The 71,546-nt window shown below is 42.1% G+C and overlaps 2 protein-coding genes across 6 annotated transcripts; one reads left to right on the plus strand and one right to left on the minus strand.

Annotated features, from left to right (window-relative positions):
* Positions 1–22,990: 22,990 nt before the first annotated feature.
* CAPSL (calcyphosine like) lies at positions 22,991–36,825 on the plus strand. 4 transcript variants are annotated; one of them, XM_027709152.1, is made up of 6 exons: positions 22,991–23,033; positions 26,818–26,954; positions 27,771–27,948; positions 28,598–28,807; positions 31,427–31,567; positions 36,774–36,825. In XM_027709152.1, the coding sequence occupies exons 2-5, from the start codon at positions 26,818–26,820 to the stop codon at positions 31,526–31,528; spliced, it is 627 nt and encodes a 208-aa protein (XP_027564953.1). In that variant the 5' UTR covers positions 22,991–23,033; the 3' UTR covers positions 31,529–31,567; positions 36,774–36,825. The 4 variants fall into 4 exon arrangements, with proteins under 4 accessions (XP_027564953.1, XP_027564951.1, XP_027564950.1 ...); XM_027709149.1 differs by lacking the exon at positions 22,991–23,033 and adding an exon at positions 26,230–26,267; XM_027709153.1 differs by lacking the exon at positions 22,991–23,033 and adding an exon at positions 26,701–26,725.
* IL7R (interleukin 7 receptor) lies at positions 32,456–58,833 on the minus strand. 2 transcript variants are annotated; one of them, XR_003538480.1, is made up of 10 exons: positions 58,690–58,833; positions 53,672–53,810; positions 52,181–52,335; positions 51,004–51,158; positions 48,934–49,111; positions 47,987–48,077; positions 46,045–46,120; positions 43,570–44,809; positions 36,340–36,430; positions 32,456–32,742 (listed from the first exon to the last, which is right to left on the minus strand). XR_003538480.1 is itself a non-coding variant. In XM_027709148.1 (8 exons), exons 1-8 carry the CDS (start codon positions 58,778–58,780, stop codon positions 44,303–44,305), a joined length of 1,392 nt encoding a protein of 463 aa, XP_027564949.1. In that variant the 5' UTR covers positions 58,781–58,833; the 3' UTR covers positions 42,582–44,302. The 2 variants fall into 2 exon arrangements, 1 of the variants encoding a protein (XP_027564949.1); XM_027709148.1 differs by lacking the exons at positions 32,456–32,742; positions 36,340–36,430 and having other exon boundaries at positions 42,582–44,809.
* Positions 58,834–71,546: the final 12,713 nt, after the last annotated feature.

Below are 71,546 nucleotides of genomic sequence, written 5' to 3' on the forward strand. Positions count from 1 at the left end.
GACCAGGTCCTTCTGGATGGCATCCACACCCTCCAGGGTGTCGACTGCACCACACAGCCTGGTGTCGACAGATAATCCTTGAGGTCCCTTCCAGCCTGGTATTCTATGATTCTATGAAATTTGGTGGCATAAATTTTGGAGCAATGTGTGTTGGTGAAGAAAGGCTGTATTTTTTCTTTTCCAACGTTATACGCAGATAAATGATTTTAGCATGTGTAAATAGTTGAAATTGAATATGGACCAGAGTTTCACTGTCTTAAGAGCATGTGTGCAATAGCAAGAATACATTATCAAAGATACAATGTCTGCTTAAGATCTTTACAGTTGTAATCGTTCAAAATTTTGGCACACTAGTGTTTTTGTAACTGTTAAAGAAATATACTATGAAAATTGAGTTAAATACTGAAACATGATAATTTGCACGCACCTCAGGCACGGCTTCAAACTGTAGAGTATTTCTTTAAAAGAAGGGAAATACATAGCATGACTAGATAATGGCAAACACTTTTAATATCCTGAATACCCTGGTTGCATTATGGATCAGTTTTTCAGGTGCCTGTATTTTGCATTAAGTTGTTGCAAAAGGACTAATACTTATTCATTTGTATGCCATTCAAAAATGCCAATTATTGACAGTGTAGAAGAGCTTCACATTAATTTTATTGGTGTTGATATATTTTTAAACCGTAGTTACTTGAATGAAGTTTCAAATGTAATCATAAGGTAAAAGATGTGGTCAAATTCATGATAACTTTGGTAATTTGAATAACTTAAAATATTGCTTTTTTGCAGTTTGTCTGAAGTCTTTACCACTTGGGAGTTTTCTTATGTGCTTATTGCAGAGTTATGTTGAAAACTGAAAGAGAATATATTTCTATCATATATTCTGTATCATGGTTCAAAAAAAGACATCTCTTAAAGCAGCTATGAATGAGTTGTTCAGAAAAGTAAGTTTTCATGAATGACGTATTCTACTAATTTTTAAAAGTAGTTTGTGTTTTCTGAAGTTTATTGTTAATGGGGATCTAACTCTACCTCCTGTGATTTAGTACGTGTTCTAACAGTAGTGGTATTTGTAATATATTGATCTGCCTGTTTTAAAACACTGAATTGTTACTATGAAGAAGAAGAAAATCTCTATTTGTATAGAAATAACTATATTAATAAATTGGCAGACATACAATAATTGTCAGTTTTGTTCTTAGGTGAATACACTGAATGTCAGCCAAGCCTACATGTATTCAAGCTCATGCAATTTCCAGATTGCCTATATGAGGGCACTTTTTTAGTTTGGGTATTTTGTGTTTGTAAAAGCTTGTTCCAAATCTTATGGCTGTATCAGGGACTGCAAGTTGAGAAAATGAGTCTTTATTCAGAGTTTTTTCTTTAGCATCTCTATGTTAGCACCTATTTAATTTATTTTAGTTCTACTTAAAAGTGCTATCCTGAATTCAGCCTTATGTGAAAGGCTTTGTATATGTTTTTGGACATCCATCCACATGAATGCTCTTAGACTTGATATTTCTATTTTAAAAATTTATATCTCTTTTAATTGCCCAAAAGTTTATTTATAAAAATCTTTGAATGAAATAAGATTCAAGCTCTTTGCTTAACCCTTGAAATGTCACTGCAAAAGGGATCTAATTCAGTGCTAATGGCAAAACTATAGAAGGAATGTTTGTTTTCTTCATGTCTGTGAAGCATCCTTACCTAGTCCTTCGTGACTTCAGAGACTTGGATCAAGCCTTCTTGGGGCCTGGTTTTTCCCCTCTCAGTGAAATGGCTGCAAACAATTTTCAGGGGAAACATGGTCAGGATTTTATATATAAAAGATAACTAGTCCCTGGTGTAAGCCCTCTGTGCAGTTTCACTGGAATACAATAATGTGAGGAGTTGACTGTATAAATTAATGGCAGTGGGATTTCAGATTCTAACATGGACATTCTAAGCTCATTGGGGTGGGAATCTGCTGACGTTTTTGATGTTGCAGTGGAGAAAGGGAGTAACCAGTGAGTGCTTTTTGAGCTCTGAAGATCTCCAAAGAGTTTCCTGGATGCTATTTAAGTAAGGAGTTGATAAGTGAAGTCGTGTTTCATCTGTAGTGTGCATTGCTGACCAGCAAGTTACTCTTGCTCTGATTATGTGCAATTTGTCGGCCAATTAATCTAAAGTGTGTTGTGAAAACTAATTATGGGTTCATATCACTAAATCTGGAAGACTTCAAAAAAAGAAATAGAGAGTACAACTGTAAAAGAACATTGTAGAAATAAGGGGTGTTCCTGCACAGCATTTGCTCTCTGCTTGAGCTAGTTTTAAACTCGTTTGCTTACTGTTCATACCAACAATACAGAACTGGCCTGGGGACTCTGTGCCTAAGGATTTACGCCTCTCTTGAGAGGTGATGGATGACCCATCCCTGAAAACATTCAGGGCCAGGCTGGACAGGGCTCTGAGCACTCAGATCTAGTTGAAGATGTCCCGGCTGATTGCAGTGGGGGGTTGGACTAGATGGCCTTTACAGGTCCCTTCTAACCCAAACCATTCTGTGACTCTGTAGTGCTTCCCAGCCAGACTGTGGCAACTCTTGATGGGTTATATGCTGCTGTAGCTTGAGTCCCAGCAGTGCTGCAGCTGAACCAAGTTAAAACTCGCTTTGATATGTGGAGCAGTGACTATACTATAGGCTAATGGTGTTCCTGCATCCCATTTGATGTTCCAGATTAGGTGATTTTTAATACAACTCCCTTGCAAACTGTGCTTTTGGGAACTGAGTGTTAATGTATTTTTCTATCAGTAAATATAGTCATATTTTTTTGCAGCTAAAGAATGTCAGTTATGTATTTATTTCACCTCTGAATTACCGAGCAGCGTGTGTGTACATTTCACCATCATTTCTGCAGTTTTCTCTTTGTCTGTAAACACCAAAAAAACCCCCCAAACACCAAAAATCCTACCCAAGTTAAGTACAAATGTTTGAATGTCTTCATGTCAAAGATTTAAATGAGTGAAAAGAATGCATGCAAGTCACAATGAGCTTCAAAAAGCTGGAGTGAAAACTGTAGCTACTTTAGTACTCTCTCAGTGTTGGAGTTCCTAAAAAGTACAGATAGCAAAAAACTCTTGTCAAACTTAATACTCCTACATTGGATTTATGGTTCTCTTTTTTCATGTGTTTAAAAATATACGTATTTTTATATGTATATTGGGAAATAAGTCCTCTGCTGAAGAGAGGTGCATCTCAGCAGTGAAGTGAGGGAGTCTTTTTGTGAGGGAAGGTAAAGGATATGTAACTTCTAATCTGTGCTAATAGTGACACTTTGGGCAAACGACAGTGTAGCTTATTATTTAGGTAAAGTAACCTGTAACAGTAAGAAAAACTTTATACTACTGTAACTTAGCACTGCTGGAAAAACTATGGTATATAATCTGCCTTTATTTTGCAATCAAGCACTTGTAAAATAGCCATTAGCAGAATTAATAGGAATGGTGGAAAGCTGCTGTCTTTTCAATGTTTATGCTTGCGGTTTTAAAATATAACATGACAACGATTTTTACATATGAAGTATTAAAGAAGTGATTATTATGATTTTCTGTGATTATGATAATTTGTATTTTATTAAATTTATCTTGGAATACTGTAAATGTTGTGTGAAAAATACTACATATTGTTTCAGTTTTCATTATTGCTGTAATTACTTGAAATATGGGAGCATTCACAATACCAAATAGAGATCACCTTATGAAGGAGAACTTTTTATGAGGCTTCTTAAAGAAATCTGACTTGTTCATTACAGAAAAATATGTGCATCTTAATTATTAACAAGAACACTACTAAGGGGATATGTTGTGTCCTAGCTTTTATTTTTTCTTTGAAATTTGGAAAATTGTTACTTTTTTCAGAGCAGCTTACTTTGTGAATCTTGTAAACTTTTTGAAACTTTTACATTCCTTTTCCCTAATGGGCTCTGCAGGAATATGTACTGCTTCATGGCAGTTATCTAATACTAGCTGTGCCTCTAAGTAGTCTAGTCTGAAGCTGAGACACTCCTACACCATTTGATTATGTTAACAGAAACTCGGCATTCCTAGCAAAAAAAAGCACGTTGAACTAGATCCCTTTTTAATACCTTAATCGCTGTTGTTGATTTTATTGCATTATTTATGGTAAACCCGGTTTGGTTTATTCTTTGTTTCTCTTAGAATGCATTGGAATGTGTTCCTCAGCATGCTTTTGTGTGCACGCGTGTGTTTTAGTTGTAATTGACAGGCAATAATAATATGCAGCTTCAGTTATTTCATCAGGATAATGTTGCTATATCTGACATATTCCTGTGAACTATAATAGTTTTATAGTGGTAGCTTAGCTGTCACTGTAGAAATTAATTATTTTCTATAGAAATACATTGTGTTTCTGTAGAGGTATCTGGAAGAGAAGGGAATTAATTTGTAAGCCTAGGTTTAGTAATAGATCTTCATTCTCCAGTGTGTATCAAGATAGGCTGTAGGAGTGCTGCTTATGGATAGACTATCTTCTTTTGCCTTATGATACAAGTATGTATGCATAAATACCTTGTTTTGAAATTCAGAGTTACAAATTTTTCTTTGTAGTGTTCTAAATTATTGTTGTACTGGATATATTTTTGAAATGTGTGTTATAATATATAGTCAAAGAGTTAAGTTGGCATGAAATAAATAATTTCTGCAATACATTTTCCCTGGTGTATTTTAGATATTCATACTTCTCCACAATGTTTTTGAAAGTGATCTTTTAGAGAAATTAGACCTATTTCTTTTTTTCCAGGTGGAAATCGTGCTTACTTTACAAAACAATCCAGCCTTGTTTCGGTCATCTTTTTGCATTTTCTTTTAAGCAGATTAAAAAGGGAAACTGAGAAGATTCTTTTGTAGCTGGGCATGTTGTCAGAGTCTGAGGAGGAGACTGTCCCTTTACTGACACTCCCCCCAGCTGCAGAAGGCCAAGCAGCGTCTGGGAGTGCCAGGAGACAGAGGTGCAGCCAGGCTGGCAGAGGGTGTGAGTGCCCTGCAGCACCTGGGGGAAGCCTGTGAGGGCCCTGGTGTGCTCCTGGGACTGACTGGGCAGTGGGTATTGCTCTGGGGTGAAAGGCGGGGCCCCTGCACCTCACCCTCTCCTCTGTAAGCACTCAAACTAGGACATAATTCTGTCTAATTGACCCTGGCCTCACCCAGCACAGGAAGGACATGGACCTGTTGGAACGAGTCCAGAGGAGGCCATGAAGATGATCAGAGGGCTGGAGCACCTCTGCTACGCAGACAGGCTGATAGTGTTGAGGTTGTTCAGCCTGAAGAAGAGAAGGCTCCAGATAGACCTCACTGCAGCCTTTCAATACTTAAAGGGAGTTGATTAAAAAAATGGGGACCTACAGGCCTTAGGGCCTGTAGCATTAGGACAAAAGGCAGCGGTTTTAAACGGAAAGAGGATGGATTGAGAATTGATATAAGGAAGTTTTTTGCAATGAGAGTAGTGAGACACTGGCACAGGTTGCCTAGAGAGGTGGTGGGCACCCTATCCCCGTAACATTCAAGATCAGACTGGAGGGGGCTCTGAGCACCATGATCTGGCTGAAAATGTCCCTATTTATTGCAGGGAGATTGGGACTAGGTGATTTTTACCATTCTCTTCCAACTCAAACCATTCTGTGATTCTTGAGTGATCTTCTGTGTATGGGTTTTTTTTTTTCCCCAGAGGTGGTTTGAATAGTGAAGTGAGTTATTCTCCGCATAGTTAACCAACCACACTCTTCCTCCAGGCTTAGTGTGATAAGTAACTACTCTAAATCTACCAGTATATGGTTTAGATGATGGGAATTGTCCTTATGAAACACTTACTTCCTATTATTCGTTGTCAGATGTTTATTTGCTTGGAGAGCAATATAAATCCTGGTGTTCAGTTGTTAGCAGTTGCTAATGAAACTACTTGAGTGCTCAGTGAATTTTACATCTTCTGAAATAGCATTTGACTGAATTGCCAGGCTTGTGAATTAACTCTACCCTTCCCTCTGCAGCTGTGTCTGCACAGTGCCACGGTGCACCTGCCACAGCATGTTGCTTGCTCAGCCTAGTCTCTGCTCTGTGGGCTATGATAAAGATCTTAATCCTTTCTCTTCATAAACGTCCTGTCTTTTGCACCTTATCAAGCGTCGGTTCATTACACACCATTGCCTTGAGGATTTTTTGAGAGCTTTATCAAAAAGCCAAAGTTTCTCAGAGCCCAGCTTGGGACAGAAGACACATTTTTTCCTCCCTTCTTGGAGAACATGACCTGAGCTGCAAAGAGAGATTCAGCTCATGAACAGGGGTCAGTTATCAGAGAGGTTTATGAATGTGGGTTATGCACAAACACAAGAAAAGCTCTCGGGTTCCTTCCACAGAAACAGTTTATCTGGTTAAAAGTGTGTGTTTTAAATCGCTCAGTCAACATCAAAGCAAGAGAACAACTGAGGCAGTGACTAGACATGCTCTGTGGAAACGCACTAAGCCGTTGAAATCCAAGTGAACACTTGGAGTTAAACAATTCACTGTCAAACAAGATAATTTCCAAAGCTTAGGAAAAGTCATCTTTTCTAAGTAAACTTCACAAAGACCAGATGCTGGTGGGAATTTTTCTTGTGTGTTCCCTATTCTTTTTTTCCCCCGGAGTCTGGCTCCTTACTTGTACTTCTGTAAAAACATCATGCTTTTTATTTTGGAAGATTTTGCTGGTTTTAAATCTAAGGGAATCGTGAAGAAAATGCAAAAGTGATGTACTACTCTGATATATTTCAGGTTGCAAGCAACAGCCTTCAAGCTCAGGTTTCACAAATAACTAACTACGAAGTCTATTGGAAGAGGCCAACACCCATGGCAGCCAGTGTGACACAGCACCACCCCTTGTGTGTGTCACAGTGTGTGGAAAGGAATGAGGCAAAGTCAACCCAGCTGAGAGAGAGATAGGACCAAGGAAGAGGCAAAGCAGAGCGTGGGAGAGTATTGGAGCAGGGTGGCAAGGGAGATATGAGCTCTGCTGGCTCCTGGGGTAAGTTTACACCTTTGGCTGCTCCCAGCCTCACCTCCAATTTTCTGTAGGAAATCTGATAGCAACATGCTGACAGCTTGGCCCTCGAGGTCTAAAAATATGTAGCTTTGACTATAGAGGAGCAATAAAAAGCTGTGTTGGGCTCCATACTGTGCAAACTCCCTGTGGCTTTTGCCTCTCATTTCTGGAATCAAACCTCTTCATAGTTCATGGCTTGAAGAGTATCCTGACAGAAGGAAAAGGAGGAAGTGAGCTGGGAGGGAGTGTGAGCAATTGTGCAATTCAGAGCACAAAAATAAAATACTAATTTTTTTTTGCCTCTCAGACTGTTCAGTGGCAGGTTGCAAAGACACAGACAGTTGGAATCAGGGTTTCTGGACTAACGCTTAAAAGGGCTTCACAAATCCCCAGAAACTTGTTATCTCAGAGCAATAAACAGAGACTGTGGCTGCAGGCTTGAATGCTGATGTGCTGTAAAGTGATAGCCAAGCCAGTGTAGAACAAGGGGACTGGGGATCTTCAGGCTCAGGGATTGAGTGGGTAGGCAGGGTCTGTCCCAGGTACCCACAGAGGTGAGAGCCCTCTGCTAAAGGGGGCAACAGCATGAACTTTGGTGAGTGGAGGGAATTTACAGCTAGAAATAAATTAAAACCCTAAAAACACTTCCAGAAAATAGGATGGACTTGCTTCCTCTTTAAGCAGACATCTGTTGAAATGCTGCAGCAATATAATCAAATATTCAGTCACCATTTACTGGGAACAATTAGTACTAATGAACCTTAGGAATTACTAGAAACAATAATTACTTACAAGCATTAGGAACTAACAAGCTTGATTCTACTCTCATTGAAATGAAGACCTTTGTCAGTAGCAGTAGCAGACCATGTCCTAGGTGGTTATTTCTCTGGGAACTGTTATAGAGCTTGACTAAGTTCACTAGTGTATTTGAATAAAGAACAAATATGAGATCAGTCATTTGATTAGCTACAGATTCTATCAATTGGAGCTCATAGTTAGTCAATCCTTTGGAGGAATCTCAGCTGTAATGTTCACAGTGTGGCAATTTGGCAATTTTATTTACCACAGGTCAAGATGATGCTTCCCCATACTTTGGGGTAGATAGACTGGACCAAACCGGTATTCCTCCAGAAGAGTATGTTCAGCAACAAGGCTGAGAATAGCTGGCCCAATGTCAGAATGAAGAAATTTGAGCTCTTGATTTTTGGTCTGAAAACTTTTGGCACTTGCAGAGAACAATAAAACATGACAGTCTGTAAAATTATTCTCTGGTTCCAACAGTACAGCGTTGGATTGAATAGTAGTTTCCTTGGATGCTTACACTTTTAGGATATTTTTCATTTCTCTATTGCTTTAAAATCAAGAACTCCAATAGTCTCTGCTATCTGCCACCTTGGCTTCTGCCACAAAATCAGGAAAAGCAGGCTAGCAACTGTTAACCTATGTAGATCAAGAGAACTGTTAATGTCTTAAAAATAAAAAAAAATTTAAAAAAATCTACATAAACAGTCAAACTTGTATTGGATTTGATTGTTCCTTCTTTTGCAACATTTTCAAATTTGCTCTGTTCCCAACTTTCTGCTGTTAGTGATCATAGAAAGAGGCACAAAACTGTTCTTCACATGGCACCAGAGGTCCACAGCTAAGTAGAGATGAAATACAGAGACACAATACATAGGAGTGTCCATCCCAGTGGGCACTCTGCTACATCACACGCCTTAATTTTCTGCAGCAGAGCAGGAAGGATTAAAAACATCAACCATGTTATACCAAACTTCTCCTTCGAGGAATTGAGATCTTTGAGCATAATATTGGTATGCCAGTTGATTCATAAAACTCAGCTAAGTGCTGAACTTATATTTGTAATGGAAGAAAAGAAAGACTCTAACTGGGTGCTATTGTTTTTGAGCATTGTAATTGCTACTTCCTTATCAAATCTGTAAATTGTGAATTCTTTAAATTTTAATGGTTTAGAAGCTAATGAAGTTGGTTAACTCTTCAGCTGATCCTGTTGAAAAGAATAATAAAGTATGTATAAAAAACATCCTTGATGCTTGTTACGACTGCAATGGTAAGCTTAAATTTCTTTCAGAACTTGTATTTGCAAGATTAAATTTCTTTCACAGCATGTCTGCTTAAACAGGAGCACGTCCCTTGTTTCAGCAGCCTTGCCAGCTACATGTGTGACTGTCCCACTCAAACACTGCCACTTCCCATCCCACACCATCGCACACTCCTCTGGACTGCTTGCTCCTTTCCTTGTGACAGGAAATCATGGGTTGCTTTCCAACAAACCTGAGTTAAGTATCATTGTGCTTGAAATAGCCCCAGTTTTCAAGTGAGACAAAGTCCTGCCTCCCAGAAAATCATGAACAGTCTTGCAAAACTCTAGACAAGAGGTTGTGCTAGTGGGCAAAATCTATTTAAGTATCTGTCTGTGTGTGCAACTCGCTAGCTGTCCACATCAGCCACTCAATGAGAAACTTGTTGAATGTTCTTCATGATGGCTTCAAACTCATTAAATCCCTGAGCTCAGTGTAGCGATACTTTCATCTTCCTCATCAGTTGAAGAACCCGTTCCCAGAGTTGTCTCCAAGGTTTTACACTGACTATGGAACAAGATTTGGGCAAGACCAGAGCAGAATTTTTCAAGAGGAGCCCCATGCTCTCTCCTGCAACAATGAAGGACTAGGCTGAGCTCTTAGCATGGGCAGAAGGAATCAGTGTTTGTGCTGGTTTAGATCTGAGTTATGACATTTCAGAACAACCATGTGTCAGGAACCCCTAATTCAACACATTGTTCCTTTCCAGGAAACTTCTCTAGGAGAGTCCCTGGGCTAGAGAATCGATGAATTAAGTGTTTTGTAAACTTTGCAAAACAAGCCTTGTACCACCCAAGGGTTACTACAGTATGCTCCCTGACTTCTGAGTTAGACATCAAGGCGCAGGATTGATGCCTTACCCATTCCACACACAGAAGATTTCTCGCACGGATGACCAGGGATGTCCCAGTGAAAAATCCAACAACTTGAGAGAAAACATCACTTCACCCAAGTAAGAGATGTGTTGGTTTTGTGCTTCCTTTTCTTTCCACATGCCTCAGTTTAGTTTAGTTTAGAAATGCTTAGTGTTTTATTCAAAGCACAGGGTCCACCAGGACTTGAAACTGTAGGATTTAATTCCTTGAATGTGTATACCTAAAGTCTGTTTTATCTTGCAGCATTAGCTTTGACTAGGAATAACATGGTAAGGAACTGTATGTGCATGAGCAAGGGAGAGAGAACTTCCACTGAATGACTTTTGCAGCCTTACTTCATTATTTGAAGCATATTATCTAAAAAGCCACTCTCTGGGACTGTGAGGAATGGTGATGGGCTTTGCAGGTAACACAAGCTGCCTAAGGAACTGTATACAGAAAAGACCAAGACTGTGCACCTGCCCTCCACCAACCTGTCAGAGTTGCTGTCAAACCCTTTCTTATATTCAGCAGTGCAGCCCTGGCCACCTTGGCCAGGTACTTTGTACCTTGGCAGAGATTGGACTATTCCCATTTTAACTCACATGATGATTCCAGTATTTTAAAATGGAAGACATTTTTAACATATAGCCATTAACTCAGCCTTCATTTCTTTTTCCTCTGGATTCTTCAGAGGCTAAAATGAATCTTTTCTTCAAAAACGAGGAATAATTAATACTTGCATTTTCACAGCTTTGGGGTAAAAGGAGGCAAAGAGTTCACAGTTAGTTCTGATCTGAATCACACTTGTGACAATGTCAGTCAGAGAACAGCTGGATGTCAGGCACTAAACCTCTCAGAAAGACCCACTGGCTGGGGGTAAGTCTCTCTGCTCTTGTCCTCCCAATTTACCCACTTTGTCCCTAACTAAGAGACAAACACTATTTTGTGATATGTAATGACAAATCCTCCAAGATAAGCTTGAAGCTCCAAATTTCCCAAGGGTCCAGGGCCCCCTGTTTTTCTTTAAAAGCTGAAGCAGTCTCAGGACTTCTCCCACCTTCTTTCTTGATCCTACATGACATGTCAGTGATGGCAGGAGAAGGCTGTGCCAGGTCAGGCAGCGCAATATCAGAGGAAAAGCTGGACTTGCACACTGGAGTTGCCACTTGGGGGAGCCTGTTACAGTCCAGGAAGCGTCATGTCATGGACTGCAGCGCAGCACTGCAGCCTCTGTCCTTGGCAAAGGCAGCTGGTGATGGAATAAACATGACATTCCTAGAGCTTACATAATACTTACAGTAGTAGTATAATTAGAATTAACATTTGTCTTGTAATATACTATTCTAAGAAATGTTTCGTTATTCTTTTTGTGAACCAGTTTTTTGGTTTTGGGTGAGTGTTTTGTGGGGTTTTTTTTCCTTGGCATCATCAAAATAGCCATCTTTGGTGACATCCGGGTCGTATGACTGTTTGTACAGAAACTTGTGAGGTTTCATCCATCAGAAGATAGTGACTTCCCCCTGTAGATAACAAACATGACAGATTATGCAATATCTGGGTAGATGATGTTAGCAAATTCCTGTTAGCATTATCTGGCCTCAAACACAGGAATGGTGTATCAGAAACATGGCAGTAATTGTAGTCTGGTTTCTTGTTCATATGGTAGAACTACGTTTTCCACTAGCATAAATCCATTTGAGACCATATGACTAATTCGTTTTTAAAAAGGATAAGTCTTCAGACAGAAATAGTAGTTTACAAATACTTCAGTGCTGACTCGTGCCAGTATTCCAGACTTGATTCTGTGTAAATGACTGCATCTTGGTAGGTGCTAGTGGTTTGTACTGTGGCAGGTTCCCCATCAGCATCGGTGTCTGCAATAGGGATGTACTACAAGACAGAGTGAGAATATTAACTAGTGTAAGGGGCTGTGGTTTGGGTGACTCACTTCAAGGAGTAGTATAGACACTGGCACTTCATCTCTATTGCATCAGGCCTAACCACACACCTTAGATGCCACACTTCTGAAATCAGAAGGAGCTTTGCCAAGGAGTAAAGTTAAGACTTGACTAGTGGAAAAGGTCTTTGAACACAGCAGGGGCTGTAACATGTAACTTGGCATGTGGAGTTAGAAAAGTGTGGGGAATCCTGCTACCATTTCTGCAGCATGGGGTGTGCCTACTTGCCTGCATTTCCCTGTCTGTTGCCCGCTACAACATGTGCCTGCAGATCTGTGCCACTGTCCAGTGCTCCTTGGTCCCTTCCCACTCTACGCACTCTATGAGGTGGGGTCATGAATGATGGACTGGGATCAGTGGTCTCCCAATCCTGCTGGCACTCCCACCTACTCTGCAGATAGACAAGAGCATCTGGGTTATGGAAGAAAACCTTGTGTGCACTTGGAGGAGTTAACATAGATTTTTTTTGTTCCCAGCAGTTGTTCCCAGGTCAGACAGGAGAACAAAAGTGTGCAGGAAAGAACATGGCACAGCAAGGGCACATTTCCTACAGGCTGGACAGAAGGATCTATGCTGGATGATCCGAATAACTGATGTCAAATCTGCTGGGCATAACCAAGACATGCTATCACCTCTATTTAAAATCATTCTTGATTATCTGCTTGGTCACTTGATCACAGGGTCAAGTGAGGGGCCTACACAAAGACATCACTACCATGCAGCCCATATAGAGAAAGACATCACCTGCCTAACTTCCCAGCTCATAAAGAAAGCATCATCCCATTTCAAGGGAAATGGCAATGGGGAGAGGCAAGGCAATCTCGCTGCTGAGACAGACCTCAGCTCTGTGGGTGTGAAAATATCACACAACGTAACAGTCAAACTTCCCATTAATGCTGTTCACAGCTGGCAACATGAGTCACGTACCTCAGAAAGAGCAGGAGTGATGTTAGAGTGCCTGTGGTCCCCCTGCTAGGAGATGAGTTTGAAAGGGCCTTCATGCTCATCTCCGTTCTGCTGTGCTTGAGGTCTTGTTTCTAGTCGAAAAGAAAGAACAGCTCACATATAAGTAACGCCAAGAATTTACTGTTAATTAAAATCTAAAGAGTATATTCTTGCTAATCCAAATTTAATTGATATGGAAAAAGAAAGAATAATACTGCAGTTATAACTTCAATGTGGGAAAAGTGCCAATAATAATATTAATAATACAATTGCAACATAAAATAATACAAATACAGTACACCTATTTTTTTATCCATTTTCTTGGATTGTACCTCACCCTTCCATTGTTCCTCTAGGTCTTAGAGTCAGCGTCTTCAGACTGCAGAATGACTTAAAACTGTAAATCTTCAGCTTCTGATTTCTTTTGTGGGAATATTATCACACTGATGCTCTAGGATCTACTTGAGGTCTTTTGTCTGTGACTCCTAAAATGCATTTACACCTTTCTCTTTTTTTTCACTGGTCTTCAGCTACATATTACAGCTGAATTTACTGTAAATGGTGTATTCCACATATGCTAAAGACTCTTAATTTTTGTTCTTTTTACTACCCCTAAACCCAGTTTTGCCCAGGCCTATATTTCTCTGATCATTGATGCAGAGTTGTGGGATCTCCAGTGCCAAGCCTGTGTCCCACATTTTATCAATTCTTGCCTGTAATGCTCTATGCTCCATGCATTGTCTCCAGCTTGGTATTTCTTGATCCTGTATTGTGTTAGAAGTAAACATCTGCATTATACATAGAACTACTAATAGTTACTGCTATCTATATAGAACTGTACCATATAAAGATAAACAAAATTAAAATTAATTACTGTAGGCAACTGGTCATCCAGAGAAATTGCTGTCACAAAAGTAAAGCTATAGGCAGATAAAGCAAGGTTGGCAGGCCCTCATCCTGAAGCTCTGCCAAAGCTGATTGCCTGTCGCTAGCAATGGCAATGCCAGGTTATAGGGCTACCTTGCTGCTTTTCTGAGCATTTCTTTCTTGCCTCTCAGGGAATTAGGCATGTTATGGTGTAGTACATCCAACGCAAGTCCGTATGCCTCTAGTTGAATGTTTACAGATGAAAGAGATTATCCAGATTTTGGAAGTTTTAGAAATCAATAGCTATGAGTGGAGCAGCAAAACAAGGAACAGCTTTTTTTGCCTTTTTTTTTTTTTTTTTTTTTTTTTTTAAATCTCCCATACCATCCTGCACCAAATTAAGCTTTGGTGCACAAACATGTATTTCAGGACCTTTCCTACCACTAGTACTATGTTGCCTAACTGGAATTAAAGGTTTGAATTCTCATGTCAAAGGCATGAGAAAAATCTTCTTGGTCAGAGAATTCCCTCAGCATTGTGATTTTTTCACTTGTTTGTAGTTCATAGGGGACAGTAAGCAGATGGAACCAGTTTACACGTACCCATTTATGTGAATTCTTTTTCAGAAAAGGACGTTGTTGCCTTAAGAGACTGTAGAAAAACAGGACTCCAAGCCAACTTAGTGTATAAGATAAGATAAAGAGGGTAGATCCTTTAATTTCAGGCCTGAGGCCTACAGGAATACACATGATGTGCCCCCTTTATCCAAGGGGTTCCACAATTTAAGGTGTTAACCCAGATAAATCCCAGATTTATCCACCCCTCAGCACCTCCCCCTGGCACACCCCTCTGGAAATTGAGGCAGGGGGCTCTGGGACCACCTCTTCCTCAACCTCCTCTTCATCGCAGCACGTAGAGTCCTTGGAGCTTCTCCAAAGTTCCGGGCTTGAAGGTCGCTGTGCCTGCGTGGTATCTTGTTGTCCAGGCCAGAGTGCAGTTGTTCTTAAACAGGATGAAGGCCTACCTTGAAGGAAGTCTAAACAAGCTAATGGAATTCTGAGGCAGTGATATGGGACGGGGTTTGGTATGTGCAACCATTAAGCTGCTGCTGTTACTTTTACTGGAAAATACTGGTAAGGGATATAATACAGCTACTTCTAAAATCTACAAAAAGCTAAAAATCAAAAAATCCATAGGCATCAATCCCCCCTTTTAGAGGTTTGACAAGAACTTAATCTTGTCTAGCCTCTGTCATTTATACTTAACATCGTACTAATAAGATGACTAATACTTACAACACTAAGCATACAACAAGCTATTATGCACATCTAACACTATATACAATTAACATGAATAGCTGTTTTATCTAGGTTCAGATTTGGTAACCATGAAGTAAATTTATAGAAGATATTTCTGTAAACCTAATGTGACATCCTCAGGAATTGCCCAATGTAGGATTTAAATTTGCTGCCAAATTTAATCCGAATTTATAGTGCAAATCCAGCACTCACTTTCATGCAGAATATTGGGTGCATTTTACTAAAGCCAAATGTAAGTTTTGTTCTAAACCCAAATCCTAGTTACTGGTGGTATTAGACAATACACACAGGAAAAAGTTTAAACATCATTTTAACAATTTGCAATAGTTTCTGTTGTTCCACTTGTCTCAGGAACAGAGGCTTTTTCCTTCTGGGTAGCGAATCCAGGGTTCTTTGCCAACAGCTCTGGCCACAATGAAGATGGTCTGCTATAAATCAAAAAATCCATAGGCATCATGTTTTATACTAAGATCTGTTTGGCTGGAGCCTTTAATGTCATTGTAACAGAAAGAGACAGAACATTATAGAAAGACATCTCTAATTGGATTTCCAAAACTGATGTGTGGGGGGTTGGCAGTTTCTCCCAGTCAAAGCCACGGAAGTTCACAGGTTCTAGCTGGAGTCTCCTGTCTCAGTGGTCTGTTCTTCTATGAAGAGCATGCCCAGACTGGATGCTGGAGGATGAAACTAGAAAAAAACAATTCAAAAGTCAACCTATAGGGAGCCAGCAGATAGTGGAGAAGGGGCCTGTCTTCATCTTAATCCCATATACGTGCCCTGTGGGAGCTGTGGGCTCAGGTCAGAACTCTGTGCTGTGATGACAGGTTCCCCCACCTCTGTTGAACACTGTGAATGTCTGTGAGAGACTCACTCTCTTGGAAGCTTTGAGGGAGACTGACCCCACACTCCCTTGTGCTTGCCTAAGTATGCTAGAAACACGTACACATGTCCACTGTTAAGACAGGGAATGTATGCACTTGTTTTAAGATAGGGACTGCATGCACTTATTTTAAGAGGGACACTTTCCCAGAGATCTAAAATTTAGTGACTTATGGAAGTGCACAAGGTGCTAAGCAATTTTAATTCCAGGAAGGCTGAAAAGTAACATCCTCAGAAAGGCTGATGTCTGATGACCTAGCCTGGAATTACAAACCTTTAAGTTTGACTTTTACACCAGGCAAACAGGAAGAAAGGAATTTTGGAGTTGCTGGCAGATAGCCAGCTGAAAATGAGCCAGCAGTGTGCCCAGGTGTCCAAGAAGGCCAATGGCATCTTGGCCTGTATCAGGAATTGTGTGGCCAACAGGACCAAGGCAGTCATTGTCCCTCTGTGTTCAGCACTGGTGAGGCTGCACCTCGAGTCCTGTGTCCAGTTCTGGGCCCCTTACTTCAAAAAGGACATTGAGGTGCTGGAGATAGTCCAGGGAAGGGCAACAGAGCTGGTGAAGGGTCTAGAAAACACATCCTGTGAGGAGCAGCTGAGGGAACTGGGGCTGTTTAGCCTAGAGAAGAGGAGGCTCAGGGGAGACCTTATCACTCTCTACAACTACCTGAAAGGAGTCTGTAGCCAGATGAGGGTCAGTCTCTTCTGCTATGTCTAAAGCCAAAGGATGAGAGGAAGTGGCCTTAAGTTATGCCAGGGAAGGTTCAGATTAGATATTAGGAAAACAAATTTCACCAAAAGGTTGCTCAGGCATTGGAATAAGTTGCCCAGTGAGGTGGTGGAGTCACCATCTCTGGAAGTGTTCAAGGCATGTCTGGATGTGCACTTGGAGATATGTTAAGGGTTCATTATGGTGGTGCTGGGTTGACAATTGCACTCAATGACCTTGAGGGTCTCTTCCAACCTTGATGATTCTGTGATTCTGTCATTCTGAGGACCATGCTTAGACTTTTATCTCCTTCTGTTTTACTTGAGCATCTGTGCGATGCAGCCAGCTGGTTGCCAGCAGTGCTGTTTTCAGCTAGAAAGCGTTAGGGCCACCCTACGCCTCTCCTTCTCCTCAGGCATTGGTCACTGAGTCCCAGCAAATCTGCATTATAGCCCTTGTCACAAGGTTGGCAAGCTTATTGGCAGAGACACTCTTGCTGGACTCTTCCAACCACATCACCTCTTGCCTTCCAGCCCTCATTTATCAGGTGAGGATACCCCAAAATCTCGACAGCTGCTTGCAATACCAGATGTGACCTGCAGGCTATGACAATTGAGCACTTGTGGTATGTGTTACTGTGAGAACTTCACAAGGAGCAAATGTGTTAGTGGGTTCAGAAACTAGGGGCTCAAGAAACTCATGGAGAACAGCTCCATAGGTGCAACAGCTCAGGAAGCTGGGAAATGTCTGGTTGCTGTAAGACAGATGCAGCAGAACTCCTGAGGGATGAGGCATACCCAGTGCTTATAACACGATGGGTGCTGTAAGGATTAAGAGATTGGGCCAAATAGACTTTTAAAGGAGTTTAATGTTCAGGTTCTTGTGGTCACAAGCCACAAGGTTTTGGGCACTGCAGTATTAGGAGAGGGTAAATGCCAGTACTGGGCATTTATCTATTTTGAGATCTGACCCTGGGTCTTTAGTCTACTGACACATCCCTGTATGAATCTGTTCTTCACACACAGAGAATGGAGACCTTCACTGAGGCAACAGCTGCTCCTATGCCAAGGTGGCACCATCTCAGGACTCCTGTGCAGAGGAGCCTGGCAGTAGCTTATCTTATGGGTGACAAAAGTCACTTCTAAAATGCGCAGGCCATTGAGAGAAGGGACTCTGGGACATCACAAAGCTCTCTAGAGCAGTGGGTGTCCCCAGCCATGTTGATGAGTATCACCAGCACGTTGAGTGCTGAATTGTGCTGCCCTGTCAAGCATGCCCTGGTCGATAAAAGCATCTAACTCACATGTCACCAGCAAGTTTCTGGAGTCAGGAACCAAAACAGTCCCTGGTAATTTGGAGAGGAATCTCCAGAGAATAAGAAGAAATAGCTACATCCTACTTGTGGTTGTTTCAGAAATGGTACCACACAAGCTGAAGTCTCAGCTGCAGTCAGTTTGGCTCCACGGGCTGGCAAGGGAAGCATTCCCCTCCCTGCCAGTACTACAGCTCCTCCCTCCACCAGATACTCCTCCAGATACTCCTGCAGCAGTGCCTTGCCTGGCGCTGCTCTCTCCTGTACAACTACTGACATTGCTACCTACCACCTTTTACTCTCCTGCCTAATGGTGCCTGCATGATTCCATTTACCTGTAAAAACCCACATTTCAGAGGACTGGGAGGAACACAAAAAAGTTATCAAGACTTCCCCTCCTGACATATTCCTGTGCCAATTGCAGAGACTTCACAACCATTCTTCCTTCCCCAGGCCATTCCAGCACTTTGTGATTGTCTTTAGGGAGGCCTTTCTGAGGAGCAGCTGGCTGAAACCTTCTGTCTGGTTTTGGCTCCCTCCTCTTTGCCCCCTTCACTAAGGACAGATTGTTCTGGTTTTTGTTGCAGAAAGCTGCAGAGTGTTCTTGTTCTATTCTTCCTTACTTGCCCCAATTTGCAGTTATTAAGGACAGCTTTTCAGCATCAAAAGGTATTTGATCTCACTAAATGCTGGGCCCGTTTAACTGTTTTTTTCTGTGGACAAAATAAAGAGAGGGTTGAGTACAGAAGTTTCTCATGCATGTTAGACTTCCATTGCATTGTTTCTCTGTGGTTGACAGAAACTTGCCAATATTTTTGAGAAATGTAATAGAATAAAAAAAACCCCTAACTCCTGCAACATTGTTTTTTCCACTTGGCCTGAAATATTTAAAACCTTCAAGTTTCATTATTTCAAGGCACGGGATAAAAATAAGCAATTTTTAGTAAACATTAATTGCTGAACTTCTTAGAAAGCTGAAGTATCTAGTGTTTTAATTTTCCGTTCTCCAACTGAGAGCAGATTTGTGGGAGATTTTCAAGAAAAATAAAAACTCTAAACAACTACCTCCATTTCTGGAATGCTCCTGGTCTCAAATCACCTTCAAAAACTTGTCGAATGACACATACCTTTAGCAGGTTAAAAAAATAAGATCTGTTTGTGCTGCACCAGAGTGAAGTGAGAAGGCAAGTAAAGGTAAAGGTTAGGAATGCTGCACATGTGTAGCCAAGCAGATCAATCCATTGTGCAGGTGCTGCTGGCAATGTGCACTCCTCGGCCTGGAAAGGCTCCTCAGCCCAGAGGGATGAACTGAGGGTCAGTGCTGTGGGGTCAGACCCATGTGGAGGGACTGGGCTGCATCTCTGTTACCAACAGGTCTGGGGACCGGACCACGCAGGCAGGTGGGTGGTGACCCCCCTCTTTGGAATTAGTTCAGTAGCATGAGCACAGTCTGCATGTGCCAGCTAGTCTTTGCTCTGGAAAGCAAATTTCAATTAATTTCAGCTGGATAACTAAAACCCATACAGGGACAGAGTGTTTCTGAATATAAAAGCATTTTATTTGGAGTCAGAGTTCAGCTGGATTTGGAACTAGGTGATCTGTAAGGTCCCTTCCAACACAAACCATTCTATGTTTCTGTGATTTAATTGGATTATATCTTGGTTTAAAATCAGAATGCTTTTCCCTTTACAATGTACTTACCACTAGGGTTTCTTTTTTAGTGTATATGAAACTTTCTTAATTTTAATGGCAGGAAAAAAACCTGAAGGTTTATCCTGTAAAATTAGTCTTCTTTGGTGCATATGTTCTGAGACTTCATGCTTGCTACTTTTTTTTAACCTGCTAATTTAGTTGTGTTGAACACTAACAACCCTGTCGATTTCCCAAGGACAAGCAGATGTGTTCACTTATCACAGCTGGGGAGCTTCTCCACAATGAAGGTCACAGGTGGCACATTAATAAACAGTGCTGTCACATGAAAACTAAATATAGCAAAACACCCAATGCCTCTTTTTTTGAGACACTTCTTATAATGCTTCTAAGGCATTTCTTATACCTTCCCTCCTGCCTAAATTCAACATGAAATCTGAACTTTTGGAAACTTGAGTTGACAAGTTCTCAATCTCTGTCATGAGTTTGTAGATCATGTTAGACCTCACAGTATGTTTTTCTTAGTAGATTCAGTCCACTGCTGAACCACAAACTCAGCAGACGGTTCAGGGTGTTCAGGCAAAACCAAAAATCAAACATGTATGTATTCAGAGCTAGTTAGAAAATGGTGAGGAAAAATTCCAGAGTTCTGATGAAATGTCTATCTCCTTTATGATAAATTCTGAATTCAATGAACTCTGCTTACAGCTTTGTACACAGTAATGGAGCAAGTACAATAAAGTAAGCTTCATCACATCCTGATGCAATCTGAGACACCTGAAAGCATATTAATAATTTTTCCAACTGGTAACTCATTAACCAGCTCAGACATGGCCCAGTCCAGTTTTCAGAGGGGCATGTGGAAGGGGGATTAACATCCATGTGTGTCTGTATATGCCTTGGCTCACTGGCAGAGGGCAGGAAAGGCAGCAGAAGGCTGCTGAGTATCCACATATTAAGTTCACTTATTTTTTTGCTTTCAAGAGCCCATCCTTGTTGTTCTAATCTACATGCACCCTTCTGAAAGTCAATGCGAATTCTGCATCTGAGGAATTTCTTTACTGAAGTGGAATGCTGAATTTCAAGGACTGACTTGTTCAATGGAAACCATTTCTCCAGGCCCCGGTACCTCTGCAGAGTGTGTGGGCAGGCAGCAGGAGCTGCTCTTCCCATGCCAGCAGCCCAAATAATGTTCCTAGGCCCTTATCTCTTCTGTATTCCCATGAGGTCTCTGGAGATCAATTCCCAAAACAAAGCTAGTAGGCAGAGGGATGTTACATTTTCACAAGGTCAGTATTTCTGAATTAGTAAATGATCAAATAAACATTGTTTCCTGCTTGTGCATTAATGTGCAATCAGCTGCCAGATTAGAGATATAAAAGCATATTTTAAGTCTTACACAAGCTTTGGTTTAGTACCAGGAAGTACCTGTCGATGAAAGATAAGCAGCCTGCCAGGGTGCAAGTGATACTACTCTAGCAATTGCATGAAACAATTTTCTGCTTTTGCCAGGAAACAATGCACTTTTTCATTCTTGCTCAGTGTTTTACCCATGGCCAGAACTGGGCTTTGCCTCCATTTTACAGAATCACAGAATCAACTAGGTTGGAAAAGACCTCTGAAATCATCAAGTCCAACTTTTGACTCAATACCATTTTGTCAACTAGACCATGGCATCAATTGCACATCCAATCTCTTCTTAAATACTCCAGGGGTGGTGAATCCACCACCTCCCTGGGCAGCCCATTCCAATGTCTGATCACTCTCTCTGTAAAGAATTTCTAATGTCTAACTTAACCTCCCCTGGCACAGCTTAAGGCTGTGTCCTCTTGTGCTACTGCTGGTTGCCTGGGAGAAGAGACAAACCCCCACCTGGCTACAACCTCCTTTCAGGTGGTTGTCGAGAGTGATGAGGTCTCCCCTAAGCCTCCTCTTCTCCAGGCTGAACAGCCCCAGCTCCCTCAGCCTCTCCTTATAGGACTTGTGCTCGAGTCCCTTCACCAGCCTCATTGCTCTTCTCTGGACCTGCTCCAGCCCCTCAATATCCTTCCTGAACTAAGGAGCCCAGAACTGGACACAGCACTCGAGGTGTGGCCTCACCAGCGCTGAGTACAGGGAAAGAATCACTTCCCTGGTCCTGCTGGCCACACTGTTCCTGATCCAGGCCAGGATGCCATTGGCCTTTTTGGCCACCTGGGCACACAGCTGGCTCATGTTCAGCTTCCTGTCAATCCAAACTCCCAGGTCCCTTTCTGCCTGGCTGCTCTCCAGCCCATGGGTCTGCAGGGGGTTGTTGTGGCCAAGTGCAGGACCCAGCACTTGGCCTTGTTAAACATCATACCATTGGATTCAGCCCATCTATCCAAACTGTCCAGGTCCCTCTGCAGAGCCCTCCTACCCTCCAGCACATTTTCCATCTGCTCTTACACTAACTTGTAGGTGCTGCTATTGCCATCAGCTTTAGTCCTCTGTGTTTACCTTGCTGCTGCCCGACAGGGCCAGAGAACATGACACAGGCTATTTCTTACACCTAAGGAGTCTATCAACACCCTGATTCCTTACCAAGTGTTACATTATCTAACTAAAAATGTTTGTGACCTTCTGCAGACAGAGTTGCTAATAGCTGTGTCTAGGCAGAGAAAAATTTTTCCTCATCATATGAGTGTTTAACCTTTTCAGTTTTCTTCTTGCTGCAAATGAACACAAGCCCAGTGTCTCCCCAGAGGTTCTAACCACCAGTGGGTCTACAGAGTGGCAATTAATCAGCAGGAAAAATATACATGCTGGTGAGTTGTTTTTTGTGAAATACAGCAGAAAGTCTTTTACTTAAATTCTGCTATTAGATTTTGAGTGCAAGATTGAACCAGCGAGTTTTTTCAACCCCGTCAACTATGAAAGTAGGGAAACGTTCTCAAAACATAACCAAGGCCAGCATGGAAACGCAAAGCCTTTCCACAATCATACCTGGTCTTCTATCTCAGTGGGGGGGCAGCACCCCACATCCCTGTCTGCCCCTACGTGGGGGAGATGAGAAGTGGGGCGTTATTTTTAAAAGAGATAAAACAAAACGAGTCTCGAAGGCCCACAGCAATCGTACAGGGAAACAGTGTGATTGCAGACTGGGCCACCGCAGCCTCCAGTGTCACCTTGGAGATCAGCCGGTAAACTCCAGGCCTCCCAAAAAGGCGGGGGGCAAGGCAGCCGGGTGTGTAAACAAGTAGAACGAGATCTATAAGTAGGCTTTGCAGGGAGGTGGCTTGTTACCCTCTCAACTTGTTGCCTGCGCCCGGCCGCAGAGAAGCAGGTGGGGCACAACACCATCCCGTGGGTGAAAACCTCGCGCTCAGGATAACATTGCAGGTACAGGATTTTTTTTTCCTCCTGTTTGTTACCTTGCAATAAGTTTCTCCGATCAGCCAAAAGCAGGTTTCTAAAATATATATAATTATATTATTAAAATTATGTATTATTATATATAATTTTTATAGTAGATTATATCTTAATTTTGTGTATTTTATTAAAATTATATATTTTAATATATATCATTGTATATTCATATATATATGCTAGCTATCTATCTATCTATTTGCAAAATAGCAAGAGCAGTAATTAATGTTCACCTGCCAGAAGGTTGGGGATGATGAAGTGAGAGACGGGAAGCTGCTACAGGGTGGCTCAAGTGGGGGTGGTAAGCCAGATTTTTGAATAGGTGTTTAGGTGGTTGCCAAATACTCCTGTAGTTTTCGTGCTCTTAATAATTTAATGGAATTATAAAGAGTAAACCAAATATGTGCAATTGGTTTATGCCACTTAATCTGTTCTCAGATCATAAGAGCTTGTACATTGGGGTGGGTGGTGTGCTACCCGTGTCTTTGGCCAGGACAGGGGCTTTCTGGAGCCTCAGGTAATCCAGAGGCAAGTATGCGGACTCTGCCTGTCATGCTGCAGTGTTTTCCAGGATTTCATAGGAGGCTTTTGGGCTCAGCTGAGGGATAACATTTAAACAAATGATGCAGAGCTTAGACTGAATCTGACTCTTTCCAGGCTTAATCTTCTGGCACAGAGGAATGTAAAAGGACCTGGTTGCTGAATGGTCTAAGATTTTACTGGAAAAGCTCAGCCCAAAATTTAAGGTTTTGCATTTCTTCGGAATACATGCAATAATTTCTGTTTAGCCTGCACAACACAACATCGCCAATAGAAACAAGCAATGCTGACAATGTGTGCTATTGTAATTGCTCATAGCCCAGGCTGTTAAGCAAAACAAAACTCTCTAGCATTCAATATTAAAATAAACACTCCTGGTTAATTTTACTGAGGGAGACGTCTGATAATCTTGGGTAAGATATGAGTTAAAACCATGCACAATTATGGTTATGAGCTATTCTTATTTTATTAATGGGTTTAGTATGTAACACATTTGTACGGTGTACAGAGAATTGTTATATTCAGCAAAACCTGATTGCATCTTTAATTACTTCACATTATCCAAAAAGGGGCAAAAGCAAAATGAGAGGAAAGAGCATGTGATTCCTCCCTCCTTGCACTGATCTGGAATCTGTTTTTTTTCAATACGGCCTAAAAAGGGTTTATCTCTAGCTTAAACCAGCAGCCAACAGAAATAGGAAAGTGGCAAAAGTGTTTCTATGGACCAGGCTTGGGTGCTGCAGGGTTTGTATTTAACTGGTTTTCTGTATGTAGATGTGTAGAAAGGCTTCTTAAACAGATACTGCTGTGTGACACAGAAAGCCAGATCATGTTTAAGGTGCTTTAAGGTAAAGTGTAAGTGTGATTACTTTGCAAACAGACTTTAATTGCTGAGTTTTATATAGCATACGTTGGTATAGTTTGTATATGGTTAATATAGTGTTTCTTTGTTGGTGGTGATTTTGTTACTGAACATTATAGAGAATGCAGATTTGCAAAGAGCAGAGAAATATTTATTATTAGTGTTTCTACCCATGATACATGGGGCAGGGGGGGAAGTGGGAATACCTCTACCTATGGCATTAGTGATATTATTGGAGTGCTATGACCCACTTCAGAAGGAGCACTGGAAAAAAAATTTGAAAAGTTCAAGCATAACTGCAGAATTATCTGACATATGGAAATTTGTTTTGTATCAGGAAACCTCAGCTCTGCCTAATTATTTAGCCAAAGTGGATTTAAAAGGGACCTTGCATCTGGACAAATTTTAATAGGTAACTCTTTAGCCCTGTAAAAAAAAGTAAAGCAGCAGCTAATGATGGGAGAAATTCACTAGAAACGAAGAACACATTTTAAAAGGAAAATGGTTCAATACTAGAGCAACTTAGCCTGGAGATGATGAGTTCTCAGCTAGAAATGCTTGTAGACATAGAAGCAAACTTTTTACTTAATGCAGAGATAACAGAGGATTGGCCAGTTTCAGTGCCTTTTATTGTGGCACAGGAGATCATAATAGATATCAAGTCAGACTATCCCTCCCTAGTCTCAATTCATGAATCTTGCTGCAATGATTGTTTGCAGTATGCTGGAAATGGTTACACTGAACCCGAGGCAACGAAATGTTACACTTTTTTCATGGTGTGTGTTTGTGTAGATTTTTGCAGTGTGCAGTGGAGACAAATTATGTCCTCATATAAATACATTTAAATACATAACATAGTGTGGAGGCATACTGCACAGTGCTATGCATGCATTATGCACTCTGTGTATTGAAGTATAGTTGTTATATATTATATATAAGCTATAGTGGATAATTATATAATAGAAATATAGTTTGCACTGTGTTTATGTAACCTCACTGTATTTTATATTCTTTCCAGCTAAAAATTTCCCCTTAAGGACAGGTCATTGTTTACAGAAAACATTTTTGGCTGCTGATCTCACGCAGCTGTAAGGTCTTTCTGGTCACTGGTTAATGAGTTCCCAGAAGAACTTTGCTTGTTCTGTCTAAAGCAAAGGCCAAAATGGTCTCTATTCTACCTCTCTAGACTTCTACAATAATCTATTACTGAAACCAACTGGGGTGTACAAAACCATTTTATTTTTCTGTTTTTTCCAAGCTCAACTGGAGTCATCTGAAGGGGTTATAAAATTCAGCATATGTGACATGACCAGCAGCCATAGCCGATGCTCTGCAGACAGGAGCAGAGTAGTTAAGATGAAACAGTTTGATTCCATGTTTCTCATAAGTTTTCTCTGACTATTTCAATTCACACTTCTGTACATGCAATGACAATGGGATTGGAAGTGTGACGTGCACTAATGCCTCACAGGGTTGCCCATCTTCATCTCCTCATCCCAGCACTGCCTCAACAGGTGGCAGTCTTGGCCCTGAGCATGTGCCCGGGGCCAGGATTTTGTGTGGTCCTAAAATATTGGTTATGGGCATGGACAGCCCTGTTTTTTTTAGCACTAGGCAAAAATACTGCCTGTGGGAGAAGGGGTGACCCTCTGCCAGCCTGGGCATGCTCCTCTTGGTGGTGCTATTGCAGCACTGCAGATTCACAGACTGGTTTTCCCCCTTTATTCCTCTGAGGGAAGCTGGAAGACTTATGTGACTTGGCAGAGTCTGAAGTCCCGAGGTTCTAAATGCTGTGCAAGTTTCAGGTACTAATTTATTCTGCAGTTGTGTTAAAAAAGCAGGAGGTGTCATCTGCAGGTGATTGCTGTTGCTGAGACATGCCGTGGGAGAAAGCTCTGCTCTGGAGAATTAGGGCCTTAGTGGAACAAAAGCAAATCTAAGGCAAAGGTCCTCACCCAGGATAATTTTTGTATTCCTGTGGTCAAATGCTAACTGCAAACCTCTCCAAGTAGGGGAGAGGCTTGGCAGAGATGCAGGGAATGTGGAGGCAGCCTCGCTCTCCTGGCTTCATCCATCAGTTTTCACTGTATTTTCACACTTTAGGCAGAAAATTCTTACCCAGGCATTCCTATCTAATCACAGGATGGTTGGCTGAGCTTTCCTTTCATGGTTCATGACCTATATTGGCAATTTCCTTTCTCATAGAAGGAAATTGTCATGGAAAAATGAGTTGTCATGAAAGAGTTGCCACCAGACCTTGCAGGTGAGGGATTAGGGATGCTCCATATTCTAAGGCAGTTTTCAGCGCTTTGCCTGAATGTGAATCCATGTCACAAGACTGTTTTGGTCTTTCAGATGCCGGGCACAGCAAGACATGAGCGCGACATGGTTGTCCAAGCTAAAAAACACCTCTTGGAAGCCACGGACCCCATTGAAAAGCTGCGATTGTTATGTTTAGCGAGGGGGTCAGCTGGATTAAAGGGACTTGGAAAGTGAGTCTAAGAAGTCAAATCGATTATTCAGCTTAATAGTTTTAGCTGCAAGAGGCTCACAGGCTTAACAGGGACCAAAATTTGAGTTTCCTGGTTCCAATGCAAACGCCACAACTTACAGCCTGGCCTTGGGGCTCATGTGTTCTGGGACACAGGACTGGTCTGCTTGCCCGTTGAAGGGTTGAGCAGTGTGAATCTGTCATGGGAAGGTGCTCCTGTGAGACCCAGAACAACTCCTGCCAGGGAGAGAAGGGAAGCTTAAGACACATATCTCTCTTTGGTGTTTTGAAAATTAATTTAAGTATCTGAGTACAGGGGATTTTATGCTTCTTTTCTTTCAGATGTAATTCCCTTGCGTGTAATGGCCTGTGTAATGGTCTGTGTACAGTGTGGGAGGCACCTAGACTCCTTTTGCACCCCAGTCGTAGGAAAGGGGAGGTGCCTCACACCTTGAAACCCCTCCCAGGCCCTATAAACCACAAAGGGATCCAGGTGGTGACCAGCTGGATCATCTAAATGCCCAACTTGCCGAGGGCACAGGGCTATAATGAACAGGAAGACCATGGCAGCCTTCCCCTCATCTACCTTCAGATGTGTCATAATCAGGCACCCAATAGAAACCAGTCATCTCTGCTGCCTGTAACTGTGGGGGGTTTTGTTGGTTGGGGGTTTTATTCCTTTCCCCCCCACCCCCCATCAGAAGACTGAACAATGTTACCTCAGTAAAGTGACCCTGTGCTCCAGCACTGTGCTAAACCACTACAGCATTCTCCATGTTTTCCTGTGCATTTTCCTCAAATGTCATGTTTCCTGCAGAGTATTCCGAATGATGGATGTCAAGAACAGCAGAACCCTTGATTTCAAAGAATTTATGAGGGGATTAAATGTGTACGCGATCACACTTGACAAGGAAGAAGCACAAAAGGTTTTCCATATATTTGATAAAAATGGCAGTGGAACAATTGACTTCGATGAATTTCTTGTTACACTGAGAGTAAGTCTGGAAATTTTTTTTAATACTGCATTAAGTGGAGAAAAATATGGCAGAACAGAACAGAACAAGATAGAATAGAATATTTGCAAATAAGTGGTTGTGATTTTTTTCAATGAATTGCAGCCTTGATTAAGTTACCTAAATTCCTATGTTGCAGTCTGGGTACCTATGTCATTCAGCCCATTAATCTCACTTCTTTATGCGTCATTTTATGATGCATCTCTTTATAACATGAACTAATCCAGGGGAGACTCTCTTTAGTCCACCATGCCGTGGCTGATTTTGGTTGGAGTCTCTTTGCTATGATGAAGTCTAAACAATTAAGATAGAAAATATTAGTGTTTAGAGTAATTAGTAATTTCCTGTTAGAAATATATAAAATGGGTGGAACAGGAAAGTGTTACACAGAGTATTTTCTCTCTTATTGTCCATTTACTATTGTACTGGTTGACACCGAATAGTCTCAATCACATTGCTTTTTTATGGTGATACATTGTCCTTTCTAGCTCATGGACAGTGTAGACTGTCAGCCGTCTGTTGTCCCATGGACCTTGAAATAGTTTTACTGCTAACAACAGCAGGTACTTGAATTTGGAACTCAGCAAGTAGTTGGCAGAAATAAAATGATTCTGTTAATATTTCCTTACAGCCTCCCATGTCGAATGCAAGGAAAGAAATAATAATGCAAGCATTTCAGAAATTAGATAAGACCAGAGATGGTGTCATAACAGTCGAAGACTTACGGGAGGTATACAATCCAAAACACCATCCCAAATATTTAAATGGAGACTGGACAGAAGAACAAGTTTTTAGAGCCTTTCTGGATAATTTTGATTCACCCTATGACAAAGATGGGAAGGTAAGTGAAACACCTAATGTCAAGCCATGAAATCACCATCTGACTCAGCACTTGACTTATATTATTAAATGTAGGAGTGATTGCAGTACCACACATGCATTTGCATCACATTTATATGGAAAAATAAAATAGATGCATAGTGTGTGCATAGCATTGCTGGTACAGCTTGCTTGCACATTCTGAGGCAAAGGGGCTCTGCAGGAGGTACGAGAGATTACATTACCAGGCTTGTAGCCTTCATGCTAGAGCATGCTGATTTTCAACATCCACATGAATTGGAGGATTTTTCACTTCTTAGAAGAATAAATACTAGAACTCAGTTCAAAAGCAGGTTCCTTAATATGTTAAATACGTTACAGTTAGTTCTTCTCCAGTGTAATTACTGAGACATTTGACTCAGAAGTCTGCCCATAACAGAGATAGATTTATCTACAGAGAGTTGGAGGGAGGATGGAGTTGGGGGTGCTGCCACCAGCTGTGTGCCCTGAGGAGCCCTGAGGAGCTGGGGCAGAACTGCAAGTTCTTCCTGCCCTCTGCCTAAGCTCTCTGGTGCAGGTGCAAAGCCTGGGCACTTTTGAGATGGACTTCTTGTGCATCTGCTGTGCAACCATCTCTGAGACAAGCCTGCTCTGTTTCCCGTTGTTCTGTGCCTGTAAACTACTTTTGACTGAGCTTAATGCTGGATCTCCATGGTTCACATGGTATTATTCTCAGTCTGAACAGTGAATAATACCAAACTGGGTAAGGTTTTATCAGTGCTTTGTGGAACATCTTTAACACTTTCCACTCTTGAGTCTGCACCTGTGTGTTCATGCCTGCATTACACTGATGACCTGTCTAGTGGCTGGCTACTATACCCAAATCTTTCACTTGCTCTGCTTCCAACGTCCAGGCTCTCAGTTGTAGAAAGGTGATGGATTTTATTTTCCTTTGGCATGACTTTGCACTTAGTAGAGCTGAATTTCATCCCTTATGCTGTTGTGTCATCCTCAGAGCTACCAATTTTGGGCCAGCTGTCCCCTTCCTTCTCTTCAACAGTGGTGATATCTAGCAAATCTCAAACGAAAAGTTCCTGCTTTTTGTGCTGAGGTCATCCAGGAACACATTAAATGAATCTCCAGAGTGATCCTTGATGAGTTCAGTGCCTTGTTACACTGAGCACCCACCTCTTGTTCAGCAATACTGATGTTAGCTCACCTGATTGCTGTTTCTTCTGAGAACTAACTGCAGCTTTCCTGTGCCTGAATCAGAAGACACTAATGATACCGAATACCTAAAATGTTTCTAATAGAAATGCCTCAAGGTAAAGCAATTGCTAAAAAGGTCCTCTTCACTGTGATCTCATTGGGTCCCTCTGAAATAGACAGGGTCAGCAAGGCTTGTAATGAGTTCATGATGGTAGGACAGTCTATAGTGATCACTTCTCCCTATTGTCATGTTTTACTTAGCTCTCAAACACACAATGCAATCAGAGTAAATATCACAGAATCATAGAATATGCTGAGTTGGAAGGGATCCATCAGGATCATTGAGTCTAACTCCTGGCCCTGTGCACGACAGCTCAAGAATCCCACCATGTTCCTGAGAGTGTTGTCCAAACACTTCTTGAACTCTGTCAGGCTTGTGCTGTGACCACTTCCCTGGTGAGCCTGTTCCAGTGCCCAACCACCCTCTGGGTAAAGAACTTTTTCCTGATATCCAGCCTAAACCTCCCTGACTCAGCTTCAGGCCATTTCCTCAAGTCCTGTCGCTGGTCACCATAGAGTGAAGAGATCAGGACCTGCCCCTCTGCTTACCCTCGTGCAGATGTTGTAGACTGCCATGAGATTTCTCCTCGGTTTCCTTGTCTCCAGGCTGAGAACAAGCTGAGTGACCTCAGCTGCTCCTCTCAAGGCTTCCCCTCAAGGCCATTCACCATCCTCATGGCCCTCCTTTGTACCCTCTTTAAAAACTTAATGCCTTTTCAATTGTTTTTATTTTTCTCTGTCTTGTTGATTCAAAGAATGATCTACATGGTTCAAGAGTTAAGACATCACGAGAGACATGAACTGTTCATCTGCTAATTTTATCCTTATTTTTTGTAATGGTCATTTTAAAATGATTCCACCTCACAATACCTGTGAAAGATATTCAAAACCCTTAGGTATTTGAAAAAGTAATTACTTCATTAAGTGAGACTTGTTTAGAGCAATGATATTTTCTCTCTATGGGTAGGTATAAAGTTCTGAGCTGTCTCTGGATTGTATCAGAAACCCCATCCACCTTTATTAATAGTAACGCAAAGAACCAGATCACATCGTCCCTGGACAAAAGTAGTTTAAAACATCTGTCTTCTTAGGCAGCAGTGATTTTAACTTTAGTTCCTGGTAATGTTAGTGAACTTCACATGTTTCGTGTCCATCCAAGTGTTCTGTAGGACAAGAGCTCTTGTGTCTAGCAAAGAAGTGAACTTGAGCAATTTTTCTGTGCCTTTTTTGCCTCCTGTTTGATTCCTTTTTGTTAGCAACAACATGAAATAGCAGATGTTCTGTTTCCTAAAGAAACACCTCAATGTGTGGTTTTGACTTATAGCATTAAAAGAAAATATTTGTCTTCCTATTTTAAATCTCTCTGTCTCAGATCACAACAGAAGAATTCATGAACTACTATGCAGGAGTCAGCGCTTCAATTGATTCAGATATCTACTTTATCGTCATGATGAAGACTGCTTGGAAACTCTGATAATGTGGTTAAAGAAGCAAAACTTTACTTCCACCTTCTGTAAGTTTCTTTGATTAAGTGTATGCACAACAACACCCTCATGTTCCATAACAACAGTTTCCAGTAACTAAGCCAATTACAGTCAATCTGCAGAATTAATTCCCAGATGCTTCAGTAGGCTCAGCTTCAGGGGATTGGAGAATAATCAGAGAGCAGATCTGGCATCCAGCCACCCTGCACATCTGTCCCTTTTTTCCCTACATCCTGGCATGTATTTTCTTTTCTCAGATGAGCTGCTCCTTTCTTTCCAGACATCTGCAGTAGGTCGCTGTGGCTCCTGAACATATCCCCTCCTCCAGTGTTAGGTACAGCTCTGTTCGACAAGAGAAGAAAACCAAAGTATTCTGGAAGTGTGGTGGTCTTGCAGGAAAAATCCTTGCTTCCAGTTTAAGAAAATGGCAAAAATACCTGCTGGACAAGGAAGATTACAGCAAGAAGTTCTTTATTGCAGCGCTGGGTGCAATCCTAAGTCACATGGGCCTGGAAAGCACACTGCCATTTAAAAAACGCACCTTTTTGTATTCTCTTGGTTACATAAGCTGTTACATATTCAGTAGATGTCAGGTATTTTATCTTAAAAGGTAATTTTTCAGACTCAGGAGGTGTTACCTTCCCTCTTGATTGATTTGTGACGTACCCCCCCGTACATCGTACGGGGGGGGTCTCTCTGCACACAGAGGCCGGCCACGTGGCCAAGAGCACATTTTTGTTTTTATACTTTTCCCTATTTCCCAGCATCAGGCCCAGGCAGGACCTTCCACCTTACAGCTTTCACTGTATGCCTAAAAAAAACTTGGAATTAAATGGAAGAAAAGAAAATCCCACTCCCTTCTGTTTTCCATTAAATTCATTTTGCTTATAATAAAACCAGATTATTTATTTCTCATAATCTCCCCTTTCTCTCTTTATTCATGGTTTTATTATAAGTCTTTTACGTCGACTGTCTCTGGGCCTTTCGAGTCTGTTCCCACTCGGTTAATATATCTTGTGCTTCATCCATTCTTTCCATTTGTTTGGTAAGTTCCCACTCAAGTAATGCTTTCCATGCCTTCTCCATGTCTTTAATTTGCTTAGGGGCCAGCTGCAAGATCATGATTTTTTGGATTCCCGGGCCTCTGGTTGTAGTGGTCTTCGGATCCACTGGCATGGTAGTTAATTGCATTCCTTGGACAATACTAGAAATTAATCTCATAAAACATGAGATTAGACAGGGTAGAAAAAATAATTCAGAGATAGCACATAATAAGAAAAAACCTACTTGCTTCCACCGTGCCCCTCCAAATAAGTTAGTCCACCACCCTCATCTATTATGGAATTCCATTTTTGGACTGGTACATGGGCTATTTTCCAGATGTTGGAGCCTATTTCCATTATGGCTTCATAATTATCGTCAATTTGTAAACAGCAGTCTGAGATGTTAAATTTTCCACAGACTCCTCCTTCTTCTGCTAAAAGATAGTCTAGGGCTAATCTGTTTTAGTATATGGCTGCTCTGCTTTGACACTGTTGTTCGGCTATTAATTCTAACCCCTTTGCAGTCTGATTTATGACTGTTTCAATATGGCTTGTAGCCATATGATTCGATTGAGCATATAAATAGGTGTACGATAACCCAATGTCCCATCCTGTGCCCATGTAGCTGGCCCATAATAATCAATAATCCTCTCAGGAGGCCACTCCTCCTCTCCCCATTTTTGGGTTCCTCTTATTGAGTATCCCTTCATCCCAATATAGGGTATTTTCTCTTTAATTTCTCTTTTTTTTCAGTTAAAGGAGTCATATAACAGGACTCCTAATTCGTCCCTGCTTTCTAAGGGCAAAACTATTCCTATGACACAGCAACCTTTCCAATTTTCTGGTAAGATTGTGTATGCTCTTTTTCCACAAATCCAAAAGAGCTTATTGGGTGCCTTCCAAAAGTTTTTGGATATGCTATCAACGTTATTCCAAAATTTCAATATTTCTTTTATTCTGGAAAAAGGGTTTATTTTGGTTTTGTTGCATTGGTAGAGTTTCTGGTTTACATCCCACTCACAGTTGGAGCTTCCTTTTCTTGACCAGTTTGGGCTTGTGGAAAATACTCACTGTGAGTGAAGTTAGTCTGCAGAGTTTGTTTGCACGGGGTTTCCCCAACTGGATGTACAAAATGAGTTCCTGTTCTCCGTATACAATCCCTTCCTATCACTGTGGAGCTTAATATCCACCCTTCTGGCCTATTTGCTTTATTATGAGAGAATGTATAATTTCCCTTGAGTATCTTTCGAGCATCTAGACTAAAACCTCTCCAGGGCCATTTTTCTACCATTAAAGGTCCCCCACAAACGGAACAGTGATTTACTCTTAACCCTTTAGCAATTTTCTCGTGCTGCCCACTCACAGTGGAGAAAGACTTGCAGCTTTTCAGTCACAGACCTCGGTCCAGTTTAACACTGTTTCCGAGTTTCTGCAACCCCATCTGGGGGGCTGGGGGGCCGTGGCCCCCAGCGGGGCTCCTGCCCCTTCTCCCCTCGTGGTCTCAGAACATGGCCACTTCTCCTCCAACTACCTCATCATCCTTCTTTTCCGGTCTGGTGTGATATGTTTAAATTTTGCAGGGGCGCTGATTGGATCAACCCCAAGGGACACCACCCCCTCGGGGGTTACCATTTTTTTAACTTCTTTCAATTCCTTAAATTTCTCTGCTTCTTCTGGGGAGTATTCTGCTTGGTAGACCTTTTCAGGGGCTGTGTTGTTTGTTAATTTTTCATACAGGAACTTTGTTTCATTGCTATAATCCAAAATCCACAGCCTACAAAACCCCACCAACCCCAAAAATTGCCTTATTTCTTTCTATGTTTTTGGGAGAGGGAGGTCTAAGATTCCTTTTAATCTTTCTGGACTTAGTTTACGTCCTCCATTCTTTACGATATGTCACTTTTTTCTTCACAAACTGAAGTTTATTTTTTGATAATCTCAATCCTTGTTCTCCCAAAAAGTTTAACAGCTTCATTGTTTCTTTTTCCACTTCTATTTGTGTTTTCCTGGCTACTAATAAATCATCTACATGTTGTATGATGATAATTCCTTCTTTTGGATCAAACCTGTTCATTACAGCTTCTAAGGCTTGTCCAAATAGGTTGGGTGCTTCTGAAAATCCCTGTGGGAGGACTGTCCATCTTAGTTGCTGTTTCCTTCCTGTTTCTGGGTTTTCCCACTCAAAAGGAAAGATATCTCAAGAATTTTCATCTAGTGGACGAGTCCAAAATGCATCTTTTAAGTCAACTACTGAAAACCATTCGCACTCAGGGGATATTCTGCTCATTATGGTATAGGGGTTTGGGACAACAGGATGACGTACTCGCATTATTTTGTTGATTTCCTGCAGATCTTGGACCAATCGATAAGTCCCATCAGTTTTCTTTACCCATAAGATGGGGGTATTGTATGGTGACATACAGGGTTCTAATAGGCCATCACGAATTAACTTTTTGATTATTGGTAAAAGACCCTTTTTACCTTCTAGGGGAATGGGGTATCGCCGAATTTGGATGGGTGTATTTGTGTATAATTCTACTTTGAAGGGTTCTATTTCCAGTCTCCCCCTGTTCCCATCTTCAGCCCATACTTGAGGATTTATGCCTAGTTCTTCACTTAAGGCAAAAGGTTTAACTTCCACCTCTTCCCCTTGGGGTACTATTCCCACTCCCAGGATGCCCATTAGATCTCTGCCTTACAGATTCACCCCAGCCTCAGATGTAATCAATAGGTCTGCTTCTATTGTCCTCCCATTTCCTTTTATGGATACTGCTGGGACTACAGATACTTCGAATTTTTCTCCTTTTGCCCCTATCACTGCAACTGTGTGGTTAGAGATCTTTATTCCTGGAGGGAGTTGGATTATGCAGGTCCTCTGAGCTCCTGAGTCCACTAAAAATATAGTGTCTTTCTCCTGGGGTCCTAAGTTTAGATTTATCAAGGGTTCTTTTCCTTCTTCTGACCCCAGGAGAAAGAACCCTTGACTTCCCTATCCTGAGTCTTCCTGTAGTTGGAAGACTTGGATGTCCTTTTGTCTCTTGAAGCATTCTCTTTTGAAATGGCCTTCTTTCCCACAGTAATAACAAACTTGCTTTTTACCCTGTGTATTTGAGGGAGCTGTTCCTGTTTCTTTTCTCCCTGACTGTTTAGTAGGTTTCTTGGGATATTGAACTCTTTGTCTCCTGTGACCACTGGGTCCATTTCTATATTCTTTTTGGGGTACTTCCCCTTCTTCTTGTTCTGGTATTTGTTTATTCATTTCTTTAACTGTAGACACCATTATTTTGATCTTATTTCTTTGTCTTTCCTCATTCCTTCGGACATACACCTTTTGAGCTTTTTTCAACAACTCATTCAACCCTTTTTCATTCCAATCCTTTATCTTTTCTAATTTCTTCCTAATATCTGGCCAAGAATGAGTTACAAACCAAACTTTTAATAGTTCTTGTCCTGCTTGACTGTCTAGCTGTATTCCAGAATATTGTTGTATATTTCTCTTTAGTCTTTCCAACCATTCCAATGGTGACTCATCTTTATTTTGCTTTTCATCAAAAGCTTTGGCTGTGTTTTGCCCCTGAGGGACCGCTTCTTTAGTTCCTTTAATGATACAATTATAATAATCGATCATATTTTGCCTTCCTTGTCCAGCAGGTATTTTTGCTGTTTTCTTAAATTGGAAGCAAGGATTTTTCCTACAGTCTTGGGCAGGCTGTTATAAATGGGAAGTCTGTCCCAAGAAAGTCACATAGCCCTTTCACCTGTAGCACTGTAGTAGCTCTTGGCTCCTTGAGGAATGCAGCAGCTGCTTATCTCTCTCCTGGGAACATTTGAGTTCCCAGTGCCAGGAGGCTGAAGGGAGAAACAAATCAAGAAGGGGAGACATGGACCAGAACTGCAAAATGCTCTTTAATGCCCTGTTTTCTCCCTGACTCACAACTAAACATGCAGGCATCTTTCCTCTGCATGCTTTTTTTCAAACCCCTGTGGACCTGCTTATAGATTTCCACTTGCCTTCCCCTGCTTTGATTCCTTTAGTTTTGTACTGTGAGATCATTTTACTAATATTTTTCTTAAAGGGGATAAATGTGTTACAGTATTTTTTCTCTATGTTCCTGGAACATTTGCTGGCTTAGTAACTGTTGTCTGTACACACCTACACTGAAAGTTGCTTACTACTTTTTTGCATTTACAGGGGTTTATGGCCAAGCTGTGACTTCTGGGAAGTATAGAGCTTGTAACTTTCTTGTTTCATTGTCTTCTGTTTCTGATGCTGAATAAAGATTGGAAACCTGTCTTCCTAGTTGCACCAATGAAGTTGTCTTGGTTTGTCTTTTGTCCTTTGCCCATACAGTGGGGAAATAAAAAACAAAAGAAACAAAGTAACAAAGAAAACTGTTAAAAAACAAACAAACAAACAAAAAGAACACTGTGTGTGTGTGTGCTGTCTAATTATCCCTGCTTTAATTCTGTTTTTCTTCTACTTTCTGCTTCTCTCTCATTATTTGCTGGTCTCCCAGACTGAGAAGCTGCTGCTGTGGCAAAGACTAACTGGCTTGTGCATGGCAGCATTTGCTCCATTTCAGGCTGGTAGCCAGCTAAAAGCAGTACAGGGTTATAGGCTAGCCTTTCAAAAGAGCCTTTCCGATGAAGTCTCATTCTTACTTAGTCTGGGTTGCTAACAGTTCAAACACTGAAGTCCTGAGTGCTTGCTGCACTGATCCTGTGCAAACCCTGTTTTTGTTTTGTCTCATCATGATCTCAGTATAAGCAATAGTTGCTTGAAATTCCTTAGGGAAGGGTGTGCAAATTCAATTATTTTCTTTGACCTGTAAGCCTCCAGAAACTTGCATACTAGCTGACACTGGAAGCTGGTAGAAAAATTATCCTTGTGATTGCCATCAATCATAAGAGGAGCCTTTACTTGCAACAATGCTGCTGAAGTGCCAAATACATAAAAAACAAACTTACTATCTGGAGGATAGAGGATAGAGGAGCTGTACATGTTTTGGCAGCTTCAGTAGAATCCATTTATTACTCTTTTATTAATTGATTTCACAACATGCTGTCATGCTATCTGTCTTCTCTTTCGAATAAAAAGAAAGCAATGTGGATGGACTGTTGGAATCACAAAATGAAAAAACATTTCCTTTTGACATGCTATCTCATGTCTTCAGACCCCACAGCGATCTGACAGGCTGATATTTAATCAAGTGCAGTGGAAGTTTTAATCTGACTAACTGCAACCAGTTTGTCTTTGATTACTAATACCTTCCAATTTTACTTAATCCCCCAAAAATATATATTTTAGGAAAGGAGGAGTAGTGCATAAAGCAACTATTCTTTTTTAAAACCAACAGAAGCTTTGTCACTGGCCTCTGGGAGTCTTAGCTGAGCCTTTGGTGGCTGGGGAAAGCCAGTGCTTCAGGACAAGATCTCTACGCTGAGCTTGACTAACAGGGTTTGTGTGGGGATCTGAAGGACATGAGCCAGGAGAGCTCAAACCCCCTCATCCTGGTGATGTATCCCTGGTGCTCTCAGGGCTCCTCAGGTCTGCTTGTGCATGGACCTCATCACTCACTGGGTAAGTTTCTTAGCATGAGAATAACATTGTTCACAGACAAGGCATTTCAACATTTGTACAGAACCATGTTTCCAAGGGCTGATTTCAGATTCCTTAGAAGTCAGTGGCAAAGTTTCCTTTCACTTCTGTGGGAACAGAGTTGCTCTTGGAGCATTCTGAATAAAAACTGGTAACTGCAGAATAGGCATAGTTCTTCCAGGAGAAAAAATTAATAATCTGGGAAGGAGTAACATGATTTTTCACTCTTAATCAGATGCTGTAGAAAACAAATTGGAATCTGTCCTGTAAGAAGTGTAATTTGATTTATATGTGTACAAATTCATGGAACAAACACAGGCATTGCATCAACTGCTAGGTAGGAAGATCTCTCCTGGGAGACATGCAACCATAATGACACACTGAGCAAACACACTGGAGATTCAAAGGAAGCACTTTTCAGGGCTTAATGGCAAGTTAAAAGGATTTTAACCAGACATGAAGGATTATCAGGGCTAACAGCAAGTGCCCAGAACCGTCCTTTAGCACTTCCCTGTCTGCAATCGGGGAGAGCCAAAAATGAAGCTGAAATGCCAGTGTTCAGCTGCAGGCTGCTGTATGTTGGCCACAGACCCACCAGATGCAGGAGATAGGTGGAGACGCAGGCTATCCTGCCAGCCTGTGGCTGCACAGCACACACAGCAGATTTTGGGAGATAGGTGGCAATGCACACCATCAATATCTAGTGTTAGCATCAAGATTGTAGATCTTGGTTGGTGCCTCATGTTTGAAGCAGTGTTTCTTCTTTTTGATTGTGCAACAGATGCTAAACAGGATGGCACAAACCATAGGAGCATCTAAGTCTGCAAGGCTGTGGGGCAGTCCCAGAGGCAGAGGTTTCACCTGCACCTTGAGCTCCAGCCTGCCCCTATGGCACAGTGCCTTGACAGTTCTGCCCTCCCCACCAGGCAGCACCAAAGCTTGCTCCAAAATTGCTGGTAGAGCCCTGAGGAAAAGAGGGAAAAGGCACCCATATAACTCCCCTAAAACTCTGCCCCAACTCCCTGCCTCTGCCTGAGCCATCAGAGCATCTCTGTGGCAACATCCAACCACCCCAAAAGAACATAAGGATTGAGGGTAAAGAGGTGTGGAACAGCCTTTTCTTCTGGTGTGTTTCCCTGGGAAAGGTGGCACTTCTGCAGCATGCTTCATTGCATTTTGATTTTGCTCTTTTTGTGCTATTTGTGGCTCTGTGTTTTTGTCCTGGAGAGGAGATTTTTGGGTTGATATAGTACAGAATTGTTGTTTGGCTTATACTGTCTCCTGGAGCATAAAATTCTGATTCAAGCAACTGAGTTTAATGCAAGCCCCACTCTCTGCCGTATATTCTTAAAACTAGACCACGAGATATGTTCAGTGATCTGATTGATTTTGCTGCCCTCCTGGCATAAAGCTCCTGGCAGAAGCAGATGGAAGCAGCTGAAGTTTTGCAGATGAAACCACCTGTGCACACTGCTGTACAAAAGCCTTTATGTAACTCCTTCTACACAGTGCCTTCTCAAACCTCTGCAGATGCGTGGGCAGAGCACAACTTTGCCATTCCAGAGCTGGGCTCATGGCCTCCCTTGTCAGCGACTGGCAGAAAGAGCGAGACCAGTGCTTTCAGGGATTCTTGCCTTCCAGCTCCTGTCCTGCCCACTGGGAGCAGCAGCAGCAGCAGCAGCTTTTCCCAGTAAAACAGATAATGCCGAGAGCAGCCTGCCACTGCCAGCAGCTGCCCACTGCCCGTGGCTTTTGCTGTGATTACAGCCCACTGTGTTTCTCCAACAATCCTCTCTCGCAGGAGGACAGGGTGAGCAGAAAGCAGGTTTCCCAGTAGGCTGTACTAACACCAGATGCTCGGGCGGCTCAGAGCAGCCTCACTACTTGCAGCAGCCCCTCGACCATCCTGGTTTGCCTCAGCTGGGTTTGAAATCTCCGTGATTCCGAAGTGAGCACTGGTTTTGGCTCCAGAGGCATTTCCACTCTCACGCTAACGGCGACTGCAGGAGGAGGGAGCGCTGTAGGACACAAGGTCTTCAGCCACCCCAGACACGGCAGCCCCGTCTCTGCCAAAATCTGGATGCAGGTTTCTTCCCAGCTCACAACACTGCTGCTGATCCCAACAGGAGCTGCAGCTGAAGCCTGGGGACAGTATCCAGACTTTTTGAATGTCTTGACAAGTAGGAAAAAATGAGAAAGAAAGGAAGCACAAGGTATTGTGGAAGTTAAGTGGAACCTGTTTTTCTGTGGAAAAGCAGCGTTTGTGGTAAAATGTGAGAAGTGCTTATTTTCCAGAGATGAATCTCCTTTTTTCATTGAAATTGTGGGTTTTTTGCCAAAAAATACATTTTTTTTTAAATTTCAAAATGTACAGATTGTTTTGGTGGTTTTTGTTTGTTTGGGTTTTTTTGTTTGTTCGGGGTTTTTTTGTTTTGTTTTGGGTTTTTTGTGTGTGTGTGTGTGTGGTTTTTTTGTTTTGTTTTGTTTTGTTTTGTTTTTAGTCTCTGTACACTTCCTGGAAAACCAAATACTAGCTTGTGTTAGAGAAGCTCCAACTTTGTGGCAGAGATTTTTTCCTTTAGACATTTCCATCAATGCATTTCTGCTTTGTGTCTCATTTTTTTGTTGTCTGACAAACTTTTGAGGCTTTTTACATTCATTGTGATGGTGCTGATGTTGGACAAATCTAATTTCACTGTGACATCTAATTTATGCAGTCAATATTTAACAATAACCAGAATAACTCTTCTTATATTATTTTTTTGAGGACATAGCAGCAGGACTGTTTCCCAATGCAAGAAGCTCAATCCTTTATGTGACGTTTCAGCTGGTTTTGAAGGATAGTTTCAGAAAGCCACAACTACGGAGATAACTAGCTTGATTCAAAAGCATATTGTCTAAAATCCAACTGCTGCTCTCCCCAGGCTCCAGCACTGCAGCGTTGCTGAATAAAGTAAGGTCTTCGACTCAATAAACACTTCTGCTAAGTAGGTGAGAAGGGGTTGCACTCCTGCCCTGCAGAAATACCCTGTCAGCGTTGCCAGGTCCCTTGCTGACAAAAGGGATGGCTTCCTGGTCAGCTTCTGCCTGCCAAAAACGTACCAAATTCAGGCACGTGTCCCTGTGGCAGTGGAGGTCAAGCCACCACTACACCATTTGTTTCATGGCCTAGACTTCACATCACATACATTTAACCATCTCTTCACCCTGGCAGAAGCAATTCTCCTGCCTCCCCACGCTTAGTGCTCTGACACACAGAGCATTTATGTTTTTTCAGCCTGTCTGATGAACATGCACAAGAGGAGTATATTTGGTAAACAAGCTGACAATTTAAGCAGGGGATGATGTAATTAACATTTTTCAGCATCATTAAAATTAGTCCATGACTCAGTATTGTAACTGACAGCAGTCCAAGTTTATTTGTGTATAGCTAGGAGACATTTGCATAGTGGAATGAGCTGCACATAGATAAGGGGAGAAATGAAGATAGGAGAGCATCTGTATTGTACCACAACTGTAGAAGAGCTGTCAAAGCCCATTGGGCACATGCAGAGAAAGGAGCAAGCAGCTCCTGTGTCATAAGGCAGCTACATACAAACCAGGATCACCAACTTCTTTTTGGGTGTGCAGCCGAGTAAGAGCACCAAAGGTAGAAGGTGGGGAGGAGGAAGATTATGCTGAACTGAAGAAAGTGCATGGAGTATGTGAAAGCTAAGCAATACTCCTGTGTGGATACTGAGGCAGATGGGAGTTTGTGAACAGCTGTAGGGAAGCTCTGTCCTGTAGAATAAGGAAACTACTCAATAAAGTGTTGTCCTATATCTAACCTGGCAATAGACAAGCAATGTGGTGCTTCTGGCTTTGGTGCAAATTTGGCTTTATTTTTTTTGTCCAAAAAGTGATTATATCTGCATACACCCATCAAATTTGTTGACGGCTATAAAATTGAAGAAAGCATAGCACATACGGTAGGGAATTTTCCTGATGTGCTTTTACTTCTTCTTCTATCCCCTTTTTTGTTTGTCCCTGTTTTGCTGGAAGAAGATATCTTTCCAGTACAGTCTGTGTCTATCTACAATCACACTGTGCAAGTCTACACAGTATGAGCATGACCAGCAGCTCTTTTGAAAAAGAAATACAAGCGTTGTAAAACAAATGAATGTCCAGGGCTTTCATCATTTTTCTTCTGCATCAACCAGTGCTTCATTCAGCAATAAACAGCAGTAAAAACTGTTCTGTAAAATGTCACTGGAATGCTTTGAGCCAAATTTGAGGCCCCATTATACACAGTGACTATAAGTTCTCCCCATTCGAAGGTTTCCCTGGTGCTGAGTGGAGGTGAAGAAGGTGGAGTACTGTCTTGGGAGGGCTGTTTTTGGCTTCATATGGTCCAGAATTTTCTGTCTTATACTGTCTTCTGCAGAATAAAATTCTGATTCAAGCAATGGAGTTTAATGCAAGCTCCACTCTCTGCCATATCTTCTTGAAATTTGACCACAAGATATATTCAGTGATCTGATCAATTTTGATGTTCACCTGGCACAAAGCTGTCTTGGCAAAGGCAGATGGAATCAGCTGAGGTTTTGCAACATCTCTGTGACCATTACTAGATAGAACAAATTCGAGCAGCTCTGAGCATGAGAGAGGACTCTTTTCACCCTTAGACTCTGGAAATGTGAATACAGTTTGATAATGGAGAATTTCAAACAGCTAGAGGAACTGAAACTGCACAGTGAGGTGAACCTGAATCCCAGAGGGCAACAAAGCAGTTTGGATGTCCCAAGGCCACACTGCTCTGCTGTCATGCAATCATGTGGCTGTAGCAGCTTTATCTCCAAACACGTGCTCCACAATGTACAGAATCTAAGGAGGACTGTGAAGTGGTTCAGCCATAATGTAAAAAAAAAATAAAATAAAATGTGATACTGTAAAGAAGAAAAAAGTCACAATGCAAAAAACCCCACAAAGCCCCCAAAACCCCAAAAACAAACAAACAACCCCCTCCCCCCCCAACAACAAACTAAATACTATGTCCTGGCAATTTACAAGTTACTTTAAAAAATAAAATAGGTCTTCTGATCACTGGCAGAATCCATGACATTCCATTCATTTTCCTAAGTCAGATGTTGCATGAGAACATTGCCTATCCAAATTCATAGTATTCATATGCAGTCACAGCCATTGGTAATAATGCTAGTAAACAAACATGGTCAGCTCAGCCTCTGCCCTGAAAAGTACTTACATGCTGGACTAATGCTTGCACAAGAGCTGCAGAGAAAGACAGCATTGTGCATTTTACAGTCCTAATTCAGTTTCTAGGAAGAGAAGGGACTTTGATTTACATAGTTAGCACGTGAAATATTGAAAACATTAAAAGTGTTAGAAGTACCCGTGGATCCTGTAATTGGCTCCAGGGCAGATCTTTACCAACAGCAAAAAGCAGTGGCATGTAGAGTTTTGCTTTGTTTTGTGTCTAAAAAAAACAACCAAACTAAATCAGCCTCAGGAAACATTTTTCTAAAGTGGGTCCATGTATCATTTCTCCTGAGGACTCAGCTAAATCTATTTGTGATGTTCAAGATCCTGAATCCCCAGGCAGCTAATGCTTGATAGTGACTCTGATTTACTGTCTTCTTGCAAACTCATGAATTTACACTGACTGCAGAGGAATTACCCTCAAGTTACTACTGTTTAAAAGGGATTTGGTTCTGTTTAACTTAAATATGTTGCCATATTTCTTGCTTAGGCATTAATAAGAGCATAGCTCTGTAACCAAGAGAGTAACAGAAGAGTTCATTAACTTTTACAAGACATGCTGTGGTCCTCATCTGGGACTGCACTGTTGTTGCTCCGAATTAATCAGATTTGAAGATTAAAGTCAGGTTGAATTAAATTTAGTTTCTGCTGCAACGGAGACTGCTAGCAGCATACTGAGTGCTGAAGTTAGGCTACTTCTAGCTGGAACAAAGGAGAACTCACTTCCTTGCAGATACAGCATTGCACTGTGAGCAGGGTGAGTGGAGGAGGCGGGAACTCACAGGATACAGGAAAACAAAAGAGAAAGTTTCAGTGTCCTGCTTGTGTTAGAGGAAAAAAAAGACATGTCGTCATTCTTGCGACGTTTACTGAATTTTGTAGAAGCTGGACATTGTTACATAGGCTTCCTCGTTGTTTGGTGATCTCATTTCACTGTTAGGCAGCATCTGGGATACAGTGTCATCATGTGGGGGCTCTGGACTGGGCTGGCCAGAGGGATCCAGGGGAGGAGCAGAGGAAAGGTTGGAACCTCCACTGTTGTTCAGGGGCACGCTCTTGCCGTGGCACACCTCATACGTGCTGGAGCTGCAGTTTCCTTCCGTGACTGCAAACTGGCTTGTGCCCAGGAGTCTGTGTGGGGCCTCAGACGGCCAGAGGCCTCCATAAGTCACAGACAAATTTAGGTTGCTTTTGTCTGTCATCACAGGTATCATCTTCAGGCCTGATCCCTTCCCGAATTTTTCTGTAAGGCTTGTCTCTGGAGCAATTGATGGCTGCAGAAAACTTTCAAGTTCAGCTTTTGCCCGAATACCGTCCACTTTATGGATATGAACATAACCAAAACTCTCTGGGTTAAAGCTTATATCAAAGTTCTGTGTGGCAAAGGGAACAGCACAGTTAGTTAACAGTGGGTAATAGCTTAAGAGAAAAGGTACATTGATAATTTATTTGTTTTTAAAAGGCTATTCTTTAACTCTGGATATAACCTTGAGCACACTGAACAGTAGGTTAGCAGAGAATAAACTATCACGTGGCTGAAAATCTCTTTCCCTATTAATCTAGATCTATCCTGTGTCCTCCTGAAGGCAGCATGTTTATGCTTCACAGTGTTTCGTACTCTATATGATGTGGTGGGAACTGGAGTTTCAGAGACTTTTCTGACACACCCATCTGTTGCATGCCTGCCATTTCACAGGAATGAGTATGTCCACCCAGGCAATTGTTTTTAAGTTTTACCTTCTTAACTTAGCAGAGAGGAAGTAAAAGTTTGCCATGACTTTCTGAAACACATAAGGAATCCCTGCATTGGGGAGCACAGAGGGTGGGAGAGTTGTCTTAGACCTCCTGCTAAATTAAGAACATGCTAATAATGTACTAGCTGGAGAGAACAGCACTGATGACTTTCTTTGTGAAAAAAATGAACTAGACATACAGTTTTAATGCAACAGGTTAAACCCACACCTTATGGTTTGTAGCATTTGCCCATCTGGCTTTTAACTGGCTGAGCAGTTCATGTACTGCATGTGTATGTACAATTCTGCTGACCATGTAAGGGTACGTGGACACCATCAGGGATGTTTGCAAAAGGTCCCCATCCAGCCCTATGATCACAGTTTCACAGAATCACCAAAGTATCTTGGTTGGAAAAGACCTCTGAGTCCAACCTTGTGTGAGAAATGTGACCTGGATTGGGTTATCCAGAGCCCTATCAAGCCAAGCCTCGAACATTTTCCCAAAGGAGAACCTACCTTGTCTCTGGGCAAACTACACAATGTTTAATTATTCTCACGAGAAAGATTCTTTCCTTATATTCAGTTTCTATACAAAAACCTTAATTCTTTCAGCCTTTCTTCATATATCAAGTTCCCAAGCCCTCCGTAGTTACTTTGTATAAGTTGAAGCTCAGCCACTATTTCAATTGTCTGTTATTTCCATACCCTTGGCTGGCATCTGCCTGTGCAAATGTGGGCTCTCTTCAGTGAAATGTAGCAGAATTTCTGAAATATGTCCTAATTAATGCAGAAAATGCACGTATTGTCTCTCATGAGTGTTAGTTTTGTTCCCAAGATTCTATACTCAGGTGGAAAAAAACAATGGAAGAACATACGTTTTTTGGCTTCTTGCATAGTTTCTCCAGTGTTTTTTTATGATCAGGAAGGTTTGGCCATACAGCAGGCTTGATCCTGAAACAGCAACAGCAGACAAAAAGCAGCAAAAGAGAGATATGCTGAGGTATCAGAGGTTCATATTGCATCATTGGTACTAATTCTCACAAAGCTTTAGGACTGGGTCGCATTATCCATAATAACAACAGAAAAGTCACAGAATAAAACAGACAGGAGAAGAGGAGTTGTAAAGGCCACCATTGTTTTCTTGAGTGCACAAATTGTCATAGTTAAAGAAAGACACTTCACTAAGTACTGGAAAAGCAGCAAATTGTGCTGGCAAGGAGCTTGTTTGCATCTAGCTGTGTTAACAGGGCTCTGTGTGGTGAAACCAGTTTCTGCCAGTGCAAGAAGATGCTGTGGTTAAAGTAAAAATTTGCTGATATTTGCTGCTGCATGTTTACATAAGTGAAAGAACAACATATTGTCCTACTCCTTGGCCAGCTCTTTGTGCCTCAGATATCTGTACTGTAGCCTTGTCTCACAGGCCTTATTTTTACTCCTTGGTTAATAAAGTTCTCATGTTGTTCTGCTGCATACCCCCAGCTAGGATGCATCTAGACAATATTGTCCAACTGAAATTCAATGTTGCAATGATATAAATACAACTGTATGTGTATATGAATATATATTTCATTTTATTTAAGTGTCTCTATAGGTGGATGTATATACAGGCATGTATAAACACCTCTTTTTTTAACATGGAAATATCTGGGATCCAAGAGTCTCAACTGTTTTTGCTGCAGTTTTACATAAGCAACGCTTCTAGTACAGTTAGAGAACTACAGGTTGCCAGCAACAGTAAAATGCAAGAAATAGAAATCTCAAGCTACATCTGTACTTGCAAATAAAACAGCGCTAGGGCAGATAACTCCAGTGTCTAAAATGTTTAATTATTAAAATTGTTCTTGGCATGGTTTGGCTGAGGCCAAACCCCATGTTTAACTCAGAAGTTAGCACAGCCCAAATGATATCCTGAAAAAGCAGCTCCCACACAGCCACCTCTCTTGAGGTGGATATCATGGACAGGCTGCTCTGAAAGCCATTGAACAGTCCTGGGCTTTCTGCCTTGCAAGGAGTTCATCTTCTATATTTAAACTTGAATTTTTTCACTTTAGATTCTAGTGTCACCAGATTATCTGCATATCTGTTCATTTTCTTAAATTTGTCAGCTCTAAATGCCCTATGAGTATATATAGCCGTGTGGTTGAAATTGTATTTACAGTTATCTGTCTGCTGCTGTGTACCAAATATATAAAAAAACCCCAATGCAGACAAAGGACTTCCTGGGTAATGAATCAATCTCCAGCCCCACTTCTGCTGTAACTGCTTTGGTGGAGGATGTGGCGCCTGGTTTCACCACATGGCTGCCTGGATGTGGATCTGGCCGAGCTGGTGTCTGACACCATCAAGCTGTTTTTGCAGAGGGCTCTGCCCTGCTGCTTCTGAAAGTGCTGCAGAGCAAACACCCCGCTGACTCAGCCTGTGAAAGGGAAAAAGTCAATCTCCTTGGTATGCTGTTTTCACACCTCTTGGGACTTTACTAAAACCTGCAGGTCGCTTTCTTGCTCTGGATTTTGCTTTTGAGTAAAATCTGCCTCCTGCGGGATACTTACTCTATACATGTTTTCTGGTGACTTTGGCTTGCACAAGTCCCAGTGTTTTGGGCTCAAGACTGAACTCTGCTCAAAGTGGCAGTTCATCTTCTGCCTGCCAACACTGTCTCCTGTATTGCCCATTTCTGCTCTTGGCCTCCCTTCAGCTTGATAGAGAGGTCCAGAGATGGAGAGTGAATATTTCACAGGTAAAGCAGGGAAAGTAGTAAGACTGTCAGAACAGGATTGGCTTCCAACACCTTTTCTGATATTAAGAGAGTTAGATTACCTGTTTTCCCAAAAAATTATGATCAGTGCAATCATAACAATGCACAGCATGAATCCCAGGATGGAGAGTATAATCATGACCACGGTGCTATCTGAAGGAAAACAAAGAATATCAGCTAATGCATGTAAATGTCTCACTGTTAAGCCATTGTAACTGTGATGTCTTTTCAGATGATAAATTGGGAATTAATTCCAAGAATTGCACTTGCCTATCATTGGACTGGTGCAATGATCCATTTCTCCTGTCTCCCTGGAGGAGGAAAAAGGTAGGCTGCCAGAGTATCAGCACTTGGCTGAGCTCCAGACTGGATTTCCAGACTGGATTAAAGCAGTTTGAAGTCTGCTATCTCCTCCAGTGTATTGAAACCACCACTTGCTGTGTCCTGACAGCAGCACTGAAATGACTTCCCACATAATGCTGAGGTGCCTCTGGGTACTGAAGGGACCCAAAGGACTACAAGGATTATTCACACTTACAAGTGCGATGATGAGATTTTAGCCGGTGTCGTGATTGTGATTAAAGTGCCATGTTTGCACACAAATCCAGGGCCCTGAAACAGGTCATGTTTCACTGCTCTTTGTGCCTTACTCAAAACACTCAGTGCAAGCTCTTCCTTCTCCTGCAAGCCAGCTGGCAGCAAAGAGAGTCAGCCTTCAGCTCCCTCTGCACCCACCCACTCCTGCGCCTATAGCAGCAACTCCTCTGAATTTATTGCCCGTGAGTGAGATTTAAATTCACGTGGAGAGTCAGCCCCAGTCCAGAGCAATACAGCTGCTTTCCGAGTCGCCTCCTCGGGGTGCCTGGTGTCTGTGAGGGCTGACTCTGTTGTGGCTGTGGGATCTTCCCTCCCCATGCTCTCTCCCTCCTGCTGCTGAGGGTGTCCAGGGAGCCCAGGACCCCCCAGCTCTGCTTTCCTCCAGGTAGACCAAAGCACTTTCTGCCCTTACAGCTCTCTGTGGAGTGCTGCTCTCTTGCTGTCCTGAAGCTCTTGGAAGTGCTCCACTCACTCCACGTGCCCTTAAAAAATTTTCCGTTGGGCTGGGAACGTACTTTCACCTCATACGATGCATTATTTTCGAGGTTTTGTCCCAACAATCTTACGTGATCGTGTGGCGATTCTATTGTCTAAACACACAAAAAAATCCAGTTATTTTTCCAGCAGACAATGGAGAATTATCTTTGAGTTTCAGAAAAATGTGTGAGATCAGGTGCATCCCCGCAATATTGTGCTGTTTGTTCCGTGCCTTTTGTTACTACACAGGTGTTAACCTAGTTTAACACCTGGCATTAACCTAGTTTAACAGCAAGGTATGCCAGACAGTATTGACAAGAAGACAAATGCTAGGTAAAAGTTCTTTGGAAAACAGCTGGGACTGTCAACTGTGCTTTGCTTCTGTCGACACTGCAGTGGGAAATACATGCTTCCCTAGGAAGGCTCAGAACAGAGAAAGGTGAAAAAATACATTTGTGCAGTATAAAAAGACAACTTGTGAAAGAGCAGTTACAGGTAACTCTGAAGCTGAAATCCCACAGTACAGCTCTGGTGCTCTTCATTTCAATATATTTTGCTGCCTGAATCCCGCCTTTTTTTTTCTCCTTCTAGTTACAGTTCTCCTGTTATTGCAAAATGTGGAGTATGTAAAACTTTCTTAAGAAAGGTTGTCCTTTGATCTCTGTATATTTTCAGGCCTAATAAACAAGAAAGGAGACATAATCCATGAAACAGACTTAGAGCTAACAAGCTCTAAGTGATGCCCAGGTGTTAGAAAAACTTGTTGATAGAATTGCCTTGTTATGACTTAGGGCTTGGCATGTTTGAATTATCTCAGAAGGAGGTTAACAAAGGCTGGGATGTACCACTGATAGTGGACACAAAGAATGCAGAATTTACAGCCACAAGGACATCTGGCAGAACTCCCAAGATAAGGAAGAAACTGGGAAAAACAACTCAGCAACTGTGCTGAAATTAGCTCCAGCTGGATAAAAGCTATTTCCAGCAGGACCAGATCATGACCACCAACTCACAACCCAAGAAACCCACGGACCTAGAATAAGAGAAAGATTGAACACACAGTCTAATTAACAGGAGAAGCGAGAGAATTATTAACCAACAGAAGATAGAATACTAATTAATAAAAGAACTATGTAACTTGTAGCCAACAAACATTCTTTTGTTTGCTAAAATCTATAGTAACATAGTGTATAGTAATATAGTATATAGTAATATAGTAAAAGGGTAATATAAAATAGTTAAAAATTTTGATAGTTGGGTGCTTGATTTGTGGAATACCACCAGCCACCCAGGTTTGCACAGTTCTGAAACAAATAATCAATGTCTCTCTCTTTCGTGTCATTATTGGCTTATTGCACACTGTGTAACAAATCCTATTTGTTCCCCCTGTAAAAATTGTGGACAACACTGTGTTCCCTCCATAAAAAACAGGTGTAGCCCATGGTTTCAAACATCGTGACTTGTATTTGCATGGCTGCCTTTGTGACAGGGGACACAGATGTCCCTGCAGCTGGGCAGCCCAAACCAGACCCAGTTCACAAGCAGCGGTAGCCTCAAGGAGTTTGAGGGTGGGAGAGCTGCAGGGCCACACCCAAAGCCTGGAAGGACTCAGTGAAAAAGGGAATGTGAAGAAACTTGCTAAATAAGAAAAGAAATCATGCATTTTACTGGCTGATGAGCACAGAAAATAAGAGCAAAAGTACCACAGCAAAAATCAAACCATCCAAACACTTAGACTGCTTCACCACACTATGTCTTTTCTTCCCACTGCAAAACCTAAATGAATGAAACTTTGTTAGCCCAGAGAAGTGTCTAACTGAGAAGGGTGCTGCTAGCCCAAATTGTTTTGACTCATGAAGTTTACAACTGCCAAACATTGCACTTTTCCAAGTTTTCAGCTGGAGAACTGTAGAAATGCAGATTTGAGAATATTTACATGCTACTGGTAATTTTGATAATGTTTAATTTTGGAAATTAGTGCAAACCACAGCAACACATCACTTACCTTCCAAGTACCTTCTTTCTGCCGATAGGCTGTTTGGTGCATTAATTTGCCCTCTAGGTATTTCTTCCCTGAGTGTGGTGTACGGTAACGAATAAGATATTCATTTGCCTCCCTTTGGTAAGTGATGTTTATAGCAAATGGCACTTCAGGCTTAACTGCAAATGACAATAAACCAGGATACAACAGGAGTCAAATAATGTTACTAGAAAATAGATTTTGAAAAGTAAAAAAAAAGTGCACTTCAACTCAAAGCCCCTCCAGGGTGACCTATCCTGAGCAAGCAAGGGCTGTCCTGGGCCAGGTATGCTAAGCTCCAGCTCATCCTTACACCCTGATTCTGCAAGGGGCTTGGTTTTGGCCTGCTGAAGCAGCAGTTTGACTGGCAGGGAAGGTGCTTATGAGGGATTTAGCCTTTGAAAGCAATTCCTGAGCATGGCCCACCCCTGTGGTAGCACTGCTTGAAGGCCTGAAATTCAGTCCCTCTAACCAGTGCTCTGAGATAGAGCCCCCACTGCAAAACCCACCTGGGAGGAAGGCACTGGGCAACAAAGGTTCCTGGGTACAGGAACCACTGGGGCTGCAGACCTGGAATGAGACCAGTTCCCAAGAGGGGTAGATTCTAAGGACACTTCTTGAGTTTCCTATTCCTTGGCTCAGGCAGGTCCCCAGTTGGTGTTAAGGCCATTCATGGGTTCTCAGTGCAGGGTGCACTTTGTTCAGACAACAGGATGCACCACAATGCAAGGTGTGAAAAGTTAGATCTTGCAACCTTGTGGTCCCTGTGCCACCGAGCTCATGCTATACATGGGGTGGTCAGTCCCAAAACTGCATAATCCCTAGTAACAGATGAACAACATGTCCCTGCTTGACAGTTTATCTACACTCAGGAACAGCTGTTTCACCCATGGAGGGGATTTGATCTATGCCCAGGTCTAGGTAGAGTGTCACAATAAGACAGAGTTCAGCTGCACATTTTGAACAGAGGTTAATCTTGTTTAGCTTTGAACCAAGGGAAACACCACACTGACAACACCCCAGTCCAGGCTACATGCCCTGCTAAGACACTCCTTTATACTGCCTCTATGTCATCCAGATTGATGCTTAGGCTTTCTGCTGGGCTATTTTTCCCCTGACAACCCCTATATCTTAAAAATACCCAAGATGTTAAGTGTCTTACCAATGTGAGTCACAATCAGACTCCTGCAGACCCTTCTCTTTGTCTCAGAGAACACACAAAGGTCTCTATTTGAGAGTATATCAGTGAACTGTAAAAAGTATGCATCTTCCTGTTTCTTCATGTTGTTGCACGTGTACTTGTTGTCTTCCTTGGTACTGTTGGCCAAAGTGATATGACATTAATTTCTTCTCAGTCTTACTATAAATTAACTACTTGCTATAAGGGATGAATCCTGATTGCCCATTTCACTTCAACTGAAGTGAGACTCTGTATGAAATAAGAGAAAATGCCATGCAAATAAGGAGTTTGAGAGATTGAGAGTGTTTTTCCTTGTGGTCTTCAAGCACAATAATCAAGTGATATGAATCACATTAAGAGTCATGGAGCTCTCAAAGAAAAAAATGTATTATTTAATTAGAGATATATGTGTTTAAATATTTCTATCTTTAAAAAATATCTTACTGCTGCTGTTTTTAAATATAGGGCAATAGGTTTTGTACTCAGTGAAGATAAAGAGAAATTTCTTATTGATTTAAGTGGTAGCAGATACAGGGTCAACGGTCAGCCTGACCATGAAGGAGTCATATGGCAGTTTCAGAGCTGTGTTTTCTCATCTCTGTGGCTCCCATGTTTGAGGACTGCCATAAAATTTCAGCCAAAATCCATAATAAATCCCTTGAAATAGAAAAATTCTAGTAAATTATGGGGGGGGAACAAAAAAAAAGGAAACAATTAATGATTAGAATAACAAGAGTTACAAAAAAATCCACTTCTTTTGCTTGCTGTCACAGAACTTTCCCTTTCAGGAAAAGGGAAGAGCAGACGTATGCTAAAGAAACAAAATTTGAGCTTCTTCAGGTATGTGCAACAGTAAAAAAAAAGTGGAAAGAGTTTCAAGGCCTCGATAAGAAGTGGAGATGACTGATGTGTTTGGTAAATGTTGGGGTTTTGCATACTTGTTCTAGTGTGTTTTTTGCATGTCTGTGTGTCCAAAGACAATAGCTTAGTTTAGTCTTGGCCTAGATAAAGACATTTCCTGTGATGTGGAAAATTAACCTTCTTGCTAAAGAATTTTCTGTGGTAAGGATCTGTGTCTTCACAAACATTTTTTACTTTTCAGTTGATAAAGGCTAGGTTTGAGTTTTTTCAAATATCATTTAATTTAAACGAAAAAGTTCTCAGTTTAGGCTGGGCTGCATTCATAATTACAGGTGTTCCAGAGCAACAGAGGCAAGATAGAACTATAGGAAGTGTTATAATCCCCTTTAAAGACCCTTCGAGTTCTTTTTTTTTCTTATAAGGGAGTTATGTTCTGTTTCAGTAAACTCTTCTTCCTTACTGAATATAGTATTCAAACTTGGCAAAACAGTCTGAATAAGAATTTTGTCTAGCTCTGCTGTCCCTGTTTCCCAGCATGTGGCAACATGACTCACTAGTGCTCAGGATTTCACTTCCCAGAAGTTTACCAAAGGACAGACTGACAGCACTTACCACAGAGACAGGGTATAGTTAGTGTTGTGAGAAGGCAGCTCAGTAAAATTGCAGGTCAGGCTGCTAAAGGGGTCCTTAATGTCCAGCTGGCTGAAACAATCAATGTCAAAATTGTCTGGTTCATCATCTCCAAGAGTCCCTAAGGAGAGATTCACAGGATGTTACTGAAGCAAACCTGAGAGTTTATTTGATTTGCAGCTGCATTGTATAGGAGGTTATTGCTTCATGTAGTTGCCTAAAAGGAAGAGGATCAACCCACCTGTTTAGTAAGAAGAAAAAACCCTTGTTTAAAATGAAGTTAAATCCATTTGCACCTTCCAAGGTTGCTCTCCCTCCATGACAGTGAAGCCCACCCACTTCCAAGAGTATTTTGGTGCCATGAGGCAACTGGCAACTAAGCCCCATTTTGATTGTACTGAACAGTTTTCTGAAATGTCACAAATTTGGGCTCAAGAGGGAAAGCTCAGACTTGCTTCCAGAATGCGTGGTTTCCTGCCAATTTGCTTCAATGAGTAATAACACAATCATGATTTGACTAAGAGCGTAAGTCTTGAGTCCTACACTTGACAGGTATAAGGTCAGTGATGCAAAAACTGATGCTTCTGAGAGGAGTCCTCTCCAACAGAAACTGCAACTTCAGCCTCACTACATGAAATCTCATCCACCATAGCGGAGTGGATGGGAAAAGGGTAATTGCCATGACCCCTTGAGTGGATCCTTGGGGCAGGAATGCCTCTGTCTTCTTTCATATAAACCTTTTCCTTGTGTCCAGGGACTATGCTTGATCCCCTACTCAGTGTTCTGCTACCCATTCCTCATATATGTCCTTGCCATGTGGGGCACCTGATGCAGTGAGAAAAGAATCGAATCACAGAATGAGTGGATTGGAAGGGACCTTAACAATCATCTCATTCCAACCCCCCTGCCATGGGCAGGAATGCCACCCGTTAGACCAGGTTGCTCCAAACTGGCCTTGAATAATTCCAGATTTCGGGCATCCACAACTACTTTGGGCAGCTTGTTCCAGTGCCTCACTGCCCTCTGAGTAAATACTCAAAAACACAATGGGGAAACACCAAAACATTGAAATGTTTCCAATGGAAAATCCCTGCCAGAAAAAATGATGGTCAATTCTGCTGTAATCCAATTGGATCACTGAGGTGTGATCACCTCTTCAGATACTGTGATTCATAGTCCAAATTGTGATGTCCTATGAACCCTGGACAATCCTGACAGCGTGCAGGGAGACCCAGACCTTGTCCAGCATGGAAGCATATCCGAAGATCCGAAAGCCGTATGGTTCGACAGCAGGGAGAAAGCAGAGGAGAGTTATTTGATTGCTTTAAAATGTAGGCCAAGAGCACCAGCAGTGCTTCTTTCTGACCTCAGAGCTGAGCTGCATCTGAGGGGTTTTGAGTAAGAGAAGAAATTCAAAAGTCACTCAGGAATGCAGAGAAACACACAAAAGCAGTGCAGGCAGAGGCTACGAAGGGGACTGTTGCCACCAGCACCCATGGTGGGGAGCAGAAAGGATGGGAGCATCTAATGCTGCACTAATGCAGAACCCACAGGCAGATCTATGCCCTGTGAGCTAAGATTTAGTGCCATTCATCGCCATGAGCAACCGGTGATGAGAAATTATTACTGGTCTTCTCACTGCAGCTCTGGGAGCCCAAATCTCCTTGAAGGACAAGGAATGCAGTGTCTTCTACCAGTGTTGCTGCTTTGAAGGGAGAACCTGTGCAGCACAGAAAGCCTCAGTGTTTGACCATTGTATTCAAGAGAGAGACACAGAAGTCAGCATAACACTAGAGTAAGCCTTGCAGCAGTTTCACACAGCTGAGAGCCTTGTCCAATGCAGCCACATGGGCAGACATACATGTACAGAAACATGTACCACATACAGTTGCATATTTGTGGGTAGAAGTGCAGGCATATAAACGTATGTATATTCAAAACTCACGAGATAACGAGTGAGCTCAAATGAATCTTTATAAAATGGATAAACCCTCCATATTTCATATAGATATATACACCCAAAGCTGACATGCACAGTTATGTCACATTTTAAGCCCAAGATTTTACTTGCAACTGCCAGGAGACTTGCTTATGTATACTCAAGGCAATATTAAAACTTAGAGATTAAGATGACTAACTTCCTTTCTATAAGACTGCTTGGTGCTCTCTGTATATGCAAACTACATAAACCAGATTTTACATAAACACACAAAACAGATAATCATCCTCTTAATAGATTAATTCATCATCCTATTAATAAATGGCTTATCATAAAAAAATTTTTCAGCTGCTCACTCCTCCTTTGCTGAAAAGTTACAGAAATATGAATTCATTCTCTATCAGGCTGGTTGCAAAATGAAAATAAATATTTAGTCTTGCAGTTCAAACAACCATTTAAGGCTTAACCAACACACCACAGCTTTGGTGCCACACTGGAAGGAAAGCTTACTTTACCTCTTTGACACTGAACTTCCACATTGTGGTTACATGGTTCCTTATTCATGGAAATAACATACTAACCATAGAGTATATGGTAATTAAATCTCATCAATAGTGTGATGTAAGCAATTTCAAGAGTGTTTTCTGCTATGGTTTTTCCATGGGCTGACTAATTTTTTTGTCTGACATAAGTATGCATGCAGCTTCAGTTATAATTCTTCCCTAAACCTCAGAACCACCATGCGCAAATGTGTTTGCTATGTGAATGGCTTTTATAACTCTGACATGACTCATACTGCTAAGGACTCTTCACTCAATTAAAAATTTACAAGATTACAATATTTGCCTTGAGAAGCCCAGATGAGGCAGAGCCACGAGCCCAGCTCTGCTGCAATCAAGGCAGGGCTTGAAAGGGAATGATTCTGCTGGGATAAAATCTGCTATCATAGCTACAGCCACAACAGGTCCTTCACAGAAATGGGTTTGGACAACATCCAACAGGATGGTTCAAACTACAGCAGGAATCTCAGGAGCCTTTACCAAGAGTGTTAGCAGAGGCTATGGATGTGCTTCAGTTTCAAGCTATAAAGCCGCCAGGACTGACAACAACGTGAGAAACCGAAGGCGCTGTTAAGCACTGAAGAGTCAGTGGCCAAATTTCCAAAGTCAATGAAGCGACTTTCTCCATGGACAGAATAATGTGGGATCTTCAGTGCTGATGTGATTCAGGCAGAACTCATTTTAATCACAACAGTTTCGATATGGGTTGGATAAACCATACCAGTGTGGGTAGCAGGACCACTGTAGCCATGGGACACCACAGCCCACGTACCTGCTTCCTCCCACTCCCCCTGTCCGTGCCCTCCTGCCTCTCTCCCTGGCTTCCCTTTCTTAGCTCTGCTTGTAGCTCTCTCAGGCCTTTTGGGGGCCTCCATCACTTCTACCAGGCTGGGGGGCAGTGCCTGGGAGGCTCAGAAAAGAGGAGAAGGCAAGTGCTGCCATTATTAGCTTTTCCCTCCTCTGCCCATAAGAGTGCCCATAAGAGCACCCATAAGCGTACGCTCATGCCCAAGTCGGTGGGTGGCACTTTGTCAGAAGGTGGGGTGAGTCAGAAAGGCAAAGAGTGAAAATCGAGCATCTGTCATGGGTGATTTTACCCCGGATTGATTAATTTGTTGGCCAAACCTAGGAGATTCATAAAGAAATCATAAAAGCTGGTAATTACTCAGTAGGGATTTTCTGAATCTATTTGTCTTTAATTCTAAGTAAATTATGATTTACTGGAGATAGTGACAAAACATGTAAAGGTCTGAACCTATCTGCTTTTGGGAAGCCCTGAAGATTTCAGTGACACCAACAATAAATCACTAGCATTGAACATTCATCACCATAGCTGCTTGCCAAAGCTGCCTCTAAGCAGCTGCAGATTGCATGGATAAAAGGCAAATAAAAAACCCAGGGTGGTTAGATGCAATTCTGAGCCAGACCCTCTTTTCTTTTAATTAAAAAACCTGTCATGCATATCTTATCTATGTATATATGTACAATTGTCTACACACACATATGTTACACGTGCAGTACAGGACAGCCAGGGAAAAATGAGATTCCCTAACTCATAGAAACACAGCCATTCTCTTTCTAAAACCCAAAAACTCTTTTGTCCCCAGACAATGGAGCTCTAAACTACCAGTAACTTAGGAAATGTTCATGTCCTTCAGGCATAGTGCGCAAACTCTGTCACTGCTGTTTGTTTAGTATCAGACAAATAAGAATTTAGCAGATCTGGGACTGAATCTCTAAATCATATTTTTCATCTCCCTTTTGAGAAAAGGAACAGCAGCCTGAAACAGTAGTTTTATTGCTGCTTTTTAGGGTTTTGCATTTGATCTTGATGCTGCTAAATAATTTTCACTTCTCTAAATGAGATCATGAAATCTACAATAATTTATAATTATTTGCTGAGTAAGGAATGAAGGCTACTAGTGATGGGCTGTGAGAACCCCCTGGCACAGTTGCTGCATCAGCTGTACTATGAGGGAGACTGAAACTATACCTCAGATACACACCTCACGTAACGGCTTAAAGAAAATGTAAAGGTTTGGCTTAAAAGTGGAACAGTTTTGGTCAAGTTTGAGTTACATGGAGACATTTTATTTGGAGGAAACTGCAAAGAGAAAAAGAGGCCAGAATCTTACCCCTCTCCAATGGCAACTCAGAGTGACCATGAGCTGCAGAAGGGTGAAGTGATTCCCTCCTCCCAGGCATATGTCCTCACATGAACACTAGATACAACGAGAGAGGATTAACAGCTCTGACCCTGCATGCCCTGTGCATACAGTTATGATCTCCCTTATTTCATATGGATTTATAAGGACAGCAGATTTGGGGATAAAATTAAGTAGGTATCCTCCAGCTCCACCTCCACCTCAAGTTCTGGCACTGAAAGAGAGACTGGAAGTTAAAACATGAACATATTTAACCCAGCAGTTGCATTTTGGAGCTCTTAATTGAGGTTTTTCAAGATCACACAGGAGTGGAAAGATGAAGATGAAATGACTCACCATCACCGTCTGCTGAGGTGCAACCACTTTCCCCAAATGTGGTGTGAAGAAACATGGCAAAAATGCTCAATACTGTACTGGGCTGTGTCATTCTGAGCACGCTGCATGTGTGCAGTGCATGTGCGTGCGAAACCCACACCCTCTGCCTTTATACCCGGCGCTGAGCAAACCCATCGCCCGACAGAGAGACCTCAGGCGAGGGGAAATGTAAACATGCCTACGCAGAGGATGGCTGGTGGCAGAGGGCAGGAAGCCAGCCTGAAGATAATCGCTGAGCTTTTACTTTGAAACTGGCTTCCCCACTTCAAAACTAAGGACCTTCTGGATCAGGCCTGTCAACTTCTTTGGGCAAACCTGGTAAAGTCCAGAGAGAAGGGAGCATGTTTTATGGACAGTGCTCCTGACTCAGCTACTGTGATTTGTGCTGCTGGTTTCCCTGAGTGCATGGTTTAGTCCTTGCATCCACTTTCCTCACCACAGAGGTGGACAGGTCCAAGGAAGAAAAATCTTCCAGGTATGAACCATTAAGTGTGATTGCTTTTGTTTATTCTTTAACTATTGGTCAAAAGCAGCACTGCCAGCAGGTCAAGGGAGTCGATTCTTTACTCTTTGAGACCCTGCCTGGAGTACTGCATTCAGCCCTGTGGTCCCCAACATAAGAAGGACACAGACATGTTGAAGCAATTTTAGAGAAGGGCCACTAAGATGATGAGAGGGCTGGAATACCTCTCCTGCACAGACTGGTTGAGAGAGTTGGGATTGTTCAGCTTGGAGAAGAGAAGGCTCCAGGGAAACTTTATTGTGGCCTTTCAATATATAAGGTATGCTCATATGAAAGATGGTGAGAAATTATTCACCAAGGCCTGTAGTGACAGGGCGAGGTGCAACAGTTATAAACTAAAAGAGGGTAGATTTAGATTGGACACAGAGAAGAAATTCTTTACTACGAGGATGATGAAGTCCTGGCACAGGCTGCCGAGAGAAGCTGTGGATGCCTCATCCCTGGAAGCGTTCAAGGTCAGGTTGCATGGGGCTTTGAGTAAAGTGGTCTAGTGGAAGATGTCCCTGCCCCTGGCAGCTGGGTTGAAACTAGATAATCTTCAAAGGTCCCTTCAACCTGAAATCTTCTGTGATTCTATGAAGTTCCGCATAAGGCAGCGCTGACCCAGAAAAGCCGTGATTTAAAAGACTAATCCTGCAAAACCTGCCTCCTGAGAACAAAGCGGCACATCTCACGTTTGTTCAGGCTTTGGACAAAGCAAAGGCAGAAAACGAGAGATAAAGAGGTGTTAAATATTTCCTTTGCACACTTTCTGTGGCTGTAAACACCAACGCACACCAGATCGTAAAGCAGAGCCGTGCACACGGCTGACTGATGTGGCTAACTACAAGTGAGCTGAAGACCTGAAAGAGAAGAGCAAGCTCTGGCACAGGCCTGGCTGCACCAAAAAAAGCTTTAGGTTGGAGGCGTAAAGGAAACTGAGGGCAAAGTTAGTAACAGTGGCCAAGCAAACAGAAAAGTGATGACATTACAATAAGGAGGCTCAATATGGAGGCCACATCAGCTTTCTCATTTGCAAGCAAATAATTCAAAATGCTCACCAAAGTGATGAAAGTTCAGGACTCATGTCCAGAAGAGTGGCCTTGCCAGAACATCAAGGACTGTCCTGCAATGTCACTTGCTACCCAAAGCTGGGGGCAGTGGGTTGTCAAGGTGTTGCTTCTGGGCTCCCCTGCCCTTTTCTAATGGGAAGAAATGACCCTCTTTCCACAAGATTTCAAGGAGACTGCCTGGAAGATGGACATCTCAAATATCTGCATCAAGCCCCTCCTTGTAGTAGGACCCTGGGGCTCCACCACCAAAGCATTCCCTGAAGGTGCACTAAGCCTAGATAGACACAGAAGAATGGGTTTGGGTTCACTGGCCAGTGTGCAGGCATTTACAGGGTGTCCTGCTATGTTAGAATTCTTCATGCTGCGCCTCTGTCTGGCCAGTGAAGAGCATGATTCAACTCATGCTAAAATAGACATTAAAAAGATGAAATCTAAACCTCCAGATACATTTATTTCTCTCCACTGAATTTAAAAAGAGCCCAGGGGGTAGCAGGGGTAGATATCTGCTTGGCAGACCTCTATGATACCTCCCACCCACAAACAGGAGAGGGATCTGCCAGGCCACAGTGACCACCCACGCAAAGCAGAGCAGGAGCTGGACATGGTGTGGGGGGAACGGAGCCACTGACGCTGGCACCACCATGGTCTGACTGACCCTCAGTCAAGAGACTGACTTCACCTACAGAATTATTTGGGTCACTGCCAAATTCTCATAATATCCCTCCAAGAAACACTCTCTTTCTGAGTCAGCTGGAGGAACTTTAGCAGGAGTTTGTCCTCGTCTCTCTCTCCCAAGTTTTCTGTGACTGATTCAAGCTCATTGCAGCCAAACTTGAATTAGTGAGATTGGGCCCCCGTGACTTTACGTCACTAAGGCCTACCCCTTGCTTGCTTTAGAGAAGTTTAGTAAAGAATTTCAACACCTTTCTTAATACTCTTCAATACCATATCCTTCTAGAAACCCTTAGGCTAATTTCTACCTCATTTTCAGCCAGAAATGTCTTTAAAGGAGGGCTCTCCAGTGCAAATTGACCACTATCCAGAAATGACACCTTCTCACTTTAAATTTGTCTTGTTTATAATTGAGTGGGCTATCACTTTGATCTTTTTTTTTCTTTTTTCCTGTTTCAGTTGGAGCAAATTAAAAGAAAAAGTCTTTTCAGACATAATATTTTTCTTGAACCTGAACAATCTTATTATCAGAGCTGTACTGCTCAGGGGATTTCCATGTTGTCATGGCTGCATTTTGTCTGGGTGGGGAAACAAGGGACCACAATGAAAAGGAAAAAAAAAAACTACTGTAGAGAAAAACCCTGAAGCAAAAGTACATTTTGTTTTACTTCTGCATCTCTGCTTCAGAAGTTGTTTGATTTCTAAGAGATATTTGAGTTCATTCGTCTCACCTTGTTGCCTTCTTCTAATGCCCAGGAAATAGGAAATGAAATCTTTGAGAATCTAAATCTAAGGACATCTGAAGGGTTAGTGCCCAGGAGAGGCTAAAAGAAAGCTTTCATTTGCAATAAATTTACACTGCTTCTACCTCTTAGTTCAAGTTTCCACAAAAAAAACACCCGAAAACAACAAAACCAACCCACAACAAAAAACCCCTCCAGTTTAAACAGATGAGTTTTGAAGGTCCGGCAAAAATGTACCCGTACTTCATCCAGTGCTTTCTTAGATTATCACCCTTGTTACATCTATTGAAAATGACTAACCAGGCAAGTCATCTACGAGTTAGCATTTCTGTTTGCCTCTCATACCATTTGTTCACTTATTTTTTTATTCTCCTGAGGACAAAAAAGTACTTTTTGATTCTGTTTTGGCTCCAAAAAAATGCAAAAGGCTTCTGCACGTATGCTAAATTTAAATCTGCTATCAGTATCTATTTAGAAAGATGAAGTTAGTAGATCCCTTGCTTCTACCAATAATGCTTTTCAAAAGTTCCAGTTCAGGGAGTTCCCAGGATGTCTGTTGGAGACAAGCAGACTGGGTCCTCCAGATACATCCCAGTCTGCAGCACTGGAGACAGGATTGGTGCCTAAGACTAAAAAATGTGGAGGTTACTATGTTTAGTATTACTTTCTATTGTTGTTGTTAGCAAAGAGTTTGGTGAAGTTAAGGCAAGTAATGAATCAGAATCTTATTAGAACTTGTATTACACGTATGCTCAGACGTCATACTTAGATTTTTTTTTTTTTTAACCAGATCTGCCAGGAACCAGAAATCTTCCCGTAAGCTTCAGATGTGAGGAGGAGAACTTCTACCTCAAAAAGAAAAAGGATTCAGAACCTTCCTTTTTTGTTGCTTCCTGACATTTCTTTCTCTAAACTGCTTCGTAAACTTTGTTCCACCTATCTTCTCCGCGCTGGAGTCATCTCTCGACAGCTCTTCAGCTGAAGGTCTGTGGGTTGGCCTGAGGCTGCTCTAAGAAGTGTTTTGCTGGCCCAAGAGCAGCATTATGTGGGAGCCAGTATTGCTTAAGGCAACATAGCCATGGACAACATAACTTGAAGTCTTGGGTGGAGAGAGTGAGCAAGCACAAGAGCAGACACTGCAATGAATTGCTGAGAAACCCCTCTCCCTAAGTAATCAATACAGCAACAGCAGTAAAGACAATGGTCATATTAACAGTTCTGGGCTTCTTTTGTTTGCTTGCTAGTTTCTAAGTCTTCAGTGTGCTTGGGACATTTTCAGCTGTTCTCTACATCAACCAGAGTAAAAGCATAAAGACATGAAAGCTTAGATTGTTTTCACATTATTTGTTTTAGGTCTGAAAGAAACATAAACTACTGCAAGATATGTTACTCACTTTTGAAATCTGGTAGGAGAGCATCTGCCAGTACTGCTCATATACGTTTTTCAGGCACAATGTTGGGCCAAACCTCTGTAATTTTGGTGACAATGAAGTATTTTGTGAATGTATTTTAATTCTGTAAAATGTTCCATTCTGGTGCCTGCAACTTTTAAAATAAATGTTTGAATTTTCATTCTTTTTAATGAATTTGGTTTTAGAATTGCCTTTAATTTAAAAATGAGAATTACTAAAAACTGATTTGGTTTCATCTGAATACTTTTTTTAAGAATCTGTCCACGACAGCTGTGGTTATTTAATATTTAGCCATAGTGTTCTAGCATGCAGACCCCATTCCAAAAATAAATGCCAAGGGAATGTAGGAGGCTCAGTTCCAATGTATGACTAGTCCATGACTCAGACCTGGACTCTTTGTAAGCTTCAGATGAAAAACAGGCATAGACCTCAATAAACAGGACAAAGGGAAGGAGCAAACAGAGGCAACATGATGGCATGTCCCTATAAAAACAGAACAGGTGGACAGAAATCATCTTGAGGAAGCTGAGGCTGGTGGCATGTATGAAAGAGCATGAGGAATGTGAAATAGCATTTGTAATACCAGTGTTTAATGTGCTCTGGATGTGGGGCTTCTCCACCACCAGGTAAGTAGGAGAGAGGGACAGTGTGCATCCAGTGAGCACGGCAGCAACCCGTTACTTCTCCCATTCCTTCCCACTTGGGCAGGCATATGACCCACATTTGGCTGGGCACAGTCCAGTATGCAAATACTACCAGTAATAGCTCCTGCAGTTAGGAAGGTGGACAACAGTGGAAACTGAAACTTCAAGGAAAACAACTGGTGCCAAACACAGGTGGTTGTGGCAAAGCCAGGGTGCTCATGGGCCCAAGGGAGCCAGGGATAGGTGAGATGGGAAGGACCATGGCTGCTGTGCTGAGTGCCCTGGCAAGAGGTTGGCCCTGTCAATGTTTGTCCTCTCGTGCCATTTCCATGGGTTTTGTTCTGCAGTCCTTGAATGCCGACCCTGGGTCCTCACCCCTGTTTGTAGAGAGCCTTCAGGGAGAGGCAAGTCCTCCAGGGATGGGCTTTGAGGAGGATGATGGATTTCTAAACCAAGGTTTGTGCTGTTTAGGTGGATATGAAATGAACTTGGATAGCAATTTGGGTGGATCAGGCTGCCGAAGGCAACCTTGAATATCACCGTAGATACCCTTTGCTTTTCCTTACACATCTCAGTCTTATAGTGGCTTAGTGGGCAGCAATAAAGAGGCAGCTACAGCCCTGCTGACTGTTAGCCATAGGGATGACAGAATTTATTGGTTAAATTTACCATGGTTGAATGTAGCTTCATCAGTAAGGTTGAACTCATTAGAATACTTCTAAGATTTTTTTATGAAACATTTAGTGGTGCTTAAACAAATGAGGACTAGATAGACATTAGATAGCAAAAGGTCACAAAGGAGAGCGATAGCTTAAATGTTTTTATATTTCAATAGGTTTTAAAATCTCTTTCCTGGTATAAAACTTACTTGAAAGTAGAGGAACTGAGAAAATCAGACAAGAAAATGAAATTGGAACTGAAAATAAGTATTGTAAACAGATATTATCAAAGATAACAAAAGGATACATATTTAATGTGATTTGTTTGGCTCAAATTTTGTGCACTGAGATGTTTATATGTTCAAAATGATTTGCATCTATCTCATACCAATTATACAGGAGTAATGTTTGAGATACCATTAGATTGATGCCTGTAAACAACAGGAAAATATATGTGATCAACCTGAAAGATTATCCTCCTTTTAAAAAATGAAAAATGTTCCCTCTATAACAGGGAAAAATAATTACACATTTTCTCCGCATTCATTATGCCAGATTAGCAAGGAGAAAAAGAAATATGCGAATAAGGCATTGATTGCAGAGGGATATATGTGAGATGAGACAGGACCCCATCTGGCAGAGCTGGTATGCAGAGATTTATTGTCATTTTATTGTTACAGTGAGCATTTAAAAACTACCCAGAGGTGGTTCCACAATTGGAAAGAAGAGACTCCATCAGATTTCAAACACTGTCCAGTGTATTTGAATGGTCCCAACAGGGACCATTCTTCAGGCTTGCTCTCGGCCCAGCTACCAGCAACAGGCTCCACTCTTCCTTCCATGCCCTTTGGAAAACCTCTTTCTTTTAATCTCTTTAAAGCCTGCTGCTGGCTGCTTTTGCTGTCCCAAATTTTCTCCCTGCTCCTCATGCTCCATGTTTCTGTTCAGTCAAGCTCAGGGGCAGAACTGGTCTTCCCTGCCACCTCCCCAAAAACAGGGTGTCACAACTGCCTCAACAAGGCCAACAAGGCAGTGCTTTGCTCTGCTCCTGCTGGGGCAGGGAACAAAGAATGCTCTTCCACCACTGAAATAAAAATGATGAGCTTCCGAGATAAGGCAGAACTGTTGGCCACCTCCTTCACCCCAAGGGACACATTCTTACTTGCTTTATATTTTTTGTTTCATTTTTAACTGGCTCCTCCTCTGTGCTAATCAAGGCAGTCTAAACCCCCAAGCTGAGAACGATTGGTCTTGCCTTCTTTCTCTCGAGGTTTAAATTGGTCTCTGTTAACAATGTACAAAAATGAAATGTGACCTAGGACTGAAATCTAGAGTATGGTGCCTGCTTAATGGAAAGCTTCGGGTGTGGGATCCACAGCACAGCAGATGACTGACACATCATTATTATTAGCAGTAGTAGTAGCAATAGCAGCAGCAGCAGCAGTATTTACATGGCAATTCTTTATGAGGGATTGCTGTGTCAGTGGAGTGTCTAATGTGTAGTAATGTAGGACTAAAAAGCCTTTCCAGCTCTTCTTTGCTTTACACTGAGGTACATCAGCAAAATGACCAAAGAAATACAGGGAATTTCACCACAGCAATCCTGAGAGTGTAAGAAAGAATATAATCTGATTCAGTGCATTCTTATCCGAATTGGAAAACTGGGTGAAGGGTACAACGAAAAAAATTGCTCCCAAATAGGCTGAGCTAGGCCGAGCTTTCAGTGTAATATGAAAACTGCACGCTCTGGTCCAGCAGTATTCTCATGTCACAGTCCAATGAACATTAGGGGTACAGCCACCATTCAGATGCTATCCACCTCTAGCTACAAAAGCTATATAGCATTATTAGCATACAGCTCTGATTCACCCAACCTGCTGTAATGAGAGGTGGGCCTAGAGGACTGTGTGTGTGAACAGCTGGTACCACTTGCTGAACTACATGGCCACAGCCTTACCTAACTTCATTTTGGAGCCATTACCTCCATAAACTCAGAGCTTTATCCAATAAAAAGGGTGAAAGAGTGCAAACATTGACCATGATATACAAAATCTGATTTCTGGGAATGTGAGGCTCAGTGCAGCTCTTATAGTCAGGTCCACTTGGGACACTAATTGCTTAATTTCATGGCGGTGTAATTTGACTTGCTCACATGCCTTCCCTACAAGCTGCAGTCAGCCTTCCAGCTGCTTGGTCTGCCTACCTGGGCTTCCCAGCATGGGCTGAATGGGCATCATCATAGCTAAAAATTTAAATTGTCAGTAGGGAATACATTACCCAAAGTGGTTCTGATGAGCAAAGAAAGGGTAATTATTCTTTTCAATTTCAGCACTATGGTTTAACAGACACAATGCCTTGGTGGAGGGAGCAGAAGAACAAAAATGAAAGGAGAGTTGGAAATTATAGTGCAAGATAGCCCTCAGTGCCTGCAGGGGCAGAAAAAGCAGGACAAGGTGACCTGAAGTGGGACAGTTTACTCATCTTATAGTCTTCTGAGTGACCAGCATGGTGCTCGTGGAGAAGTTTGCCAGGAATTGTGCAATGTCAGCACCACCTGAATGGGAGCCAGTGTCCCAGAGAGAAGGAAGACAAGAGACCTGACGAATTTTTGGAACATACTGCCCCTGAAGTTATGGCTTCTTGTAAATTAAGGGATGATTTCACCTCCAGCATTATAGCACCTGTCCCTTGCTGTGAGTGCAGTGTAGGCCAAGAAGGAGCTTTTTGTTTGCTATTCACCTCCCTGAAAAATATTATAGAATCATAGAATCATTAAGATTGGAAAAGACTTCCAATACCACTGAGTACAATCTTTGGCTGAACACAGCCAATGCCAACTAAACAATAGCACCAAGTGCCACATTCAGTCATTTCTTGAACACTTCCAGAGATGGTGAGTCCATTACTTCCTGGGCAGCCTGTTGCAATGCTTAACCAGCTTCTCAGTGCAGAAATTCTTCCTAATGTCCAACCTGAATCTCCCCCGGTGCAGCTTGAGTCCATTTCCTCTCATCCTGTTGCTGGTTGCCTGGGAGAAGGGGCCAACACTCACCTGGCTACAACCTCCTTTCAGGGAGTTACAGAGAGTGATGAGGTCTCCTCTCACTTCCAAACCGAACACCCACAGCTTCCTCAGCCGCTCCTCATAGGACTTGTCTTCTAGACCCTTCCCTAGCTCCTTGTTGTTGTCTTCTCTGGACACGCTCCAGCACTTCAATGTCCTTCTTGTGAGAGGCCCAGAACTGGATGCAGGATTTTGAGGTGTCAAGTACAGGGGGACAATCACTGCCCTAGTCCTGCTGGCTACACTATTGCTAATACAAGCCACGTGCCACTGGTCTTCTTGGCCAGCTGGGCACATTGCTGGTTCATGTTCAGCTGGCTGATGACCAGCACCCCCAAGTCCTTTTCCTCTAGGCAACTTTCCAGCCACTCTTCCCCAGGCAGGTAATCCTGCATGGGGTTGTTGCGATCCAAGTGTAGGACTCACGACTTTGCCTTATCGAGCTTCTTTCCATCTGGCCTCGACCCATTGATCCAGCCTTGACTCATCAATCCAGATCCCTCTGCAGGGCCTCCCTCCCCCCAGCACATCAACACTTCCACCCAACTTAGCGTGGTCTGCAAACTGACTGAGGGTGCACTCGGTCCCTTTGTCCAGATCATCAATAAAGGTATTAAACAGGACTGGTCCCAATACTGAGGCTTGGGGAAAGCCACTAGTGACCATCCAACAACCAGATGTAAATGTCAATTCCCCTGGCAGGATGTCTTTGCAGTCAGCAGAGGTTCATGCACTGCAGGAGGAGCCCGACACTTGCAGACCCTCAGAGGGGCCAGACAGTTCCCCTCTCATCCTGGCTCCTGCAGCAGCTCCCTGCTTGCACTCTGTCTTTCACAGTATCAGCCACCATTTTCTATCACTACACAAAGCTGATTTCTCTCCACTATAATGCATACAGGGAAGTTAAGCATATGCTGGCTCTTACTGTCTACGATGGGCATGGATTAAAATCACATACTGCTGTCTGGACTTGTGGGAATGGCACCGGGTTTTGTATAGAAAACACAATTTTTAACTTGGCTTTCACTCCACAGTGGGTTATACACAAGGAGTGTTTCCTTAAAAGTCAAGGAAATGTCAAAGCTAAGTCATAAATTGTTCACAGTCCTGTGAACCTGTACCTAGGCCTTTTAAGAAAGGTAAGCTGGTGAAAACAATAAACATGGATTGCTTACAGGTTATGAAGGCTGCCCAACCTTTCAGTGACCTTGGCCTGAGGTTTGTTTGTTAGAACATGAAACACACATACCTCTGTTGGTTTCACTTTCCAAGGCAAACACAAGCCCAGCTCCAGTGCAGCTTAAGTATGAATGCCATGGGAGCCACCAGGTCAAGGTATTTCTGTTCAGAGACAGAGTATTTTCTGCTAAACGAAGGCCGCAACAAATTGCCTCATGCTGGAAAGGAAAAAAAAGAAAAAACAAGGGAGGAAAGTAAAATTTGGAATATTGAGCAACCAAAGAAAAAAACCCAAAGCACAACAGACAGCAGCTGCTGAAATGCACACTTGTTAGAACCCGAGGTTCAAGTGATCAGTAAGGTACTAAGTGCAGGTACACTAGAAAACAAAGAAATGGCTCCGACCACGGACTTCTGGATGGGACAGTGGCAATGTCAGTGTCCACTATTTCTCCCTGTGGTCATGTACAAAGGGAATTAATGAAGTGCATACTTCTTTTCCCAAGGAGATGGTGGTGAAAACCATGGACCAGTTGGTGGCCTGGAGCCTCTGGTCTCTGCTTGCCACAACACAGCCAGTGAGAGGAGCCACGCTGTTGCAGTGAAGGAAGCCACCTGCACCTGGACACAGAAGGAGAGCAGGTTCTGGCTCCTGTGAGGAGTAGGAAAGGCCAGAGACTGAATTGAGACACAGAGACACTGAGACAAAGGGCCCTTCCACCCAGCCTGTGTTGTTGCCTGGCCCAAGGCTACCCAGAAGACATGTGCACCAAAGTGCTCATGGCTTGCCACTTGCTCTAGTAACAATACACTAAACTCACTAATTAGGGTGCAATATCAGTGTTCAAACATTTACCCATGTCATGGAACCCTAGAACCATAGGAGAATAGAACCACAGAAACCTTAAGGTTGGAAAAGACCTCTAAGATCATTGAGACCAACCACTAATCCAGGACTGCCAGCTCCACCACTAAACCATGTCCCTGAGTGGTACATCTATGTCTTTTAAATATCTCCAGGCATATGTCATGGCATAAGCTGTCCCTCCTTCCCAGAAACTCTGCAGTGTGACCAGCCCTTCACTTGGTAAACTGAGGTCAACTTCAGCATTTGCATTTCCTTCCTTGAACATTTCCATTTCCCGTATGTTTCATTTCCCTTCGAGTCTCAGAACCAGTAAATTTTCCTAAACCTACCTCCATGGACTCAGTACACTCGAGGGAAAGCCAGAAGTTTTAAGCTGGATGCTCTAACTATTGAGAATCAGGAGAGTATAGCAAGACCTTCCACAGCCACAGATACACCCCTTAGTGGTTCAAGATTATATTTATGTGTACATGGTAATGTTATAATTCTCTATGCAAATTGCATCACATTTACATCTTTAGTGCTTGCCAATGCTCCACGTGTTGGCTTCTCCTGTCAACACCCTTTTTTGCATGCTAAAGCACTCATCATTTTTGTATGCTTATGTGAAATGAACTTTGCAGGGGAAAGGGATTTACACTGCCAATGGAGATGGAATCAGAGCTTCACACCTCCTCAGCTGTTACATTTAAATTTCTCAGCGTTCTGATTATTACCGAGAAAAAAAGTTCAAAGTGGTATCATCCAGTTTAACTCCAATTCTAGGAAAATATTTTTAAAGTCATAAAGTAAAAGAGAGGGGAAAAATAATTTCAGTGGTATTTGTACTTCTCAGTCACTGGAAAGCTTTTGAACGTCCCATGATCAACCTTCTGTTACCTAAAGTTTATCTTGAACTTCACAGCTGATTAACACCTTACATTTATCTGTTAGAAGTTGTTAATTACCTCTAAATAGTTGACTACATATTTGAGTAGTATTTGAGTAGCTAGAAAGAGATTTCTGCACCTGACTTTAAGGAAATATTTTGGAATTGACTGTCCATACTTTCTTATGCAGAATAATGTTCCTTCCATTTCACAGCCCCTTTGCCTAACTATGGGGCTACATGGGGCAGTTTTATTCATTACTGTGGATTGCCATTCAGTAATTAAGGGAAAATGTGTGCATAACATTTTGGAGAAATGCTCAGAATTGGGAGAGATAATGTGTTCATTCATTCAGGACTTAGAATATGCACAAGGAGTACTGATTTCCTTCTACAAAAAAAGTCAGAAAAGGATCAGCAGTAGATGGAACTGGGTGTTCATTTGAAGTGCTAGCATTGGTAAGTGCAGTTTTGAAGGCACGCAGAGGTTGCAGCCATCCCCCATCCTAGGGCAGGTTGGCTGCACAGGTTCCCTGTGTCTGTTGCACTTACCTTCAGCCTCACAGCAAAGAGGATGTAGACACCATCAAAAGTATGCTTTGAAAAGACAAAGTGGAATCAAGCTGTTTACAGCACACTGATTTGGAGGTATTGATAACAAAGCCCACAAAATCTAACTTTTTAAGATAAGTAAATAGTAGCTTCATTTCACAGAGAGGAGACTCAGTCTGCAGTGTGAAATATGAGTCCTGCCAGCATACTGATCCTTCGGAAACATTTTTTTTGTCCACTTACCATCAAATTCAAATACCTGAAAAGGATGAGAAACTTGAAACAGGAATTGAACAGTGTTAGTTAGGAAAGTAGATTGGAAAGAGCACCAACCTTTTAACAGAACCACATGGTTTGGAGGCCTTTGTACTTCTCTACTGGACACCCAATGAAGGCAATGTCATTAACAGTTATTTGCAGCTGGAGGCACTAAATGAATGAATATGCATTTCCAGTGAAGTCATGGTAGCTGTCAAACAGTATTTGGGAAAGTCAGGGTTTTGGCTGACTGCAATGCTACCTCATGAACCATGATTTTATACTTTGAAAGTAATAATAATAATAAAACCTTTTATGTCGTCT

Source organism: Neopelma chrysocephalum, unplaced genomic scaffold, assembly GCF_003984885.1.
Source record: "Neopelma chrysocephalum unplaced genomic scaffold, ASM398488v2 Primary Assembly neopelma1_96688, whole genome shotgun sequence".
Lineage (NCBI taxonomy): Eukaryota > Metazoa > Chordata > Aves > Passeriformes > Pipridae > Neopelma > Neopelma chrysocephalum.

Bases quoted from the DNA above. Each gene is read 5' to 3' on its own strand.
- CAPSL (XM_027709150.1), top strand. The intron at 26,955-27,770 runs GTGAGTCTAAGA...TGTTTCCTGCAG, and splicing joins GGATTAAAGGGACTTGGAAA to AGTATTCCGAATGATGGATG. The intron at 28,808-31,426 runs GTAAGTGAAACA...TCTCTGTCTCAG, and splicing joins CCTATGACAAAGATGGGAAG to ATCACAACAGAAGAATTCAT.
- IL7R (XM_027709148.1), bottom strand. From the start codon at position 58,780: ATGACACAGCCCAGTACAGTATTGAGCATTTTTGCCATGTTTCTTCAC. The intron at 53,811-58,689 runs GTGAGTCATTTC...ATCTCTCCTTAG, and splicing joins CACCTCAGCAGACGGTGATG to GGACTCTTGGAGATGATGAA. The intron at 52,336-53,671 runs GTAAGTGCTGTC...TTTGGCCAACAG, and splicing joins AACTATACCCTGTCTCTGTG to TACCAAGGAAGACAACAAGT.